Raw genomic sequence first — 72,089 nt, 5'->3', positions numbered from 1 at the left:
GGTCTGTAAATGTAAACCTACAAAAGCATTCCTGGGAAAACAGGCAAGCACCAACTCTCCAAAAAAATCTATTTTGCATGATTTTAACAATGATGCTGAACTGACCCTGGAGAAAAAGGCAATAGTGTATCACACTTTCTTAGATTTATGAAATTTTGAGCCTTTTCAACCAATTTGGGTGGATAAAATGCTATTCCTGGAAATTTCCACTGGACAATACAACCACCACTAATACTAGATATAATGAACCCACAAGGGTAATATGTTTACAACTCCCATGTTTTACTGAGCAAGCCAAATAGCATAAACCCTTCTGTACATATAGAAGATGGTCTGACATCTAACAGGTCTGAGCTTAATTCCTGATCTTTCACATATTAGCTCTGGGAATTGAGACGGGCTATGGAGCCTCACAGGCTCTGCACCTAATCTGTAATATTGGAATAATAATAGCACCCACCTCACAGAGTTATTGTGATGTCAGCATTTTGCAATGCAAAAAAAGGATTTCAGCATTTTGCAATGCAAAAAACAAGTACATCTTTAGTTTGCTTTTTAAAATTATTTATTACACAATGCTCATTAGAAACAAAATTGAAAATATACATAATTTAAAAGAACAAAAGTGATCAGTGACGAGTAACATATATTATTTTCTTTTAGAGACTGTTTTATGTCAATTAGCAGAATGTCTTCAAGGTCCACCATGCATTTGTCATATTTTCTTCCCTTTGTAAGGTTGAACAATACTGAAACGGGGAATTTAGACTGGAAACAGGCGGTGTTCCTCTGGGCAGGATGGTCCCTGGCTCTTGTCTGGTGGAGTCAAAAAATGAAACCATGGATGAAAGATGGTATAGTAAAAAGTGGAAATTTATTTACAAACAAGCGCAGACTCCCATGTGGGGAGTGGAAAAGAGTCCCACTGAGTCCTTTTTTCCATGCTGCAGTTTTCCATGCCTTGATAACCCCTCTGATTGGTCACTATTCCCCTTTGATTTGGTCACTATAGCAACTCCTGAGCTCAAGCCTCAGGTAAGTGAGGTTCCCTCCTTCTCCCTTACTGTTCTCCTATTCTCTCTGGACTTTTCTTCCTCCCTCTTCGAATGGGGGGCTTCCTTCCCTTCTTTCTGTAACTGTGTACCTTTTGCCGCTCCCAGCTCCCTTGTCTTATGGAAACGTACCCTTTGCAGCTCTGCAGCCCTGTGCTTTTCCCATGGACCCCTTAAGTCCTAAAATTTCCTAAACCTGCCTATTTCACCCCTAAAAATTCCTTTCAATATTCCATGTATGTATATACCACATTTTGTTTATCTATGCATCCATCAGTGAACACTTGGGCTTCCACCTTTTGGCTATTGTGAATAATGCTGCTATGAACATAGTTATAGTACATTATTTCAATTCTATGGAATACATGCCCAGAAGTGGAATTGCTGGATCAGGTGGTAATTCTATTTTTAATTTTTTCAGGAACTACAATACTGTTTTCCAAAGTAGATGCACCATTGTACATTTATACTAACAGTCTACAAGGAGTCCAACACTTATTCTCTATGTTTTTATAACAGTCATTGTAATGGGTGCAAAGTTTATTTGTCAATATTTTTAACTTAAGCTTGGTTATTAGAAAAGATGTTAATTTTTGCTTTCATCTCTGGGAAGGACAATTGTCATTAACAAAATAATAACTTAGTAGATTGTTTAAAAAATGAAGTTTCTAACTGCTTTCTTTAAGAGATAGAAATGGAACCCTAGCTGTTTTGGCTCAGTGGATAGAGCGTTGACCTGCAGACTGAAAGGTTCCGGGTTTGATTCTGGTCAAGGGTACATGCCCAGGTTGTAGGTTTGATCCCCAGTTGGGGACATGCAGGAGGCAGTGGATCAATTATTTTCTCTCATCATTGATGCTTCTATCTCTCTCTCTCTCCCTCTCCCTTCCTCTCTGAAATCAATAAAAATAGATTTTAAAAATATATATATAAGTAGATTTCCATTTTTCTACAAATATGTTATGGGAAGCTTTCTAATACTTTATACTGCCTATTAAAATGCTACATTTGATTTAGAACACTAACTTTCTCCATAGACAAAAAGAAATCTGTTCATGACAAAGTATTACAAATGTGACATATGTCAACTCACCACTGCTTCTACATTGATCTGGTGTCCCCTGTATTGAGTCTGCCAAAAACATACCAAATATTTCTGTTGGCCATTAAGAGCATTAAAATTAAGGTTTAAATATTTCAAGCCTTTTAAGAAAAAAAATATTCATAAGTTTTATGTACAGGAAATAAATTTTTCTTGTCATATATCTTTTAGTTTTATTCACTTCCAAACAGAGGCCAATAGAATATAAGCAAAATAAGTAAGTGATAAGCAGAAAATAAACCAATCTACACTAATAAAAGGGAAAGATGCAAACTGACTGTACCTTTGCGATGCCCACCAGCCAATCAAGAATGAATATGCAAATTAACCTAACAAATATGGCGGCTTAATTTGCATACACAGGTGCTGAGTGGCTAGGGGCGGGGTGGGACGTGGTTCTGGGGCCTCTGGGCAGTGTGGGAAGGCGAAAAGGTGGCTCCAGGCTGGAATGAAGGCAGAAAGGCGGCTCTGGCCAGAGCGAAGGCAGTGCTGGAAACCAGGGGAAGGAAGGCCTATTCTTGCAGGAATCTTCATGCACTGGGCTTCTAGTAGCTTAATAAAATCTAATATTTTTATTCTGACTGTGATTGTACAACAACACATAAGCACAGTTATCTTCCAATTGTTTAAATAGCTCTTTCTTGCACTGGCTGGTGTGGCCCGATTGGTTGGGCATCATCTGGTATTCCAGGGGATTGCTGATTCAATTCCTGGTGGGGCAAATACCCGGGCTATGGGCTCAGTCCCAGTGTGGGGCCTATAGGAGGCAGCCGATCAATGTTTCACTCTCACACGATGATGTTTCTCTCTCCACCCCTCTCCCTTTCCCTTCTTCTCTCTCTAAAAATCAATAAAATTATTTTTAAAAAATCTCTTTTCAGGGCTCCTCATAACAATCATATACATTAGTTGCAGGTATTGACTGCATGCTATTGAAGAAAGGAATAAAGAGATCTGATTTTTCTACCTAGTATACATATCATTTAAAATTATTTAAATTCTTAGGCAGGGTTAATGGGGCGTGACAATATTAGATTGTCAAACACACAAAATCCCTCCTTTCAGTGGTTGTGAACCATTTCAACAGATATCTGTAACTTCTGACAGCAGATTGCAAAGGGAAAGAATAAAAATCAAATGGGAAGTTTTAAACAGAAATATGATCAATGGACACATAGGTAAAGTGAAAGTATCAGATACTCCAATTGCTGAGCACAGCTAAGAAAATTGCTAAAGGTCTTGACTTTCGTTTCTTACCTATAATCGATATTTGGCTTGATTTACCTGATTTACTAGTCTTTGATTCTAGCTCTCAAATCAGGATAAAACAAAATATTTCTGTGTGTTTTTTTTTCTGCAATGGGACCAACATATGTGGAGCATGTGGGATTTGTGAATAATGTGCTTTGCTGGGCCAACAGCCTCAGTGCCAGCTTAATTGTTCCAAGTAATGGTTTGTTCCTTAATAAAGATTCCACAATGCAATTGCTGTAGAAAAAATAATGATTACTTTAGGACAGATGGCAAAGTAGCAAGATGGGGAACTCGTCCATATAATTCTTACTCTCAATTCTGAGTTCGATGAAGGATAAGGGTCTGACTGAATACTCCAGGAGGGGTATTTATACAGCTCTGAATCACCTACTGATTGCTCAGCTCTTCATTCTCTTTTCCTTAAATAATGCAATCTTTGCCTATGGGGCTGGAAAAGTGAATGACTGTGCTAATCCTTTAATTAAATACTTCGTCTAATGCCAAAGCGTTTTTGTGTTTTTGCCTCTGCATGTGCGTATGTATATGTGCTCTAAAGTTTGAAATGCAGAGAGGGAAAAATAAAACTAAATGTCCAGATAAATAGATTTTAAAAAATTAAAATACGAATGACTCAACCATCTGGATCTTTTAGATTAAACATGACTAGCTGTGGCCTCCACATTTGATTCTGTAGCTATAAATCTATGTTCAAACATTATGTATACATCTACTTCAGCAACATTAAACATATGGACACATAATCTTACATAATTTAATAAACAAAACCTTTGGTATATTGCATTAATAAAGCTAAATTTAATTGATCTATTATTCTTAAACCAATCATCTGCCTTTTGATTCAATCTTCTGTAATAAAATTTATAACACTATTAGTGGCCCTGGTCAATATGGCTCAATCCCATACACAGAGAGATCACCAGTTTGATTCCTGGTCAGGGCACAAGCCTGGGTTGCTGGCTCAATCCCTGATCTGAGTGGGAAGCAACCAATCGATGTGTCCCTCTCATATCGATGTTTTTGTCTTTCCCTCTCCCTTTTGCTCTCTCTCTAAAAATCAATGGGAAAATATCCTTGGGTGAGAATTAACAACAACAAAAAATGATATTCTGACTTGATTGCCTTAACAAGCATTTCAAATCATTCTGACATAGGAGTTTTGTGGACTGTAGTTTTCATAATACTGGCCTTGGTCTCAATTCTTCAGCATGTGTAAATCTTGGATCTGTGGTGGACTTTTATCAAACTCTCTAATCTGTTACTCACCCTGCTTTCCTTCCAACCAACTTCCTAATGACAGGAAGCGCTGAACGTAACCAGTGCTGAGGCTGGTTTTATAACTTTTGCATTTCTTCATACTTTTCTCCCTGCTTTAACTGCCCATTTACCACCTTCTCTATATTTAGGTCCAATTTTCAAGGCTGTTCACAGATGTCACCTCTTCTTTAAAACTTCAGGTCACCACCCTCTCTGGGTATACTTATTCTCACCACATAGAAGAGACAGCAAAGAAACAACATGCAGACTGCCTCTCTCCATCCTATATCTATGGCTATCATCACCAATTGATCATGTCTCTGATCCAGTTTCAAACCTTTCCAAGTTATTCTCCAGAAGCTACCACCAACCTATAAGATTTGGCAGGTGACATTATTTTGGGTGAAGTGAAGTTCTTTGGGTGCCGTGGGGAAAATAATTTCCTGAAGCCTGGACAGGTGGATGGGGTTTTGTGGAAAACTTTATTGATGGTGTAAAATTAAGGGCATTTCCCTCCAAGGTCTCATCTCTGTCCATCGTGCCATGGAAGAAGTCAAATCTTGTATTCAACACAGTTAGAATTAAGGCCACTGCAGAAGGAATTACTGCTCCATATTAAAGTTCAGTCCAGTCCAGCATCTGGATAGCTTAGTTTGTGTTCCCAGCTACAGTCCATTGTGGGTTTGCACTGTCATGGGCCAAGTGACCGCTTCAGGCCATGTGGCTATGGAGAGAGGACATGTGGACGCATGGGCAAGTGCAAGAGCAAACAAGAGCATAAGAGAGAGGGAACTCTTTGTTTGGGGACTTTTAACCTTTCAAGACTCTGCGTGCTTGCAGTGGCTTCACCCTCCTAGCCAACCCATTGCTCCTCAGGCTGGACTTACAGGTGATCACCTTCCCTATGTCATCCCAATTTCACTGCATATGACTCCCCACTTGTTCCATCCCCTCCCCCAGGGATTTGCAGGGAATGGGCTGGTGGTTTCCTTGAGAGTATGAAACTGTAGCTTGCTGGTGAAGATGCCCAGATGACTCTACTTATAATGTCTGGCCTTCCCTTTGCTCTTTTCCTATTATTAATATTAGTAATTAGCTTATAACAATAACAAAATAAAGCCTGTTGGCCATTTCAGATGTTTGTAACATTGTAATTATTATTATTGCTATAGTATTTTATGACATCTCTTTATTTATATATGTCTCCTCTTAGAGAGAAACCAGGGATCATGCTTTATTCAGCATCAGCTCCTGCCCTAGTTCCTGGCACAAAGTAAATCCACAATAAAAGTTTGATCAATAAATTCATAACTGAATGATACTACTTTCTCAAGCAAGATAGTAGATATTTTATGTGTTCAGCTAAAAAAAGCTTCTGCTCTTTTATTTTTTACACTGTAGCTTTACTCAATACATATCTTCATAATCATTCAATTGAGGGTAAAAGCTAAATGTAATTTAGTCTGTCTGAGAAATATTTTCATTGTATAATTTGTATGTCATGAAGATCTCTAAACCAAGCCATGTAACCATGAAGCTTTTGTTCTGCTTTGTGTAAAGAATAATTCAGCAGGAGTTATCAGCGGTGAAAATGTAAGGCTAAAGTCTCCTCTGTCTTAATTCCTACTTATCTTGGGCAAACACCATTTTATCATCATCACAGCAATAGCATTTACTGAATATCTGCTAAGCCTCTGACTTTAATATATAAGGGTTTCACTCTACTGACCTGCCCTTAAAGAGCTTTAATAAAATGTAGTCTTCTTAATGGGATGACATAAGATTGCATTGGAACAGAACTGGCATAATAAGAAAGAAGGAACCAAAAGGAACAAATGTTCAGAGCAAAGCAGATATGATTAATAAATATCTTCAAACTAGAAGCAATTAAAATGTCCAAAGACCTTGTTATGAACAAGGATTGTATCATTTATAACGTTACTGTGAGTTTATATATCAAGCACTTCTAAAAAGCTCAAAATGAAATCGATTTCCTACAGAATTTAGTTTTATAAGTTGACTCTCCAAATAAGCAATTCATGTGGGTGAGAAAAAATATATAACCAGTAGGCCTAATTATTCAGGCTTTTGAAGCTCTTTAAAGTATGCCTAGGCAAATGCTTGGTAAAACAATTAGTTGGCAATACACATGTGGGATATTAGCTGGTTTATACATTTATTAGTTTCTAAATAACAAAACAGGAGTTTTTCCTAAAACATCAGACGATTCATTATTTTTTTAAAAAGACCTTTTGATGGCTGTTTTTGATTGTCAGCCCTAATTGTCCTCAAAAAAAATCACTCTTTTTTTCTAACATTGTTCTACACTCATTTTATTGGTTTAATAAATGCTCTGAGCTGAACATTCATGTTTAGACCTCATTTTCTAATGAGAAATGCTACAGTGAGAGATTGGCCTAGCTCAAAATGTTCTTAATTTAAAATAATTATTTCAGAGTTATAATTGCCAAGAATGATTATGTGGGTTCCTCAGAGAGGAAGCAAGCATGCCTCAGGAATAAGATTGAATGGTTCAAGAAAATGCCAGATGAAGTAAAGTACAAGTTTATTCATTGTAACATGGGTTGTAATAGCAAATTGTTGGATTAGTTGACAAATTATGATATATCCATATAAAAGAAGACTAGATAGCCATAAACCAAAGAGTTTTTCTAAGCTGAAATTGAAAATTAGTAACTTAAAAATAAAGCATTGGGAAAAATATCCACTGTGAAGGAGCATGCATTGTGTGATAGTTTGTGTTTTAAAAAGAGATTTTATATGCATATATGTATACACATATGTATACACACTTTCTTTTAGAAAAATTATAAGCATAAATAAGAATCTGCTAACATTGAATGCTAATGTTTAGAGTTTAAACCATGTGATTATAAAACTTTTTTTTAAAAAAAATAAGCAATACAGTTTCAAAACACAAGTTAAATTATAAGTAAAAGGATTTGGACACCAGTCTTCACCCGGCTTTGAAGCTTGGCGCCACTACGTGTAGGTTGTGCAAATCTGAGTAATTTCACTTACTTTTGTGGATCAGAATCTTCATCCACAAAATGGGGTTAAAATAATGCCCACTCCCCATCCTTTGGGAAAGATTAAATGAGGTAGTACATGGAAAACATTTTCTGACACACAGTACCAGTCAGTAAATGATGTTATCATCATTATTATTAAGCTATAACACCTCATTGGACTCAATTTGTCTGGGTTAAATAAACATTTCCATCTCAAAAGTGATCCAGAGTTTGATTGGGGAATTTAAAGAATTTTCCATTTCCCACCAGCCAAGAATTACAAGAAAAATAGAAAATAAAGAAATAAATACTTGTGTTAAAGTTCACAGTCTATTTATTTTAAAGAATTTTATTGTGGTTTCTCAGTTATATACTACCTGAAATGGGATTTCTCACTCTATGAATTTTCAATCTTGAAGTCTTTGAATGATCTCTCACTTGCTAAATGTAATTACTATTACAATCTCCATTTTCTTTCTGTCCAACCTCTATCACTTCAAATTTTCATTCTCATTCTCTGTTAATCCTTACTTGAGGATATTTTTCCCAGTGATTTTTTTTTTTTGAGAGTGTAGAAGGGAGGGGGGAGGAGATAAAGAGAAAGAGAGAGAGAGAGAGAGAGAGAGAGAGAGAGAGAGAGAGAGAGACATAAATGTGAGAGAAAGACATTCATTAGTTGCCTCTTGCACACACCCAACCCAGGTCAGAATTGGGCCTGCAACCTATGTGCATGCCCTTGACTGGGAATTGAACCCAGACCCTTAGATCTGTGGGCTAACATTCTAACCACGGAGTCAAACCATCCAGGTCCTCTTTCTCTGAATCTCAGCAAGTTACCATATTTAAACAAATCAGAAGTGAAGATATTTGATGCTCTAGATTTTCAAGCTCTCTAACCATCAAGTTTCCTACATTAGAGTTCTGTACTTCGATAATATTTTTTTGAGGATCAAATTAGGCTTCCAGTATCAAAAAGCCTGGCTTACATTGCATGTTCCTTTCCTTCCCATGAACTATTCTAATTTTACTGAATCTGTAATTAGTTCTTTTTTTGTTTTTACATTTGTCTTCGTTGCTAGTTCTTTATCATTCTTTACATGCCATCCTTTCTACAAACTCTAGCCAAATTCAGACTTTCCTGAGATTAACTCCCAGCCAGTCTATTCCAATAATAAACAAATGAAGAGAGCAGACCAACCAGGAGTTAACTTCATGACATCATTGATTATAGTTGTGCATTCATTTTCTCCATAGTACAATCAACATTTCTTGAAGATACAATCATTGTCTTATCAATTTGTTTTCTTCGGGGCCGAGCATTTTACCTCTCAGATGATGGGCATTCAGAAAAGGTCTGTTGATTGCTCATTGTATGCAGGTGAATCTGCAAACCGACATTTTTATGAGAATTAGATTCTCTTCAAAATATACATGATACTATTTGATTAAAAAAAGCATGTCTGGCCTGAACAAAGGGTATTTTCCCTTAATTTGTGATTTACATAAAAATTTCATTCAGGAATAATCATTGAACACTTTATAAAAATATTTTTATTGAATAGAATCTAATTACACGATGTGAGGTCTGTCTTAGACAAAAGTGGAAGAACAGTAACTTTGTTTCAGTTATTCTTGCTGCACAACAAACTGCCCAAGTTAATTCAGATATTCAGATATTCCAAGAAGCAGATACCAAGATGGGGTGAGATATGTAAGATGTTTCTTGGGAGAAACGTCTATGAGGTTAAACAGAAAGGAAGCCACGGAGAGGGAAGAAACGAGAGTTGGGTAAAAGAAATTTCAGATTTTGCTAAGTTCTGAGAATGTTTCTTCCAGGCCAAGAAGGAATCCTCAAGTTCAAAATTAAAACATCCCCGTTCCTCACAGGAATGGGTCTGGACTTGTGTCCCTGGCAAACTTACTCATCAGCTGAGAGCAGCTGGAGGAAACTGTGGCTTCAGCACTGACCGAGATAGATGGAGAAGGAAAACAGCTGAGGCTCTGGTAATATGCTTCCCACAAGGTTCTTTATGGGCTAGGCCAGGAACAGGCATAGCTTCACCTCAGCTGCAAACCAAGACAGGTCTCAAAGCCCAACCCCACTTCAAGGAAGGGTAGTTGGCCGCCATACATGGTTGGAGAAAAAATACAAAATCTGTGGCCATCTTTAACCCACTACTCTTTTCCCAGGGGCTGACGACTGTCATTTAAACTTGTTGGCTTCCCAGGTTGACTGTTGTCTCACTGATTTTCTTACTCCCATTTTAGAGCTCCCACACCTAGTGCCTCCTCCATTACGTAGGTCTGATTTCTTTGATAATTCCTTATTACACAGCTCATCGAGGTTCTGCATTCCTGATTAATCTCTGACAGATACATTCAGATAACTTTCCTATAAAACTTTGAAAATTATTTTTCAAATCTGATGTGCAATACTTAGAACAGTATGGGGAAAAGTTTCAGATCATTATCAGTGATTTCATTTCTATTGCATTAAAATTTCTAGGACCAATTATTTTTAGGGAAAAGTAAATACTACCAAAACAAGGCATATAGTAAAAAATACTTATTGCCTACATTTCTGTAGAAATCTATGCAGTATACTGTGGAGAGAACCATAAAATCATTTGACTAACTTTGAAGACTTTTAGGTACAAAATATAGAATCTGAGTGGCTTAATACACAAAGTTTTGTTTTTGCTCTCCCTATATGTCCACCTTAAGTTACTTGAGAGATTTGAGAGATTTGCTCTGGGCCCAGGCCCATCGAGCTTCCTAAATCTTGTACTTGTGCTATCTGTCATATACAGAATTCTAGTGTTAAGAGACAGTTGGGAAGTTGAGGGTCTACTGTTTTGTGCTTTTTTTTTTTTTTTCCAGAGGTAACGCATGTCATTTATTCCCCAGCCCATTAGCCATCACTGGTTACACAGCTCTACCTAATTGCAATGAGGCTGGGAAATGTGAGGGAAAAGATGGAATGTTTCATGAGGACCATTCACTTTGCTACCAAGAAGGAACAAACATTAAATTCTGGAAGACACTTTAAAAAAAACATTAAAGCAATTGCCACAAATAAAGAATAAAGTAAATTTTGGGAAAATTCAGATGAAAGGAGTAATACAAATTGGTTTATCAGTTATGGTTAGAAGCCTTCTTTAAAAATAAGAAGTACTGAGGCCAGTTGCCAAGGATATGTAGAGCCTGGATGGGTGGAAATTGATAGTTCAGACTTCCAGGTAAAAGAAGAAAGTTAAAGATTGATGATTAAGTGCTGACAATTGTGTTGTAAATTAAGTGCCCACAGGGAAAGACTACTCTGATGCAGGCAAAACAAATAAACAAACAAAACAACAACAAAATACCCGGTAGTGTGGCTCAGTGATTAAGTATGGACCTAAGGACCAGGAGGTCACAGTTCAATTCTGGTCAGGGCACCTGCCTGGGTTGCAGGCTCAATCCCCAGTGTGGGGCATGCAGGAGGCAGCTGATCAATAATTCTCTCTCATCATTGATTATTCTATCTCCCCCTCTCTCCCCCTTCTTCTCTGAACTCAATAAAATATATTTTTTAAAAAAGAAAGAAAAATGAAATGTCCTTACAATTAATTTTCTAGTAAAGATTAAGATGGAATTGATGAGAAGAGCATCAAAAATATATATTAGGAAGTTGCCTCTGCAGGTTTAACTTTCCCTGTGAATTTTAGAGTGTGCGTACTTTCCAAAATTATTTTAAAAAGAGTTTAGTCTAGCAGCCATGTGAAGAGTAGATTAGGAAAGAGGGCTGAAGTCATAGGTGTTGATATGTCCTTATTGGATTTTAAAATTTCATATCTGGTACAAAACAGCTTGATTCTTCTTGAAACAAACGGTGAAGTTGTCCATTGGATGTACTGTATAGTCTGTGCTCCTGGGCAAATACTTCATTGAACAGTGAAGCCATGTTGATGTGGGTGGTCTCAGTTCTCAGTTCCAGTGTGGGGCGTGCAGGAGGCAGCTGATCAATGATTCTGTCTCATCATTGATGATTCTATTTCCCTCTCCCTCATCCTTCCTCTATAACCAGTGGAGTTATATTGATGCAGGTAATTTCAAATCTCAGAAGGAAAGCTTGTAAAGAGAAATATGAGATTTAGCTGTGAATGAACTACAGAAGTTTTGAGGAAGGAATCTAAATTGGCTCCCAAACTGAGAAACCCTGGGATTTGGGAGACAAGAACATGCCTGATTGTAAGGATCTGTGATCTCTATTGCTGATATAAGCAACCTGGGGAATGAAATGGCATGATGGGTATAGAGTATGAAACTGAAAATTTAGTATTCAGTGTCAAGTAATTAACAGTTTACAACCCATGAATTATTAAATGTAGGAGGAAAATATAAAAGTGGAAATAGTGTAAGAGTAGAGAAAGTTAGAAAGTTAGCTCAGGGGATGATAGGTGCTAATCACCAATAAAGAAACACAAAGTAATGCCAGAAAGAGAAAGAAGATAAGGAGGAAATTACTATTAAGGATGCTATGCATGATAGGTAGATTTAAAGTAAAAAATTAAAGAGTTCGATGTGTGGCTGTAATCTAGAAAATAGTTTTATTTCATAAATGACAGAACAGAAATCAAGAAGTTTGTGACGTAGGTAACATCTTACAACTAGTTTCCGACAGAGCTATCAGATTTAAAACAGGTTTTACTAATTCTTGGTTGGCCTCTAATATGCAGACTGGCCATTGGCCTTTCATGCAAATGAGCTATCAACATGCATAAGCATTTAGAAGAGGATGACAGCTTTGCCCCAGAGGAAAGTAACCCAAGACTATCAGCCTAATACTTGCAATGAAGGTAGGACTAAATATATCTGATAGTGAATCCATGAAGAGTGGAATTGCTGAGGAGAGGCAACAGATAAAGACTATTTGCATGGGTTAGAGACGTTGGGGCAGTAAGTAAGAGACATTTCTTTTTAAGACATCTGAGCTGAATTGAAGCTTAAGCTTTTTTTAAAAAAAATTACAGTTTGTACATCATATTTTTAGAATTTTGCCGTTTTATTTCTTCCAGTTTTTCTTGCAGCATAGCCTGCCACAAAATTCAAGTTTAAAAAGGTCAAACCTATTAAAAAACAAAAGTGCTGGAGATATTTCCCTGTTCTTTCTTTAAACATTCTACTTTAATTTTGGTGATTAACAGGAAACCAGCTTCAGCTCTAACTGCCCAGTTGTAGTCAAAGACAACTCTCCTGTAACTGAGGCTAGCTGGCTGTCAGAACTCCTCTGTTAGGTCATGTCCTTACTCGTATGGGGAACTTCAGAGCTGATTTAAACAATAATACCCAGTCTACCAGTGTGAGGCTTCTAGCTTTGCTGTGAGTAGGGCAAGTAGGAGGTAGTCCTTAAACAGTACCTCTGTTAGTGTTAGAAGTTTCTTTGACGTCCTGTGCTTGATTCTTATTGTTAACTAGAGGCCCGGTGCACAAAAATTTGTGCACTCCGGGGGGGGGGGGGTCCCTCAGCCCGGCCTGTGCCCTCTCGCAGTCTGGGACCCCTCAGGAGATATTGACCTGCTGGCTTAGGCCTGCTCCCAGGTGGCAGAGGGCAGGCCCAATCCCTAGGTGCAGCCCCTGGTCAGGCTCAGAGCAGGGCTGATTGGGGAGTTGGGGAACTGCCCCCTGTCATGCACAGAGCAGGGTGGATTGGGAGGTTGTGATGCCACCCTCAGTCATGCTCAGGGTAGGGCCGATTGGGAGGTTGGGGCACCGTCCCCTGTCACACTCAAGGCAGGGTCGATGGGGAGGTTGCGGCACCATCCCCTGTCACGCACAGAGCAGGGCCAATCAGGAGGGTTGGGGCTCTGTACCCTGTCACGCACAGAGCAGGGCCCATCAGGGGGTTGGGGCGCCGCCACTCTCACACTCATGGCAGGGCCGATGGGGAGGTTATGGCTCTACCCCGTCACACACAGAGCAGGGCCCGTGGGGGTGGGGGGGTGGGGTTGGGGCGCCGCACCCTGTCACACACAGAGCTGCAGGGCAATCAGGGGGTTGGGGAGCTCCCCCTTATCAGGCACAGAGCAGGGCTGATCAGGGGGTTGGGGCGCCTTCCCCTGTCAGGAACAGAGCAGGGTGGATAGGGAGGTTGTGGCCCTGCCCCCTGTCACACACAGAACTGCAGGGCGATTAGGGGGTTTGGGAGCTGCCCCCTGTCACGCTGATCCCAGTGCCGGGAGGCCTCTCGGCTGCGTTGATCCCGGTGCTGGGAGGCGTATTACCCTTTTACTATATAAGGTAGAGGCCTGGTGCACAGGTGGGTGCCGGCTTGTTTGCCCTGAAGGGTGTCCTGGATCAGGGTGGGGGTCCCCACTGGGGTGCCTGGCCAGTCTGGGTGAGGGGCTGAGGGCTGTTTTCAGGCTGGGGGTGACTGAAGCTCCCAACCACTCCTTTTTTTCTTTTTTTTTTTTTTTTAATTCTGGGCCAGCTTTAGCTTTGAGGCTTGGCTCCAGCTCTTAGACCTCCGCTGCTGAAAGTAGGTTTCTGGCCTTTGCTTACAATGTTTCGATCCTGCTGGCTGAAGCCCGGCGGACTAAAGCAGGTTTCTGGGGTTTTGTTTAGCTTCTATATTTGTTACGTAGTTGCTTAGAGTTGTAGCTCAGAGGCCTGCAGCGGCAGGCGGGGAACGTTGGATTCCTCCGTCACTGAAGCAAGCAAGCCTCATGTTAGTTTCAAGCTTCCTGGCTGCCGGCCACCATTGTGGCTGGCAGTTAATTTGCATATTGCCCTGATTAGCCAATGGGAAGGGTAGCGGTCGTATGCCAAGTACCATGTTTCTCTTTTATTAGATAGGATTAGAAAGGCTTACCTTCTCTTGCACTAAAATCCATTTTGCTAGCAGGTGGGTATGCACCCAACAGGTAAGTATACTAGTAACAACAGGTAGGTATACTAACAAGTAAGTATACACCTGACAAGTTCGCAGTTCTCTCTGAGTAAGACATAGCTCAGGTTCTCTAACATAAAAATCCAGGCCCTCTATTTACTAGCTTCTGTCCTTAAATAAACTTTTTAGGCTTCACTTTGTTCAGTCTTAAAGTTGAGCTAATAATATAAGTTGTCATGCAATGTTATGTTGAACATTATATGTGATAATACTTAATATACTGTCTTTGATTATTAAGTAACTTGATCAAAGCTTCAAAGCTAATAAATGGTAGAGTTTGGACTTAAACTCAGTTCTATATCTTTCATCCACAGTAAACATAATGGCACATCCATAAGTATTTATCATTACTATTATTATTGTGTTCAGGGAAATCTGCTCGTTCCTGTGGGAGTACAAAAGTTATTATACCCTTTTACTCTGTTCTCTGCTGCCTTAGAGTAATATGGTTAAAGAAAGAGGACATTCATAAGTGACAAATACTATTCAGTAGCCAACAGTATGTGCCAACTGAGCGGTAAGCATTAGGTCTGGGTAAGACATGTGAAGGGATCAAGCAAAAAGCAACAAACAAAACACCTACAATAACAACAAAAACCCCTTATAGACACAGACAATAGTATGGTGATTACCAGAGAGAAATGAGGGGAGGGGGTGGAGGGCAGGGGAAGATAGAAGAGGGTAAAGGGGAGATAGTTGGTGATGGAAGGAGACTTCTTTGGATGGTGAACACACAGTACAATATGAGGATGATATATTGATGTATTATAGAATTGTACACTTGAAACCTATATCATTTTATTAACCAATGTCACCCCAACAAATTCAATAAAAATTTTTAAAAATTGTATTGAAAGAGAGATTCCTTAAGGTTGATGTATACAGGCAAACTTCATCAAGAGACCTGAGTTAGACTGTAAGGGATAGTCAGTGTGGATAAGAATAATGGAAAAGGAAGAGTATTCCAGACAGGAATTAAATGAACAGACATAGAAGCTATATGGATGGGGGATAATCAGATTTGTAAAGTAATAATAAGAAATACATTGGGGGAGAGAAGCAGTGATGAATAGTAGAGTACCTTGAATGCCTAGCAAGAGGTTGCACTTTTTGTGGACAATGGTAAATTGATAAAAGGACTTAGGACCTTTGTTTAGATAGTTTGTCTTCTGTTCAAATTTGCTTTAAAAAAATGCTATCTGAAATTATGCCATGTTTGCAAGGTACATTGCCCCAAATCTTATCAATCAGTTGAGAATCTCAATTTTTCTCTGTTTAGTAGAATCTATCACTTCATCTTTTTTACAATGAAAGCAGAGATCAAAATGCATATTTGAAGCTCTTTAAAATGTTAAAATAAATAACAAAACATATGAACAAAAAGATTTCTTTTTTAAATATATTTTATTGATTTTTTACAGAGAGGAAGGGAGAGAGATAGATAGAAACATCGATGAGAGAGAAAAATCAATCAGCTGCCTCCTGCACACCTCCTACTGGGCATGTGCTTGCAACCAAGGTTCATGCCCTTGACCAGAATCGAACCTGGAACCTTTCAGTCCACAGTCCAACGCTCTATCCACTGAGCCAAACTGGTTACGGCAACAAAAAGATTTCTGACAGAAAAATTTTCAATAGAAAAACAAAACCTTATTTATAGAATAATTAGAAAATTGTCATATCTAGTGTTATTTTTAATATTATTATGAAGATAAGGCTACATCAAATCTAAAGCCTAGAAATAAGATGCTGTCTTACTGATGCTGATTTGACATTCTATAGACTATGGGAAGGAGTATGGGCTGTGTTTTTCCTCTCTTAGTTTTCTGTAAAGTCTGCCTTTGTTAACATGGTAAGTGTTTCAGGAAGCCTATCATATGTATTCACTTGATCATACGAAATCAAATACTAGTTCTAAACCCACACACTCACACCATGTGTACCGTATTCTATCATTCTTGTCTAGTGTTCTCAATTTTAACAATTAAGATAACCATCTAGGATTTTTTAAATGTCTGGTACATCTTTATAGAAACATAACCCAGCTCAGTAGTTTATGCTTGCCCACACTTCTATTTGTAAATTTGTATTTTTAGAGGGTTATCAGTTATGTACAAATAATGTTATAGCTTAGAACTTGGTGTAAGGTGGTGGTGGTCACACATCCTTTTGTTTCTCTTTAAAACAAGCTATTTTAACTACTTAGTTTTAGAAAAGCTGAGTTAAAATGAGATTGTCAATTTTATACCCGCTCTCTCACAGCTATAAAAATGGCTCCATTAAGTGAGTAAAACTGTTCCAGGTCATTACACTCGTATGTGGTGGGAAATATATTAGCAGCATAACAAGAATTTGACATTTTAAACCTAGTTAAATTCTGAAAAGTAATAGGTTGGTGACTGACTACCAAATATACATATATCAGGGAGAGTTTAAACAAAGGTTACTTCTTTTGAGATTTAGAGAATATGTTTTTGCAAATCTCAGACTCAGATCCTTTTTCAAAATTCACCATAGTTATCCATGCTTGGATACACCTTTTAATTGTTTCACTCTCAGATATAGAGAAAACTTTTTTATTAAAGGAGAAAAGACAGTATTTAGAAATACTATGACAAAAGTAACTTGTCAATCAATGGCAGATATGTGGTCATTTTAATTTTATTAATAAGAAATTTTACTTATATTTTATAAAGCTTAGTAGCTTTTAAATCACTTTGTAAGAAGATTATGTAACTTTACACTCACAGTGATAAGGAAAGGAGGAGAAATGTTAGCTCAATTTTAGAGCAAGTAAAAATAAAAAGCTTAGCAATATGTACACTCTTTGGTTTATTCTCACCTCTCCAGGTAGTCTTTATTGTGAAACCAGGGTGCATTTTCTGCAACATATATTCATTGTTTAATCTGGCCTCAATAATTAGTTCTATCTGTTGCACCCAGAGTCCCCAAATTCATTGGATAATGAGGTTGTGATCTAGCTTCTCTGAATAACTGTGATACTTTCATCTTGAAGCCTGAAGTGGGAGCCACTCTGACTCTTTAGTCAGTTTCCTCTGTTCTCTATTTTGTTTAAGCTTGCTTTCTGGATATATACCTAACTTCAAATACCTTTCATGATTTCCCTTTCTTATCACATTTCTGCCAGTTCTAAATTACATGATAGTGCTGTGAACACAGAAACATCCGTCATTTTGAGGATGTGGGTCTTGTTTGTGTGTGGTTAGTAATCCTGCCGCAGTGGTTGTTATAGTAACCAGTTCTCTTCAGCAGAGGAAGGAGTATGGGCATTTGACAATGCTTAAGATTCAAAAGAAGAAGAAAAATTTCCTAGATTTCATATTTCACTAGGAGATGATTCCAGGGCAACTATTATCTGTTAAAGTCTGTGTTTTTAAGAAAGGGATAAAATAGATGCAGATGCTACCCACCAGTTCCCTTGAATTCTTCACTCCACTGGGCACTTTAATTTGTTTATACAGTTATTCATCTAATGCATATCCAGATATGTCAGACAAAAGTGTCTGAGTTACCCAGAAAAATGAGCAAATTACATAAGCTATAAAGTCAGCTTTGTATGATAAAGCCACTCACAGCAGGCAATTTGCAAAGAATAACTAGATTCTCAGCAAGCAGGTACCTCTTTGGCTTCTTTTATTTAGCTTCTTTGTTTTATTTATCCTTTATTGCAAAAGTGCCATCTGTGGGGTTGAAACAGATACTTCTTTATTATCTTTCCATTTTCAATTGTTTCCCAGAACTAGTGCTATTAATAGATCATTTTTTGTGCAATTTCGGGAATGTCAATATCCATACTCATGTCCTGCTAAAATCAATGCCCACAGAAATATATGGAATTAAAAATACTTACATTTTATCATAGGGTATCAGAGTTACTTTTATTCACTTAATATACTACATAATTCTTTCCATGTTAATACATGAAAGTATATCTTATTTAAGCAAAAGAGTACATACTCTGTTTTGCCATAATTTATGTAAAGAGTGCCAGCTAAGTACTGTCCAACATACTCCTGGATTGAGCAGTGTTGTAGTGAGGGCTCTCATCCACAGAGCAAGTACTAATGGAAGAGGAATTGCTGCATTATGGATAGGAACACCTGATGTTTTATAAACATGGCTAAACTGTCACCCAAATGAATGTTACAACTTATAATTCTATGAATGACATATAAACATGAGAATTTCTTTACATGTTCTTCAATGATAAATACAATTTTTCTTTCAAAAACATGTTGCCAGTCTGATAGGCAAAAAAATGAAATTACATGGATGTCTTTATTTAGGGGGGAAATTGGGGCATTAAGACTTCTTAATAATTATAAGAATGTATGATAACCCTTGAACAAGTTTATCACATATTTCTTATTTTACTATTTTATTATATTAAATTCATTGTTTATATGTTTAATCCATATATCAATATATAATGCAAGCATATTCATTGTTTATATATTTAATTCATAGGTAAATTAATTAGTATCCTATAATATATTAATTTGTTTTATACAATTCCATAAACATATGGAGTCAGGATTTCACCCCCAATCTGTCACTTTTCTTACGCTTTTTAAACAGTATCCTTCACTGCACAAATGATTTACATTTTCATGCTGTCAAATCTATCTGGTCTTTACTTGGTAACTTCTCTGTTTTCATATGATTTACCCCCAGTATTTTATACTTTATACTAGTACTTTACATCGTTAATGCGACTTGAGTAAATTTTCATGTTTAGTATTACATATGCATATAAAGGAAGGGAAAAACAAAGGAGTAAAAAACAGTTATAGAAAAATACCAGAAAAAAAAAAAAACAGATTTCTATCAATGGATAAGCAAAAGGGTATCACTGTACAGTGGAATACTATGCAGCAATATGATGTGATACATGTAGTAAAAAGAAATTAAATCCTGATATATTCAAGAACATAGGTAAATTTTAGAACTATTATGCTAACTGAACGAAAATGTATATAATCTAGTCACATGAAATTCTTCACTCTGCAAAACTAATTTATGATGTTAGAAATCAGATTGGTGGCCGCTTCTGTTGCGAGGGCTGTAAGGTTGACTGAAAAATGGACATTAGGGCATGTGAAAACTCTCCGGGGTGATGGAAATCTTTTATATTTTGATCTGAACATGTCACTGTATGTAAATGACTCAATTGAATGCATATTCTTTTCATCAAAAGGCACTGTCAATAAAGGAAATGAACATGCACATCAGGAGAGAAATTATTTTCATTAACATATATGTCACAAGTAACTATTATTCAAAATATATAATGAACTCATTCAAATGAACTTTTAAAATAAAGACAAATGAATTAAAAATGAGCAAAAGATTTGAATGGATAGTTACAAAAGAAGATATATGAATGACCAATTATAACAAGAAAAATTCCGCCATTTTATTAGTGGTCATTACACACTCACTAGAATAGCTAAATCTAAAAATACTGAAAACATCAACATTTATTGAACATATGGTACAATTGAACTCTTTACATTTTTATCGTATTAAAAAATAGTACAGCTACTTTGAAAAACTCTTTGGTACTTTCTAATAAAGTTAAACATGCATCTATCTTATATCTAGCAACTCTACCTTGGTATTTAGCTAAGAGAGATGAAAATCTATTCCCACAAAGAGACTTGAACAAAGCTAATGATAGTGGCTTTATTCATAATGATCCCAAATTCAGAGTAGCCCATATGTCCATCAACAGGGGAATGTAAAAACTAAATATTTTATAGTTCTATAATAAAATACTAATCAGCAGTAAAAAAGAATTCACAACTGCAACAGAAAATCAACATGGATAAACCTCAAAAGTATAATGTTGCCCTGAATAAAAGGCCACCACAAAAAAGACCTTATTGCATAATTCTATTTATAGAAGATAAAGGACAAGCAAATAGAAGTCAGAGCAGTGATTGCCTATGAGTGGTAGTGTTTTAAAGGGGAGTGAAGAAACTTGTGGGGTGATGGAAATGTTTTGTATCACAATGAGTTGGTAGTTATGAGTGATTCCATCAATCAAATGTCATTGAAATGCTTACTCAAAATTAGTGCTCTTCACTCTATGTGAAACTTACCTCTATCAAAAATACATGTAAAATTTATTGCTATTTTACTCACTATGTTACTTAATATATTGGACAAAATTTATTGCTGAAAAGTAAGTGCTTTACCAAGCTTATAAAATATTATCATAACCAATTGTTTGTGCAGCATATTAAGGGAAAGATGAGAGATGAGCAGGACTGATTCTTCTGTGACTATTAAAAAGTACTGAAGTGAAAAATCTGAAGCTTGAAATAGAAAACAAACAAATATAATCCATGTTCTCATGGAAACAAATCCTGGAGCCATTGTGTTCTCCCACAAACTGTCACAGGGTGGATCGGGGTTCTAGAATAATATTAGTGGCAGTCAGTGGTCCTACCCTTGCTCAGTTAGAAATACCCTTCTGTAGTCAACCATTCTCTCCCTTTCATCTGTGTCTGAATGCAATGTATTCTTTCGATGTCAGTGTAGTTTAGAGTTTTTGAGTCCATTTCTTAACACTGATAAGTCTACCCATTAACATCAGTCTCATTTGCTATGGATTTGGGGTTTTATAGGGGATTGAGAGGAGCAAGGTCTTGGGAATTAATAAGCATGGGTTCTGATTTTAGCTAAACCAGCTGCTAACTCTGGGATCTTAGGTAAATGAATTAGTATCCTAGAGCTATAAGCCCTGTTGATTTGCTGTGCAATTATATACTATATATGAAAATTTCCCTGCTTATTTCAGTAGAGCAAGGAAAAACACACATGGAGTAGGTTTTTCTTTGGCCAGCATTCTCTTAGGAAATATTATTGTCTTCATATTGTAGCCTTGATTTTAATATTCTTAAGTATTCAGATACATGTGTGCATAGTGAATACCTATGTATATACACCTACATATTCTTTCAACATATCTTCCCTCTTTCTAAACACACACACACACACACACACACACACACACACGTACATACACTTACATTGTCTATTCAACTTACATATTAAAACAATTTATCTGAAAATTCATGAATTTAGAATACAGTACATCATACACAAGTACTCATGTGTTTTAGAAACTATTACTAAATAAAGCATAGACTAGAATCAAAAAAGCTATTTCTAAGTAAGATTTTGTTTTAACAGAAGACCTTAATGAAATTGACCACCAATAGCTTGCATCGCAGGTTCTATTTGTGCCTGTAGCAGCTTTAGAAGTACTAGTGGTAAGATATTCAAAGATCAGTTTAATGCTTATTATTGGACACACATTTACTCATGGTTTTCTTCAATAAAACTAAAAGTTAGTTCTAGGAACAGGAACAATAAAATGACAAACTGTTGGTAAATCTGATCAATAAAAGATGTATTAGTTTGCTCAGGCTGCTACAGGGTGACAAGGACTGGGGGTCCATCAATAACAACCCAATCCTACAGTTGTTCTTATAACACTGCCACACCAGCATGGCACACCTTTCCTATTATATATAGTAGGCATATATGCCTACTATATATATGCCTTTAAAATAGACTCTAACATATAAATGCTCAATAGCTCTCTAGGAGTACTGCATAAATAAATGTGCCAAATATTTATCTGAGTTTAATCTCACACTCACTCTGCCATGTATTATGGGCTGGAAACTTAAAATTATATTTCTTAAACTCTTTTTTCAGTGGTTTGCTGATTAGGTTCTGCCAAATTGCAGTATAGTACTGGTCTATAATTGAATATCTATAATAATAAAAGCATAATATACTAATTAGCCTGAACAGCCGAATGACCTTCCAGACGTCCTTCTGGACAATCTTCCAGATGACCTTCTGGATGAAGCTGGGGCTGTGAGGGCTGAAGTAAGCCGCCATGACTGCAAAGACCGAGGCAAGCCTCCACGGTTGCGAGGGCCGAGCCCCTTGCACAAATTTCGTGCATTGGGCCTCTAGTAGAAATATAAGAAAGAAAAGCCATATTATTTCTGCTCTGTCTTCTGCAGAAGAGGCTACTGTAGGTGTCTGTTGGCTCTAGCAGTACTGGGGGAAGGCAAGCAGCTTCATCTAAGAGAGGACTTCAGACTCATGCAAGATCAGAATGTGGCTTCTGCACTGTCCACTTGTCTAATTTGGTGGCGTTTCCACAACACTTTTCTGGCATAGCAATGGCCTTAGAGATAAGATAGGCTTTTGGTAACATGACTTTCTCACTCCCTAACACTTCATAGTGCTTCTAACACATCTGTAACCACTTCTGCTAATAACTACTCCCTGTTTGAAATGCCTAGACTAGTTTCTGATTTTTTTAGCCTAGACAGATACAATATGAGATAAGGAGAATTTTGAAAACTAAAGAGCATTATAGAAGATAGATATTAAAAAAAATGAAGAAACTATGAATAATGGTGTTGTAGTTAGAGCTTGGTCATATAAGTGCTAAATGAATGCTACCAGCTATTATTATTTACTAGAGGCCCAGTGCACAAATTCATGCACCAATGGGCTCCCTTGGCCTGGCCTGCAGGATCAGGCTGAAAACGGCTCTTCGTCATCTCCAGAGGGGTCCTGGATTGCGAGAGGGTGCAGGCCAGGCCAAGGGACCCCACTGGTGCACGATCAGATCCAGGGAGAGACGCAGGAGGTTGGCCAGCTGGAGAGGGCCCAGAAGGGCTCCAGGGCATGTCCAGCCCATCTCGCTCAGTCCCAATCGGCTGGAACCCAGCAGCAAGCTAACCTACCAGTCAGAGTGTCTGCCCCCTGGTGGTCAGTGCATGTCATAGTGAATGGTTGAGCAGCCTTAGCATATCATTAGCATATTATGCTTTGATTGGTTGAACAGCCAACCAGTTGACCAGACACTTAGCATATTAGGCTTTTATTATATAGGATTCTCATTATTTGATGGACAATAGTAAGATAGAATTACTCTCAGCCAGTATTAACTACAGGGGTTTGTTGGTTTTAAGAATAATAATTGGAATGTCTTCCTGCAGAGGGGCACTTCTGTTTATTTCATTATCTAAAGGACTAGTCGCCCGGTGCATGAAATTCGTGCATGGGGGGAGTGTCCCTCAGCCCGGCCTGCACCCCTTCCAATCTGGGACATCCCTCTCTCAATCCGGGACTGCTGGCTCCTAACTGCTCATCTGCCTGCCTGCCTGATCACCCCTAATCACTCCCCTGCTGGCCTCATGGCCCCCAACTGTCCTCCCCACCTGGCCTGATGGCCCCAACTGCCCTCCCTGGCCAGTCTCCTGGAAGGTCTCCCAGTCTAATTAGCATATTACCCTTTTATTAGTATAGATTGGTTTAAGACATCTCTGGTAATCTACCACATTCTTCTTGTCTATGGGTGTAGGCTGTATTAGGAAACTAGGTTTGTCTTTGGCATGTAAATTTCTTGCAAATTAATTCTTTAAAGACATCATCCTAAAATTAGCTCTTCAAAGGAAAATGTTCTTGGAAACCTATTTACTAAAAATACATTACTCAAGATAAATATCTCAGTGATAGTATTTTGTAACTGACATCAATTTGTATCAAAATATACATCATGCAAAACTTCAGACATCACCTTACTAATTCCAGTTTTAACTTCTCCCCAAATTAATTTTTCCCAGCTTTGTCTTTATCATTTGAAGATTACACCAGAAGCCAAAAAGATGCCATGGTTACTGAAGGAGGTTGAGAGTGTGAAGTGGGAAAGCTTTTTGAACAAGAGGTTAAATAGAATTAGAACATGGAGTTTTAGGTGAAGTGGATCCATAAAGGTGATGAAATTCATAGGTTTTTTTGCAAGTGGAATACTTATTTATTTGAAATTACATATTATTTTTCTAAAATATGTGCTCCATATATACAAGACTTTCAGATCCACAGTGTTTGTAAGTTAAGTACATAAATATAATACCATACACATTTTTTAAAGAACCATACACTTCAACCTAAAGTGTTAGAAATTTCCTACAGAGCAAATAATTCCTGGCAAGTAAAATAATGTTATATGAGCTATTTTAAAAATGGTTGGATGTATCACAAAGCTCTTTAAGAAACATATACTTTAAACCCTAACCTTATATATATAAAGAAAGTGCATGATGTTCCTCTAAATAGAATGTCTAATACAGAAAATAGAAACAAGTTAATTTTAGTTCTTAAAATGTCATATAACAAGTCTGCTGGAAATTTTTGTACAGTTTGGTGATGAGAGCTTGGCACAAGAATTGGGAATTTATATTCTAAACATACCTTGCAGTGCTTCATATGGACCAGACCAATTATGGTTACTCCCTGTGTTTATTCAGGCCATGAGGAAGGGGGGGGGGGGGGGGGGATCAGCCTTCTACATTCTGTATGCAAATTTGAAACATAAAACACTTTCATTAGTGTTTTATATCTCAGATTTTAAAGTGATAAAAATACATGCCAGTAACACTATACAATAAAATTCTCAAGATCTTTTATATATATAAAAGCCTAATATGCAAAGAGTCCCCTCAGGAGTTCGACTGACCAGGAATTCAATTGCTTGCTATGATGTGCGCTGACCACCAGGGGGTGGTGTGGAATGAAGGAAGGTCCCAGCTGGCAGCTGGCAGCCAGCAGCTGCTAGGAACCCATGCACAAATTTTGTGCACTGAGCCTCTAATTGAAATATAAAACATGTAACTATACATCCCTCAAACAGCTCCAAATTGGGGATACTACCATAAACCATTCAGAGTTATTCTGAATTACATGAGGCACAGGTAGTAAAAAAGTATGTGCTAATAGTTTACCTTTACTCTAGTCATGAGCAAATAAAATCTCAGAACTCTTTCTTTCATTTCTGGCTTGAAATGTCTCTGCCCTTGTTCAAAAGCAGAAACAGCCTCTGGAAAGTGAACTCCTTCTCAGTGGGAGAAAGGCCTCTCCGTTGGCTTTCCAGCCATTGATAAAACCTAAACAGACACAGAACTGTAGCCAGAACAATTCTGGCAAGATAATGTTTAGCTTTCTTGCCTCTGAAGGTTAAACATATAAAGGGGAATAAAGATACTGAATGATCATATATAGCACATGTGTAGAGCAAGAACAATGTAAAAATTATTTCTAATCATAAAGACTTAAAATATACATTCTAAATCCTCTACCATATTTAATAGATAATTTTGTTTGTTTGCTTTTTAATCAGTAGGAGACTTTTTATAGAGTGCCTTTAGCGGGAATACCTATGGAAAGTAAGGAAAGGGAGCAAGATTGAGCAGAGGAAGATGCAATCTTTATAAAAAATAATTTAAACGTTTGTGGGTTTTTTTTTTTTCAATTAGAAGGAGATAGAGTCTTAAAGAAAGTATGAACTGACTTTACTGGGGGTCTCAAGATGGGATAAAGCTTCAGAGCTGTCTCAAGTAGAGTCAAGAGGACCAGGCCTTTACCTCATGTCCACTAGTCACTGTTTAGATCTTCCTTCAGAAGGAAGATTGGCCTGAGTGAGGCAGGTTTCATTAGCTAAGGCAAGCCCCAAAGGGGAGCGATAGGTGAAGGATGTCTGCTGGCAGCATTCCCAGCAGCTGGGGTAATAAGAATTTTAATCCTGAAGGGGATCGAGGTGATACAACCAGGAACAGCCTATACAAACCATGGAAGAATTAGCCAATATTATATATTGGATGGATCTTATTTCCTATGATTAGAGCACTAATGATGGAGATAGACTGTTATTAGTGAAAATAACTATGGTGAAAACTGAGAAGTCCTGAGTACTCACAAACCAGCCAGAAGGCTTGTTTTGCATAGGTGTGTAACATATACACACACAAAAAGAGGATATCTTTACCTCACATTAATGCACCATTTATAAGTAATCATCCATAACATAATAAAGTAGTACATAAAAATCAAGGACTCCACTAAAAAAAAAACTCATCAGAGAAATAAAAATTAAAATATTGTTGAATATTATTCCATAATCACATAGTTATAGTAGAAAAACAAGGACCTAGATTTTTAGAGAGAATGTGAAGAAATAGAAACATTAAATTTGTGATATTAATGCAATAATAAAATTACTTGTAAAGATTTTGAATTGGTATTAAAGACTTGATTCATTATTTAATAGAATTTTGGCAAGAAAATTTTATCAATGATTCTGTGTATTGCATATTGCCTCATATTAGAAAGTATATGATGTTGGGTGGGACCACTATTAGTAGTGTTAGTTCCTTTGTTCACTTTGCTGTAATAGTAACAGCCAGATATTTTCTTTGGAAAGGCTTTGCATTTAGAAAATGATCTATAGCATAATATCGTGTAAATATGGTTTCACCTTATGGTTTTATCACCTATTAATGATACTTGTGTGAATCAGTTATTTCATTGCTTTTGCAAAATTGTGATTTTTCTAATTTTGTCATTTTTTATTTATTTATTACCTGGCATTTTTACTAATGATCATCCAATAGGGTGAACACCTTATAAAAATGCAGAGATGCTTGGCCGGTGTGGCTCAGCGGTTGAGTGTCGATCTATGAACCAGGAGGTCATGGTTTGATTCCCGGTCAGGGTACATGCCCAGGTTTTGGGCTGGATCCCCATTGGGGGTCATGCAGGAGGCAACTGATCAATGATTCTTTCTTATCATTGATGTTTCTGTCTCTCTCTCCCTCTCCCTTCCTCTCTGTAATCAATGAAAATATATGAAGCTAAAAACACACACACACACAAACACACACACAAAAAAAAACCAGAGTAAATGGTTGTTTTTATCTTCAATGTTCTATTTTAGAGTAAGGAGCTCCTATGTAATAGTCAACTTTATTAGTGATATATGAGTTTTATCCTTTTTTAAAAATTTGTTACAGGCCCTGGCTGGTGTGGCTCAGTTGGCTGGAGTGGCCTTTCATACAGCAAAACTTTAGGGTTTGATCCTGGGTCGGTGTACATGTCAGAGGCAGCCAATGAATATTTCTGTCTCACTTGGATGCTTATCTCTCTCTCTCTCTCTCTCTCTCTCTCTCTCTCTCTCTCTCTCTCTCTCTCAAAAAAAGAGAGAGAGAGAGAGAGAGAGAGAAAGAAAGAAAGAAAGAAAGAAAGAAAGAAAGAAAGAAAGAAAGAAAAAAAAAAGAAAGAAAGGAGAGATTTATGTATTCAGTGTGTAACCATCAATTGCAGACATTTTTTATTCCATTGTCTATATTGTACCAAATTTGGTCCATGATAACTCCTTCAAACTGGCTTCAGGGCCCATTGGATCCAGCACCAATAGTACTTTTCCTTGCTTTCTTACATAAGAAGCTGTCCTACAATTAACCTGTATTTTTCCTGCCTCAAATTTGGAATAGCAATTTCTCCACAAAGTTCTGATTTTTTTATTTAGTTGAGAATATTTTTTGAAACCAAGATTTAGGGACTACGGGTACCATCGAACTAATTGCTATTGAGGTGACATTATTTCTCCTAACTTTGAGTGAACAGAGCTAGCACATTTTTAAAAATAGACATCATCTATAATAATAAAAGCATAATATGCTAATTAGACCAGACATCCTTCTGGACGACCTTCTGGACCAAGCCAGGGATGTGAAGGAAGCCTGGTCCCAGGTGCCAGAGGGAAGCCGGTGCTGGCAGCTAGGGGAAGGAAGGCCTACTCTTGCACAAATTTTGTGCATCGGGCCTCTAATGTATTTATGTTGGTAGTTTTTACTTTGTTGTATTTACTAATTGTATCTCTTTTCTCTTGCATTGAGAGTATTAGTTCCTAATATTGTTGAAATATTAACATGATTACTTATTTGCTTTATCTTATAGTATGTTTAGAATGGTGTTATAATTACAATGATAATAATACTATTATTATTATACCTATTGTGTTATATTTAAGATTTCTTTGCTGGTTTTTCTCTTTCCTTAACATATATACCTCCAATAATATACAGAGAAAAGTGTTTTAAAGTCTCTTGATATAATATTATCCTCTCTTTGGTTAATATTACCAAATTAATAAATAGCTAGAATTATATCTATTAATTTTGTTTTAGTATTTGATTTTTATATGCTTTATAAATTTAAATAGATAAAACATATATGTACATTAAAGAAACATAAAATCTTTTATTCAAATAAGTCTCTTTTCTATTCTTATCTCTACCACAATTTTCCTGCTGCCTTCTTTAGTTATCTATTATAGCTTCTGGTGTATATTCTCAGTGTTTCTTTATGCAAAAATAAGCAAATATTTATGTCTTTTTTACTCAATTTATATAATTTCTTCTTTCTTATAGAAAATGCAACTATTATATAAAAGTTTAGTTTCTTGCCTTTTTAACTTAAAGTATACTTTAGGGATTACTTTCTGTAAGTGTAGAAATACTCTTGTATTTTTTAGTTGCATATTATTCCATTGTGTATGTGATAAATAGTTGTTTTCAAATAGTACCATATTGATAGACATTTAATTCAATATTTTTTTACTAAAACAAATAATGCTATAATAAATGATCATATGCAGCCATTGTTTTATGCTTATGTATAAAGTCATAAGTGAAAATTCATCTATAATTTCTTAATCTTAACATTTAAATTATATAAAATAATGTGATTTGTGAATACACTGATGAAAACTGTGTGGGCAGACAACACTTGAGAAGTTTTATGGTTTATAGAAAAGGTGAGAGAAGGATATAATTACTTCTTAAAAAATATACTAGTAAATATCTTTTAAAAGAGTATCTTTATATGATATGAAAATGTACTACATGTCCCAAGTGTTTAACTTACATATTAAAAACCTTATGTCTTATATACCAAATGTGTTTTGCTAATCAACTAGTTGTTAGATTTTAATGCAGTAAAATTATGACTCTATTAAGAGATTTCATAGAAGTTTTCCATTTGTGCTGGGGTCCAACCCCAGCAGGTCCAGGGGTCCCCAAAGGTGTGGACGGAGTCAGCGAAGAAGGAATGACACGGAGACAGCGTTCAGTTGATCAGTAGCCTAGCCAGGATCTCTAGACAAGTTCTGATCAGGATCTCCAGCCAGGTTCTGTGTCCATGTTCTCTTGCTAGGTTCTCCAGGTTCTCCAGCCAGGTTCTGTAGCCATGTTCCCTCACTAGGTTCTCCAGCCAGGTTCTGTGTCCATGTTCTCTTGCTAGGTTCTCCAGGTTCTCCAGCCAGGTTCTGTAGCCATGTTCCCTCGCTAGGTTCTCCAGCCAGGTTCTGTCCAGGTTCTCCAGCCAGGTTCTGTCCAGGTTCTCCAGCCAGGTTCAGTCACCAGGTTCTAGCCAGGTTCTCTTGCCAATTTCTGTAGTCAGGTTCAGTCCAGGATCTTTTGCCATGTTCTCTCCAGCGAAGTTCTTCTGTCTCTAGGTTCTGTGTAGGTTCTGTCTTCTTGGTTCTGTCTTCTAAGTTCTGTGACTTGCTGTCTTGTTACATCTGTATTTATACCAGTTGATTCCAATCCTATCAATCTCTATTACAAAGGTTAGGACATTTCTTATCTCCATTCCAGGGAGTAAAGATTATGTAGCTTAAGCATGATTGTTCATAGTTAAAGTGATTAATTACCCGCCTGGCACTTAGTTGAGGGGTTTTATTCCCTCCCTAACTTCAGGGGAAAATCCCTACCTGGGGAAACAACCTTTCTCAGAGAGGAGACCTTGGTTAAAACACATAGTGCCAAGAAGGTGAGCAAACATATTAAGAACAGTATGCCATATATGCCAGGTCCTTTGAAACAGCAAGGATGGACCGGCTCCCGGCACATTTGCATTGGTCAAATAAAGTAGAATATAAAAATAAACTTCTCTATATTTGAACAACAACAAAAAAATGTAGAATATAGACTATAGTTCATTGATAGTGTCTAATAAAATTTTTTTATGCATGGTGGTTATTTTAGGACCTTCTTTTAATAAGCATTTCCAGGACCAAGATTAGATTCTATTGATTCTCCTCTAATTTCCTTTTTCAAGCAAATGTATAGTTTGAGTTAATTATTTCTGATACCTTGGAAAGCAAAGATAAATAAATTCATTCATTATTGCTATTATTTTTATTGCACTAACACTGAGTAGGAAAATTTATGTCTATGATTCTGACTTTTTATTTTAATCATTACCTTCAAAATGCTTTTCACAGTTTAACCTGTCTTTCCACCCCACCCTCTAAAGGTGGTTTTCCTGCTTTATCTGCTCATTCTATTTACCTGTTAACAGCTGATGTCCTGTTGTTATCTTCTGGGGACTAACTGGCTTCCTTAAAATATAAGCAATAGTCTTGAAAAAATTCTATAAATGTAGCATAGATTAGTCAAAATGAGAAAAAGAAAATTAGCCTTACCCTGTTAAATATTAGCATCTGAGAAAATTGCTTAATAACTCTACATCAAAATTTTAATTTACATAATCAAAATATGGCAGAATTTCATGTACTACTCATTTACATTTTTCTCTCTGAAGCACCTTATGGGAATTAAACAAAATTGATATGATTATACTGTACCTTATTTGCAGTCAAATTTTAAAAAAACGAAAAATATTTTTTCAATTTTTTGAAATTAAGGCTTTAAAAAAAATCACAGTTTATTTTACCAGTTAATGAAGCATAAAGACCCAGGTATAATGGTATATTTTCTAACACTTCCTTTTTAATATTATAAAATTTTGTATGCAGGTTATTTCTATAGTGAATTTACTTTACTTAATCCACACTTTTCTTGTATTTGAAAATGGATTAATATTCAGAAATAGTTACAATTTGCCATGCTAGAAATAATTTTTTTAAAAAAAATCATAGTTTAACCAGTGTGCTTCAGTGGATTGAGCATCATCCCATGTACCAAGAGGTCACCAGTTTGATTCTTGATCAGGCACATGCCTGGATTGTGGGCTTTATCCCCAGTGAGGGCATGCAGGAGGCAGCTGATCAATGTTTCTCTCTCATTGACGTTTCTATCTCTCTTTCCCTCTCCTTTCCCCTCTCTCTAAAATCTATAAAACATATTTTTTAAAAAGTCATAAATTTTTGATAATCAATCCTATATAATAAAAGCCTAATATGCTAAGTGTTCAACCTTTGTTCAACCATACAACCAGTCTCTATCATGCGCACTGACAACCAGGGGGCAGATGCTCCAACCAGTAGATTAGCTTGCTGCTGGGGTCCTGCTGATTGGGACTGGGTGATATGAGCCGGATATGCCCTGCAGCCCTCCTGTGGTTCCTCCCTGGCCCTGATCATTCACCAGTGGGGTCTCTCGGCCTGGCCTGTGCTCTCACAAGGCTGGACCCCTCAGGGGATGTCGGAGAGCCAGTTTTGGCCCAATCCCCACAAGCCAGGCCAAAGGACTCCACCGTTGCATGAATCTGTGCACCAGGCCTCTAGTTTTATATAAATCATATCAACTTATAAAGTTAAAAAAAAAACATTTGTAATTTGAATCTCTTTTAATTTTCCCTTTATTTGCAATTTGTTTCAAATATTCATCTTTCAATTCATATAATACAGTAATCCATATAAGGTTTGAACACATAAACCAAATTGTGAGTTCATGAACTTTTCACCCTTTTTCACAGCATAAAAGTCATCAGAGTTTTTCTCACAAAGAAGAAAATGTGATTGGAAGATAAATTACCATTTAAGTTCACACTTAAAAACCTTGGTCTATAAGGAAGGCATAAGCAAGTTAATATTTTAGGATAAAAAAATATGGAAAGGTCTGGAATATATATGCATATTTAAATATATACTAGAGATCTGGTGCATGGGATTTGTGCACTGGTGGGGGGTGTGGCCTGTGGGGATTGGCCCGCTGTGGAAGCACCACTCATCCCAGTCAGCCGAGTGGCGCTCCCACTGTGGGAGCGCACTGACCATCTGGGGAAGCTCCTGCATTGAGCGTCTGCCCCCTGGTGGTCAGTGTGTGTCATAGCGACTGGTCGACCAGTCATTCTGGTCATTCTGCTGTTCAGTCGCTGGGCTTTTATTATATAGGATAACCTACATATTGTGTAATATTATGGCATATAACATAATATGTCAATATTACATGTTAATAATTTGATATTCCACAATTTCATAATAGAGTGGAAAGAGCTAAGACATGGAAGCCAGAAAAACCCTGGTGCAAATTATGCCATATTCTTTACTTGGGCACGATTTTTAACTTTTCTCAATTTCACTTTTGTTTAATATAAAATAGAGAAGAAAGATACACAGAGTTATTTAGGATGGTCTGAGATAATATATGCAAATAAAATTACCTGACATCTCTGTGTCAGGAGAACAATATGTACTTTACTTGTACCAACTCTCCAAAAGGCAGATTGTATGATGGAAAAAATGACTGAAGTGTTGTGAGAGGAAACACATGGCCCAGTCACACAGCTGTGTAACTAAGCATCCAAACCCAAGGTAGCTTGAGTTTCCATGTACTTCCCTCTAACATGCATCAGCTCCCGCAGAGCTAGGTATACAGTGGGTGCTCAAGAAATGCTGGGCACCTTCCTCACTCTTTCCTGACTTTAAATATCCTGCAGAATTGAATTCATTTGGACATCGGCAAGACATGTTTATGTTTGCTATGGAATTGAGACACAGTGAGTAATGTGAAACTTCATCACTTTCAATGTTAAAAATAGAAACACAATTGTGGAAAACAGACAATTTAGGGGGAAATTTTGCTCTCACCTATATGCTTTACGATACAACTGGGGCTAATGTTTATTGGGCAATAAAGTTCTCTGCCCAGTGTTATTACCCTTGGTGAAGTCTGTGATCATTTTCTGTCTGTAGTTTGTTATTTGGGTTGAATTTACTGCTAAGAAAAAGACATATTGTCAAACCAGGGACGTAAGTCCTCTATTGGTCTTGGTAATATGCACTCTCTAGGATCCCTGCTTAACTTCATCAGTCACCAGCAGAAGTATATTTCATCACAGAGGCAATTTAAACTCCCCAACTAGTTAACTTTCCTGAGAAACCATGCCCTCGGTGGTTAATTTTGAAGACTTGTATTTTTTGCTCATCCTTCACTTACTCTTCTCCTTTCAATCTTTCATCTCTCTCAGTGAGCAAGGGGAAGGGGTCAAGAGCACAGAAACATTTGTGCCCCCCTCCCATCAGTGCTCTGTTTGGAATGGGGACATACACCAGGGAGAAAACGCATGGAAGTTACTAATAAGGATATTGCTTCCTACATTTCTGTAGTGCTTTGCAATATAAATTAACCCTTCCACGTGTCCTTTCAGGTTCCTAACTACATTGTAAGCTAGAAAGGCCAGTATTATTATCCAAATTCACAGAGCGAGAAATGTGGGAGGGAGCTATTTGTAAAAATATCCAGCTGGTAATTAACTATCAATACCCAAACCTGAGTCCTAGAATTTCTAGCCCATTGCTTTGGTCAGCACAGTACAACAGAGAGAAATTACTTTTGTTTTGTGTCACCTGTTGTTTTAGTTGCCATAAATAATGTTTGAATAACTAATTTGTTAAAGAAAATTATTTCCTGGCCATTTCCTATAAAAGATAACCATGATATAATATTTTTGTGTCTTTTTATGTAATGTTTTGTTGTTGTTGTTGTTGTCAATCCTCATCTAAGGATATTTTTCAGTTGATTTTTAGAGAGAGTGGAAAAGAGGGGGAAAGACAGAGAAACACTGATGCGAGAAAGACACGCCTATTGCTTGCCTCCCACATGCTCCCTGACCAGGGCTGGGGAGGCTAGGGTTTCATGTAAGGTTTTTTAAAGCAAAATAAAAGCACATGGTACTATGTAAATAACTGTCTACCATCCCACTCCTGGGCTGAGCAAAAATCTCCATAAAAAGAAACTTATCACAGTAATTCCATTGACTCTGGAAGCTGATGCAAATATTTTGAGCTTGGCATAAAATGAATGTGAACAGAACAATTAAAAATGGTTTGGAGACTTCTGGTTTCAGTTCTAACATGTAATGAGGTTAGAAGCCAGCACTTCCTGTGTTACAAGAAAAAGCTGAATAAATTGAAAATCAGTAACTTTTTGTGGGCCCATCAGGGAACTGGTTGCAGGGAAAAGTGCCACCCTGAACTCAGGAGAGACGGGTGAACCCATAGCGTTGCAACTGCTCACTGCTCACCTGAAGCAGTAATCTCTGGAGCCAGCATCACCTGTGTCTTTTATTTTCTGTCTTCTGATGTTTTGACATCTGGGGTCTTGCTACTCTGGAGGGACTGCCCCTCCCAAGGTTAGGCAATCCCAAGGGATAGTAAGCAACTTGCCAGCAACTGTGATTTTCAAATGCAAACCAACCAAATGCAGAGCCCACACCCCAGTCACCTCCTTGTTTATGTTCTTATATCTATTAAGAAAATTAAGTGAAAATTAGTAATTTTAAAAAAAAGAAAGAAAGAAAGCAATAGGTTCAGATTGTTTCACTGGTGAATTCTACCAATATATTTAAGGAATAAATGATACCAATTTTCTAACATCTGTTCTAGAAAATGGAAGTAGAGGGAACATATTCTAACTCATTTCATGAGGCCAGTATTGCCTTAATACCAAAACCAGATAAGTATATTACTGGAGAAGAAAACTACAGATCAATAATCTCATGAACATAGACGCAAAACCCTTCAAAACCCCTGAATTTCAAGCATAAACAATACAATTTCTAATCTCTTCTATTCACAGTGCCTCTTTTGACAATTTTCAACTCTCTTGAATATCCAAACCCTCGATTATGTAAAATAATTCAAAGTTCCTTAAATCACTTGCATAATCAAGATTAAATGATGAATGATTAGTCATTGTTATAATGAAGTGGAAGGATGTAAGTAAATATTTATAAATGATAGTCAGGATGTGATCACTCTGATGAAATTCTTTTTTCCACAAAAGGTGATGAAATAATCAAACCAATGTTGACAACTTCTTTTGGATATAACACAATTAAAAATAAATAGGAAACTGTCAAGATTGTAATTTATTCACTTCATGAGCTTAAATTGTTGCCCGTATAAACAAATTGTTTCCATATAAAAACCTTTATTTTGAGGTGATTTACAGTTTTTTTAAAAAACCTTTCATCTGTTTGATGTTACTGAATCCTCATAAAAATCCCTTAAAGTACATTAAGTAATCTTTATTCTAAAGGTGAGGAATTTAACTAAAGACAGAACGGGGAGCTTATAGATCTACAGCACAGAAGAATAAAGTATAAACTTGGGAACTGGACAATCTGGGTTCAAATCCTTTTCTACTTCTCTTTTATTGTGTGACTTTGGGCAAGTTACTGAAACTCTCTGTGCCTTACTAACCTTATCTATAAAATGAAGTCTTGGGGTGCTGCTGGAATATGAACTTCGAGGCCCCCAAGAGAGGATGGTGTATTGCAGAAAGCTTTATTTCTGTGGAATTGCCCCCTGAGTTGCCACGGTCCCATGTCCCTCAGTCGCACCATGGAATAAGAGTAGCTGTGGTTTCTTTGGAGCTAGGATGAAAGCTATGGGCAAGTTCCCCCTCCATGTGGGGGCACAGATCCAGTCCATCATCAGGCTAACTTAGTGTTCCCCGCTGCAGTCCATCAGTCCACTGTGTGTGGGGTCTGAGGGCTGCATTGGGTTTGAGGGAACATGGGCGGGAGCAAAGGAACAAGAGAGCCCCAGAAGCCAAGAGAGCCAAGAGCAACAGAAGAGTGAGCTCCTTTGTCTATGTCAGGGGTGGGGAAGATATGGACTGTGACCCATATAAGGCAGGGAAATCAAATCATTTGCTTTGGCTCTGCCAAGGAATTAGGAGTGAGTTAATTAAATGTTTGACCTAATATAGCAAGCTAATTTTTTTTTCAAGTTAATTTTTAAATTGATAATTTTGTATGGCTTGGGAATCCTATATAATAAAGAGGTAATATGCAAAATGATTGTCACACCCTCACACAAGATGGCCGCCCCCATGTGGACACAGATGGCCACCACAAGATGGCCAGCAGGGGAGGGCAGTTGTGGGTGACCAGGCCGGCAGGGAAGGGCAATTGGGGGCAACCAGGCCGGCAGGGGAGGGCAGTTGGGAAGGAACCAGGCCGGCAGGGGAGGGCAGTTGGGAAGGAACCAGGCCTGTAAGGGAGGGCAGTTAGGGGTGATCAGGCTGGCAGGGGAGTAGTTAGGGGGTGATTAGGCTGGCAGGCAGAAGTGGTTAGGGGAAATCAGGCAGGCAGGCAGGTGAGTGGTTGGGAGCCAGAAGTCCCAAATTGTGAGAGGGATGTCCAAGGGGTCCCAGATGGGAGAAGGTGCAGGCCAGGCTGAGGGACAGCCCCCTCCAATGTATGAATTTCATACACTGGGCCTCTAGTGATGTTATAAATATCCAAATGGCCTTGTTAGAATAAAGGTTTCCTACCCCTGGTCTAAGGAAGTATGTATTTCCAAATGTTCGACTGACAATCAAGTACCTTCCCTATGTCACTCAGACTCATTGTAAATATACCCACCTTCCCCTTTGTCCAGTCCCTCCCCCAGTGATCTGCAGGGAATGGCCAGTGATTCCATGGGGAGTATGAAATTGCAGCTTACTGGTGAAGCTGCCCAGATGGCCATGCTTATAATGCCTGGCCTTCCTTTGCTCCTTTCTTATTATTAATAACTATCTAGTTACATTGGTATCAGCTAGGCAGAGCCATACAACTACTTATGTCCAATGGATTGTGACTGACCTATGAACAAAATTCATTTTTTCTTTCCCTGACATTGTCATAAATGTGACACAAGTTCAAATCAAATTAAATTCCTAAAGAGTTCCCTGGATGTGAAACAGAATTTGAGTCAAGGCAGAAAAAATTTGGTGCTGTGTTAAGTCACTGAGACTTTGGAGTTATTAGTGCACAGTCTACCCTATTCTCAACAATATAGAAAAATAATTCATAACCAGAGTTTATAATGAACTGCTTTACAACTCAATAGGAAAACTATAAATGACCCAATAGAAAATAGGCAAAAGACATGAACAGATAGCAAAGAAGGTGAAATTGAAGAAACTGAATATGAAATAAACATAGAAGATCCTCGACCATACTGTTAAGTGGAAAAATGAAAAATAAAACCATAATGACATAATTTCATATCATATTGACAAATTTTTATTTTATTTATTTATCCTTACCCGATGATATGTTTCATTGATTTGAGACAGAGAGGAAGAGAGAGAGATTAGAGAAACATTGATGGTAGAGAGACAGCAATCGGTTGCCTCCCGTTATGTATTCCAACCAGAAACCCAACTCTCAACTAAGGTATGTGCCCTGAGCGGAAATCGAACCTGCAACCCTTCGGTGTACAGGACCATGCTCCAACCAACTCAGCCACCCTGGCCAAGGCCATATGGGCAAAACTTTAAATGTCTGACAATGTCAATTGTTGGCTAGAAAGTGGAGAACAGGAACTCATATATGGCTGGGGGGTGTGGATTGAAACAACCACTTTAGCCAGCAATCTTGCAGTATTTGTAAAGTTAAAAGTGAAACAGGAATAATTTTTAGGGGTGAAAAAGACAGGTATAGGAAATTTTAGAAATTAAGGGGACCATGGAAGAAGCACAGGGTTGCAGAGCAGCAGAAGGTATATTTCCATAGAATTGGGGAGCTGAAAAGCTGCAGCAAGTACATTTCCATAGAATGAGGGAGCTGCAAAATAGCAAAAGGTCTATATTAACAAAATAAAAGGAAGGAGGGGAGGAAAACCTCACAGGCCCCATGTGAGGTTGGACCTTTGAGCTCAAAAGTTACCATAGTAACTAATCCAAGGCAGTAGTGACCAATCAGAGGGAAGGAATATCAAGGCACAAAGGTCTATAGCCTTTATAAACCATAGGGAAAAGGAAGTCAGTGGGACCATTTCCCCCCTCCGGACATGGGAGTCCATTCTGTGGGACTCTTTCCCCCTCCCCACGTGGGAGTCCATTCTGTGGGACTCTTTCCCCCTCCCCACGTGGGAGTCCATTCTGTGGTACTCTTTCCCCCCCTTCCCACGTGGGAGTCCATTCTGTGGGACTCTTTCCCCCCTGCCCACACGGGAGTCCATTCTGTGGGACCTTTTCCCCCATCCACACGTGAGAATCTGTACTTGTTCTTCAATAAATCTCCACCTTTGCTATACCACCTTCTGTCCATGAATTCATTCTTTGACTCCAGTGGACAAAGAATCTGGGAACCATCCTGCCCAGGGGAACACAGTATGTTCCAGTTCAAAAATTCCGTATCGAAAGTGCTCATAATTTTAACTTATGTTCAAATACTGTGTGTGACATATCTATAAGTCCTTCCTGACTCTCAAATAGTCTGAGGCAAATCTCTTATATTTGTGATAAATTCCATAAAATTTATTATAGTTATAGCAGACATTGGTTACCTCCGGCTTCCCAGAATTCAAACACTTTCCCTCTTTGGGGAAATACAAGAAGTTAACCAGAGAAGGTTTTGTTATTTGCAAACAACAGCCTTGCTTTCTCACTAACTTACCCGAGGCTTGGACAATTATTTTCTCATACCTTGTGCTCAACATCTAGAAAAATATCTAGCTCTTTGTAAGCACTCAAACATGACTTTAATTTAGCACCACGCTATAACCAACCGAGCTAACCAGCCAGTGGTGTAAACATGACTTTAATTTAAAATTATTGAGTAGTGCTTGGGTACAAATTAAATTGTTTGCAAGATGGTTCATTAAGATATTACTGTACTTGTAAGATTAGAAGCTTAATAAATATCATTCTAATAGTCTGTATGGTAAGTATTCTTTAGTAAGGAAGTTGTTCAAAGATACATTTATTGAATGTGAATATTTGGACTATTTTATATAACTTGCTATTGCTTTACAATTTATACATTATTTTCAAAGTACTATTTTTATCTACTGGGAAAAATTATTTGAAGAACTTGAAGTAAATCTTAGGGTGTTTTAATTCAGATGTGATAAAAATCCACTTAATTTTGAAATGAAACTAGAAAAAATGCAGAATTCATATATAGCATATGTAAAATGCTTTTCCATTTAAAAAAACATACATGGCCCTTTTCCTTTCCCAAGATGCCTGTGTTCAAATGTCCATGAAACTGCTGAACACGGTAGACCTGATAACTTCCTGAATTGGAAATCACATTGCTTTTGCAAAGCTGGGAAGACTCGGCTTTATTTTTCTCTTGTATTTTTGTAGTAACTATCCCATGGCATATTCAGAGAGATCAATAAAGCTTCACCTTTGTTTCACATAGCTCAGTAGGCAGGATGGTGATGAAAAGTTCATCTGGATTTATTATTACTTGCATGTGCTCCTAAAGGTACACCACAACTGATCAAAATGACTTGCCTTTAAATTATGTTGGGGGCAAAATGCTGGCATGGGCAATAATGAATTACCATCTTGCCTCTATCTCTTTTCTTGGAGTTTGTCCCTTTGAGCAACCCGGCAATAGCTGTTGGCTATGCAATTAGGCAAGTCTTTCTGCTTTCCTTTCAATCTTTTTCTCCTTGTTAAGCTAGTAGGAAAATGTTAAGCCCTTAGGCATCTGCATCTATTAATAGGAAGAGAAGATTAACTGTCACTGTTACATAGATTCTTGATTAGTAGACTGCTGGCAGAGTTCTTCTTTATTTTTCTCCTTTTCAGTAACAAGAAAGCCATGGGCATCGTTATGACATCAGAAAGTGCCTCTGCAGGGCCTCTCTTCTGGTCTCTGATGGGAGATTGTTGGTGTCCATCTTGAATTGCCCATCCACAGGATTAGGAAAATAGAAACAATTCTACTTAGTCCAAGTGTCACGCTACAGATAAAGAAGCAGAGGCCACGGAACCTGTCAGAGGGCAGGCGGTAATTAATGACAAAGTATGTAGCTTTTGTGCTACTTCTAACCCATCACACTGAAATTGTTACATCACCTATTATTTTGGGACTAGCATTGACATTTTGTAGAAGTCAAATATTTAGAAAATCATTCTTTTGGGAAAATAGGGAAATTTATGAACAGAGTTATTGGGAAAAGGTTAGTTGTAAAGGCTGTGTTTGCCTGCCGAAAGACTTTTTACTTCATTCAAAATGCTGTTTTCAAACCATCTGAGGGTTATCAATTCATTTGTTTGTGTTGTTGTATTTTTTATAAAAGATATTTTTAAAACAAAATTTAAAAAGCTACAAATTAGAAATATGGAGAGGTATGTGTCCCATGATAAAGTGATTCTTCAAGTGCAGTGCCTGGACCAGCAGCATCAGAGTCACTTGAGAAATTGTTAGAAACATGCCAGACCTACTAAATCAGAAATTCGTGGAAAGCAGACATCTGTTTTGACAAGCATTTCAGATGATTTTGAAACAGTGTACGGATAACATCTGTATTCCATCTTGCCCAAAAGAACTCCACCTTAGAGGCCTATGACTCCTTGCTTTCAGTAAAATTCCTTAGTTAAAATCAACCTAACCACATCTTTAAGGAATATATGACGATAACATCTTTCTTAACATCATGTTCTGCAAAATAGTTTTGTCAATTAAATGATAAGAATGTTTGCACAGCATTATTTTACATCCCTTTGGGTGGTTCACTGATCATGGAAACCATCTTGTGATGATTTTGGGACCAATTACAGTCATATAACAATCATGTGACAACGGACCTCAACCTCATTTTTAAGCCCCACACTTACTCCAAGGCCCCTACAGAAGCCTGGATCCACAAGAACCCCTCCGGTAGCTCCATTTATCTTTTCTGGTTGACTCCCTTGTGCAAAAGATCTTTTTAATAAACTCCATTTGCTTAATCTTGTATTGAGTTTAATGCTTAGTTCTATGACATTGAGACTCAAGAACCTGGCATTCTAAATTCTGTAACATTCTGACACACGCTGAAGTTAGAAAACCATTGGCAAAGTCCTTAATAATAGTGTCTCTGAAGTCAGTCACTGGGATTAAATCCCAGCCTATCACTGAGGGGTGTGACCTTAGGTGAGTTACTTCGTTCTTCAGTTTCTTCTTGTGTAAAATGAAGAAGGCTACACTAATGCTACTTATTTCATAGTGTTATGAATATTTAATGAGTTTATATTTGTAAAGCACTTAGAATAGTGCCTGGCCTATTATAAGCATTATGTGCATTACATACTCTTACTATTAACATATTATCACACTGAAATGTGTTTAACTTATTGGAATTTAGCTTCAAGAATGGCCTTGAAGAATAAGACTATTAGAAATAATTAATAAAAAGTAATAAAAGTTCCTATGGAGAAAACAAGTCTGAGTTGAAGGCCTACTGAGGTACCTGATAACCATGACTGCTTATGGACCTAGTGGGTTTCTACATACGTAAAGAGATATTTGCCACAAAAAAATCAATAGAGAACAAGCTGCCATGATTCACATTTCATTGTGAGATTTCTAAGAAAATGCAGACCATCTATGGATAACATCTATGTTTTTCCTACAACAACAAAATTTCAATTGCTTTCACGGTTTTTTGAAAGAACAGTGTTTCCCCTGTTCCTGGCCTACTGTCATTTCATAGAAATCTGTAAAGGAATCTGTAAAAGAAAATATTGTGAAATCCTTTGACTAAGAAACAAAGGATGGGAGCCTTTCATCTTTTACTATTTCCTCCTCTTTGACCAGTGCTTCTCAAACTTCAATGTGCATACAAATTACCTGGGCCCTTGTTCAAATGTAGATTTTGATTCACTAGGTCTCCAGTAGGGTTTGAGATTCTGCATTTCTAACAAGTTTCCAAGAGATGCCAGGTGGCCTCCACCCTCCATGTAAGCAAATACTTCTATCACATCTTTTATTAACAAATTCTGTTGAGTCTTCCTTCATGTTGTCTTGGAAATCACTTATTCTGTAGCCTTCCGAATTCAGGCCCCTAGTCTCACAGCCATGCTTTTGACTTTTAGTCTTTCTCACTTCAATTCATATGTCTTACCGCTGCCCAAACCATCTTTTCTAATCAGTGTTTTGGTCACATTCTCCCTGTGATAAAAAAAAAAAAAAAAAAAAACTTTCAGTAGATCCCCTGCCTAAGCTTCATTTACTGGGTATCAGCGGTTCTCAACCTGTGGGTCATGAACAATGAAAATACATCCTGCCTATCAGATATTTACATTACGATTCATAACAGTAACAAAATTACAGTTATGAAGTAGCAACGAAAATAATTTTATGGTTGGGGGTCAGCACAACATGAGGAACTGTATTAAAGGGTCGCGGCATTAGGAAGGTTGAGAACCACTGAATATGATAGGGGCTCTGTTATATCCTAGGGTTAACAATATGGAAAAACAAAACAAAAACCAAACATAGGCTCTATCCTTGAAAAGTTCAAACATCACTAAAAAATTGAAAACAATGAAAGAGGGCAATGGTATAGATACATACATGAATTGTTATAAAAACATCAGGAAGGGGATTAAGAATTATTTGTAGAGACGACACATTAGATGAGCTTTAAGGGATTAATGAATAGACTTGAAAATAAGGCCAGGGGAAAAGGATAGGGAAGGCATGGAACAAAAATGGTCAGAACAAGGGGGAAAGGCAGGGGTGGGCTACTAACTGTTTAACAATAGGCTCTGGGAAAAGATGTGCATACTTTGCTCTTTTACAAGGGCCAGCTGCAGCACATCACTTAACAGGGATATGCAGCAATGTGGAAAGGTGAACAGGCAAGTATTAGCTTGGTGTAACCAGAACATGGAGTACATATTTGGTTGCTGCTATTCGAGATTTTCCATAATTGAGCCTGACTTTAGATCTACCAAGCTACAGAGCCTTGGGTGAGTCACAAAACCAACGTCCTTAGGTCTCAGTTTACTCTGGGAGAAATCAAGGTGTTGAATCAGCCAACTCTAAGGAGCACTACATCTGAATTCTCACAGGTGTCATTGAATTTTAGCTATTATTTACTATAATTCCATATCCTAGTGGTTAGCTTTTCTTGACCTCCTCCCAAAAAGACTTGTGATTTTTCCTTCCCCATAGTCATTTTATAAAATTAGAGATATCAGATTCCTAATCAAGCTTACTGTACACAATATATAGGCAAAGTTATTATTTACCTTTGCATTCATAAGAGCAACAACTGCTACCAAAGCTGGAACTGTGGTCTTTTGGCTGGCTCAGTTGTATTCAAGACACAGAGACAGTTGGGTCAGTAAGTGTGACATAGTTAGACACCTTTGGGGCCAGACAGATGTTGTCCCACCACTTTGAGGTATGATATATGGAAAAGTTATTTATAGTTCTGTACCTCCTATTCCTCTCTGGAAAAGTAGAGATGATAATTGGACCTGACTTCTTGGAGTGTCTGAGAAGTTTAAGTTAAATATAATAAGATTAAAATCCAGTGTAAGTGGCAGTAATGTATTGGGTTCTCAGTAAATATTAGTGTAATGGTTAATTTTATGTACCAACTTAGCTGGGCCACGAGGAGCCCAGATATTTGGTTAAACTTTATTCTGGGTATATCTGCCACTGTGTTTCTGAATGAGGTTAACATTTGAATCAAAGGAGCAGATTGTTCTTCCCAGTGTGGGTAGGCCTCATCCAGTCCCTTGGAGGCCCAAATAAAGCGAAAGATTGAGTAAGGCAGAATTTGCTCTTTGCAGCAACATCCATTTTCTCCTGCCCTCAGAATTGGACTCTGACCATGACTTACATCATTGGTTCTCCTGCTTCTCAACTGTTAGACTTGGTGGGAAATACACCATCAGTTCTCCTGGGTATCCAACTTCCCAATTGCAGGTCTTGGGATTTCTCATCCTCCATAATCATGTGGGTCAATTCTTTATAATACACACACACACACCACCACCACCACCACCACCACCACCACCACCACCACACACATCCTTTTGGTTTTGTCTCTCTGGAGAATCTTGACTAATACAATTAGTAATTATTATGATCAGAACTCAAGAAGACGTTTGTTGTTATGATTAAGGCTTCTCATTTTCCCTGCTCTTTTATGCCAGGTTAGCCCCACATTCAGGATAGATTACTCTAGAGTTTTAAGGATTTAAGATTTATTATTTTAGATCATAACTAGTCTTTAGAATTCTTTGGTGTTCATGCTGATTTTTCAAATCACATTTCTGCTGTACTAAGAAGGACTTTGAGGGTAAGAGATGAACAAGATGGTTTTTTCTGAATCTCCTGAAAATTATATGAAGTCTGATATAAACATCACTGGACTGAGAGAGAATTTATGTGTGCAGAATCATCTTCCTTTTACTCAAGCTTCCCATATTTGAAGATACTTATCTCAGATTACATATTAAAGTCTGAACAGAAGATGACTCCTGATAATGACTTGAGCATCCCTTCTCTTCTACTGAGAACAACATTGTTCCTCTGAAAAAAATACTTCTCATGTTCTTCAAGATTCAGTTTTAAACCAACTTCTTTATAAAGTTTTCTCTATTTATACCGAGTTTTGAAATGATCTCTGGGGTTTTGAATTCCCAAAGGATTTCATGGCTAGACATAAAGTGGGGATTTATCATATGCTATTTTTTCTATTTGTAATATAAAGTTTTTAGTGCCTAAAAGGCAAGACGCTCTCTGGTATTTCTATAAACATGCAAATGACTCCACTGTTAGTCATCTCAGTATTTTTCATAAGCAGCTGGTGAAGATGGCAGCTATTAGATTCAGTATTGGGATAATGTCCTGCCTTTGGGAACCATATCCAAATGGAAGATCCATATTTATTTTTAATTCTTACCTTAGGATATGTTTAGAAAGATGAAGAGAGAGAGAGAGAGAGAGAGAGAGAGAGAGAGAGAGAGAGAGAGAGAGAGAAAGAGAGAGAGAGAGAGAGAGGAGAGAGAGAGAGAGAGAGAGAGAGAGAGAGAGAGAGAGAGAGAGAGAGACATTGATGTGAGAGAGAAACATTGATCAGCTGCCTTCCACGTGTATCCCAACCAGGGACTGAACCTGCAACTTAGGAATGTGTCCTGACCAGAAATCAAAGATGCAATCTTTTCATTGTTGTTGTTATATAGGACAACGCTGCAACCAGCCCAGCCATCCAGCCAGGACAGGAAGATCCCTTTTTGGAAGGACAATCAACATGTTGAAGAATTCACTCTGGCTCAGTTGGTTGAGTGCCCTCCTATGAACCAAAAGGTTGTGGGTTCAATTCCAGACCAGAAAAAAATGCCCAAGTTTTGGGTTTGGGTGCGTATGGGAGGCAACTCATTGATATTTCTCTCTCTTTCCCTCTCCCTTTCTCTCTAAAATAAATTAAAATATATGTATATATATTTTTAAAAAACGATGTTGGCAGATCCAGAAATGTGTATATTTGATCTGGAGAAAAGACAGATGATTTGATAACTGTTTTAAAATATTGAATAACCCTCCTGAAAGGCTGGGATTGGATTATTATTTGTGACAGAATATTCTGCACTGTATTAGTATAAGTACTTCCACTTCAGGCTAAGCCTGAAGGCATTATGGCACTTTGGTTACATGGGCCAGTTGGGAAAGAGGAGGAAGCCAAGGGTACTTGGGAATCAAATCTACAGGACCTGACTCGCTGTATAGCCATGCCAAGGGTAAGTAATCCACACTCCACTTGTCCAAATCAAAAGTCTAATAAATAAAGGTTGGCTCAGAAACAAGGCAGAACTGAATCTGGCACTTAGCCTCAGTGCCAGTTGCTGACAAGGGCTAAGGACGGCAAGGCATAATATGGAAGCAAGTGACAGAAGTATTTCATTTCAATAATTTTGAAAATGTGCTTTTTGTTATTAAAGCAAGCTCTTTCGTTTTGAGGGAAGAATAGGAATTATATAATTCACAGATTATCTTCTAAAAGAAGACATGTTTTCAATAGGAAACAAGTACTAACAGGGTTTTCTAACTTGTTCAGTCCTCTCTACCCAATGACAAACCAGAAAACACAGCATCATGATGATAAAGAAAAACTCTGAGTGTGGAGTAAAGTTTATATACAATTTAATAGCAAGCTAAGGCATCATCTGCAGCAGACATGTACACACAAAGTTGTTTGGAAAAGGTTGAGATTGATATCTGATACCTTTGATATCTTTTCTAAAAATGAACTCTAATTTGAGAATAGTTTTAGATTTACAAAAAAAGTTACAATAACAATGCAGGGTTTGCATATATCTACACTAATTTTCCTTTTATTAATATCTTATCTTAGCATATACACTTGGTATAATGAAGAAACAATGTTGACACATATTATTAACTAAAGTCAATACTTTATTCAGGTTTTCTTAGTTTTTACCTAATTTTTTTTTCAGTTCTAAGATATCTTCCATGATATTACATCATATATAGGTATCATGTCTCCTTAGGCTCCTTTAAGCTGTGAGAATTTCCCAGACTTTCTGTGTTTTGTTTTGTTTTTTAAATCCTCACTCAAGGACATGTTTATTGATTTGAGAGAGAGAAAGAGAGAGAGAAGGAGAAACATTGATGTGAGAGAGAAACACTAATTGGTTTCCTCCCATGGCACCCCAACCAGAAATCAAACCTGCAACCTGGGCAGGTGCCCTGACTAAAAATTGAACCTGAGATCCTTAGGTGCACAGTATGATGCTTTGACCACTGAGAAACACGGGCCAGGGCTGCTGAGAGTTTTCAATTATAAATGCATGTTGAATTTTGTCCAGTTTTTTTCTCAGTTGATATGATCATATGATTTTCCTCCTTACCCTGTTGGTGTAATGAATTACAGTGGCTGAATGATTTTCAAATGCTAAACCAGTCTTGCATACTCTGTTGACAATATATACGTATATAGTCTAAACTTCTCATGAAAGTCTTTTCAACTTTCCATTAAATAAAATATCTGTACAGATAGTTCCTTGAACTACAAAAAAATTAGGGGATGCCAAACTGGTTTGGCTCAGTGAATAGAGCATCGGCCTGCGGATTGAAAGGTCCCAGGTTCGATTCCAGTCAAGGGCATGTACCTGGGTTGTAGGCACATCCCCAGTAGGGGTGTGCAGGAGGCAGCTGGCCGTTGTTTCTCTCTCATCAATGTTTCGAACTCTCTATCCTTCTCCCTTTCTCTCTGTAAAAAATCAATAAAATATATTTTTTTTAAAAATTAGGGGAAGTGCACTTTTCATGTGTCACAACTAGGTAATGGGGAGAAATGACTTTAGACATAATCTGAATATAAATGTTCCTAAGACCATACATGAAACTGACTTTCAAACTGAGATGCATATTACACTTTTTATTCAGATATTCCAGATTGAGCATGTGCTCTATACCATATACTATATATTTCTCTTTTTTAAAATGTATTTTTAAATTACAGTGGTTGTATAATATATTAGTTTCAGGCATACAGCATAGGGATTCACGCACTGGTGGGGGGCATGGCTTGCGGGGATTGGCCCACTGTGGGAGCACTGCTCATCCAGGTCAGCTGAGCGGCGCTCCCATTGTGGGAGTGCACTGACCACCAGGAGGCAGCTCTTTCGTTGAGTGTCTGCCCCCTGGTGGTCAATGTGCATCATAGCAACCAGTAGACCAGTGGTTCTGCTGTTCAGTCACTGGGCTTTTATTATATAGGATAGCTCTATAATAGATCTTGATATTCAGTGAAGAGTAAGAATTTTTTCTTTAGATATTGTTTTCCTTTGCCTTTTACATTCACATATATTTATGCTTATTAGCTTGTCAATTTTCACACACACATACACACACACACACACACACACACACACACCTATCTACTGGGATTTTTCTTTTGTTTGCAAAACACCTATATATTAGTTTGACAAAAATGTAATACCTTTTTATTTTTATCTTCAATAACTGCTAGAATTTAGAAAGTGCATTTAAATTGTCTACATAACTACATCTAATTTTTAAAATTTTCTGCTAAAGTGTATGCCCAATTTATTCTAGGACATTAAGTATAAGTAACCCTGGTTACACACGCACTTACTGATTCAAGGTTAACTTGAAAGAGTTCTTGCGGGAATCAATTTGCTTGCATTGCCATCTTTTCTATTCACTCATTTGCTGAGGTCAACATTCTCCCTTGGATCTTGGTTTTCTAACTTTATCCTTTTCATTTATATTTACTTCTAGCTTTTTCACTGTGTTCTCCTGATGAATATAAAGAAAACTAAAGACTCTCAGCATAGTTGCAAAACAAAAAAGCCTGGAAAGCCTGATTAGTAAAGAGCTGGTGCAGACATATTTTTAAGGATGTCAGTGCAGAACCCTTGCAGCTTCACTACCTGAACTAAGTATGGCTAGAGATGCCAGGCACTTAAAGACATATTTCTAATGACCTATCTTTTGTATTGAGTGAAGTTCATTAGGAACAGAGATTGTGTGCATTTTTCTAAGTGAGTGATATTAGGCAAAACCTTCATGGGAGTGAGGGGAATTAGATAAGACAGGGGAAGTCGCAATACAAGTCACCACTGTCAGATGAAGTCTAGTCCTCACCTATTTATTTCTAGGGAAACTCGGGAGCTTTTACCGCGATGCAGAGTCTATCCCAATTTTAGGCAAGGGAGCTAGACTTTTATAACCACCACCAGCCTGTTATTGAGTATACGCCTGGCTTTGTAATCCAAAGAGAAGTAGTTCTGATCACCCAAAGGCAAGACTCTGAAGAAGTTACAGGTGTGAGATGTGAGCAACAGTTGTGGCTGTTGAGGGACAGGCACACTGAACAAGTACAAAAGATTCCAATGTATGTGGCTAGGAGCCATCGTTGTACTCACTTGAGCACTCTCTTATACCTGATCCAATGGTTATAACAAATACCTCTCTCATTATTAATCATGATTTCTTATAATATTCTTTTATTGTATTAGAATGTTTTATAATGTGAAGGTATACATAATTTTAGAAGGATGTTATTTGGCTTCTTATATGGGCTTAAAAATTATGTCTGGGGATCAGAAATTCTTAAAGAAAATGTATTGAAATTATAATGGGAATTAAAGGGATACTAATGGAACTAAGAAACTACAAAAAATGCTGGCTAGCTGTTTGCCAAAACTATTTTCCTGTTGTTTCTGTTATTCTTACACTACTTCCCAGGGTACTTCTATTGGAAGGGTTATATGACTGAGTTATGGGCAAGAAAATGTGTTTGGAAGTGATGTATGTGACGAAAACTGGCCTCTAAAAACCACTCATTTGATCCTTTAGGATTTCTTTCTTTCTTTGTGCACTGGTTGGATGTCAGTGCCCAAGGTGACCTTGGGGGACATGGATTCAAGATGGCAGAACCTTAGTCAATATGACGTTCTGAATCATTAAATAGGGCATTTTCCTTCTTGCAGTGAAGGATTTCTAAAGATCTAAATTGTGGAGATTTGAAAATTTTTGCTTTGCAAAGTAATAATTAGCTTTATTTCTCTTGCAAATGAACTATCTTGGAGGAATCTGTACATGATTTCCAGAAACCTAGAAAAACAATCTGACACCAGTTTGCATGTCTCTTTATAGCATCATTATTTGAGAGTGCACAAAAAACAAGTTTACCTCTAATAATTTTTATTCCAGTGATGATGGGGGTCACAGTGTACTTCTGTAAATTTCATAAAAATCAAGGTCATAAAAATTTCCTGAATGATTAAGTTAAACTGAAAAATCATAGATTGTTCAAATTGTATCTGTTTTCTTAAGTAAAATAACACCCTTTCCAATCAGATATAGAGACATTGCTCAGGTATTCTTTCATAGGTGAATATAAGATTTGATATGGTTTATATACTAATCTGAAAATTTGATCCTGAGTAACTGATAATGTGGGTTTAGAGAAGTAAGTCCAGAAGGAGCTATGAATATTTAAAGGTAAAGAAAAAAACGTACACATATTTATCCCATAGTATTTGCCAAGGTTTAGATTAGGTACTTTATGTACAATATTGTGCTGAATCTATAACAGCCTGTGAAGGAGACATTGTTTTTTCTACTGTACAACAGATGGTGTCTAGGGTCGCCAGTGAGAGAAATGCAGAGCTAAGAATTGCGAAGGGCTCTTTTCCTAAGGAGCAAGATGATGCCTGCCTTCTCACTTAGTGTCTCCCAAGAACCATACTTGGTGCCTTCTCGCTGGGACAAAGCACTGGGATGTAAAGGGGCCACATGCTAACCTGATTAGCTCAGGGAAGGCCTGCATGGCAGCCATGCAAACTCAGAGGCCTACAGTAACCACAAAGGATGGTTTGAAATTAAAACTTTTTAAACTAAAAAGCGGTTTATGGTGGGTAGTCATGTCCTAGGCCGGTATCTTCCCTGATACTTTACCTTAACGGAGCCTGTCCATTGTCTTTTTGCATAGACAATAACATTTTCATTGGAATGTCAAAGTAATTTTCTTTTTCTGGACCCCTCAAAGCATAAATCACAAATCCCTTCATTGCTAATTGTTAACTGTTAACTATCAGAGCAGAAATCACAAATCCCTTCATTGTTAATTGTTGACTGTTAACTATCCTGCACCCACCTATGTAAAAGAAGTGCGCGTCTATCATTCTACTTTTTATCCAGCCTAGAGGTTTCCCCACTTTGCTTTCTCCCACCTCCCTAATCTATCACCAATGGATTTCATGTAACCCACTTACACCTCCCCTTTTGATTGTAATGTATAAAACAAGGTGCAAAACTGCCACTCTCTGGAGCATTATATCAATCCATTGAGATTCTGCTTGGCATTTGTTGACAGTTTGGCTCAAATAAACTCACAAAAATTCTTCACAGGTTTGAATGTTTCTTACGGTAACAGCACACATCTCTTCGAGCAATCCTGGGCCCTCATCCCTGACCTTTACTTCCCCTGTCAACATTATTAGGGGCAAATAGTTATGAGAATGCTGAACTCGATTAAGGCCTGCTTGTTTCTTTGTGGAGCTATTAATCACCTGAGGAAAAAAAATATGTTTTTCCTCTCCTAAAAACTTTTCTCCCCACCCTTGGTTGCTTATAGAAACATAGGCATGGTTTGGGGGCAGCAATGGGATTTGCAGAATTCAAGAGGCAAGGTTTAATATTGATTATCATCTGTGTTAGAGAGAGCTAAAAACTTTCTCTTATGCTATTTATTTTTACCATTTCTTATCTTAGCTCTTCACAATCCCAAAACAAATAAAATACCTAATAAGTAGTGACTGCGTTCTATGTAGAAAGGAAAGCTATCAGCAGAAAAGTGGGTTGATATTTCTGCAGAGTCTACTTTCTGGATGATGACTGCATTCAAAGAGATGGGAGAAGAGAAAATGACACTTCAGTTTATGCATGGGTTAAATCCAGTGTTTTTAATTAAGAAAAACTGTCTAAAGAGCAGAACAGAAAACTTTTGTTTTGGTGGTATGAAAACTATTGATGAGGGTAGAAAATCGTCTGCGTATGCCCTATAAATTATTTTTTCTGCACTGCATATCTATATATAGTACAGCTGTCAGAGTAGGTACAGGTTTTCAAGCAAATAAGCACAAGCAGTGTACTCTCTCATGTTCTGTCTCGCTATTTGTTTCTCTCTCAAGGGCAGGGTTATAACTTGCACTCCGACTTGCATCCTGCCTTTTCATAACTACCTGTGGTATTTATAGCAAAATTGGTCTTGGTCTATTTGAAAGTGCATTTCCATTTCTTCAGAAGATTGTCTTCTTCAATCTCACATCCACTTGCAGAGATTATAAATTAAACCCCAGAAGATTAAAAAAAGTTATGTAGTTATTAACAAAAGGCACAGTACCAGAATATATCAAAGTAGAAATGTTTTACCAGGACATCCTATATAATAAAAAGCATAGTATGCAAATTGTACCCTCACCTGGAATTCTTCCAGGAGTTCAACCAGGGGGCAGGGCTGACCCAGGGAAGGGAGGGAGGTCCTGGCAGGCAGCCTGCAGCTGGAAGCTGGCACCTGCTAGGGACCCTACCACTGCATGAATTTCGCACACTGGGGCTCTGGTAGTATATATAATCAAGTAAATCTTGCGAAGCTAAAAGCATAACAGAAATCTATGTTTATTTCATTATGTAGATGTTGTAAGAGAGAAAAAATAATTTCCCTTCTGCCCTTCTAAATTGTTCTGACTGGTCTAATAATCAAATTGACACAAGACAGATTAACTGGAGACTATCAGGGAGAAATAACCAAATTTATTACATATGCATATACAGGGTCTCCCTAAAAATATGGGATCCTAGGATAAATCTGGCAGGTGAAGCTTATATACCATCTTGAGCTTAAGAAAAAGAGGGGTAGTCGTTTGGCCTTCAAAGGAAAGGTAGGAAATTCAGAGGTGAATGAGGAGGAGCAAACAAATTTTTGCTGGGCCACCCCAAAACAATGGGACATTGGGCATGTAACAAACTGACTTTACTGAGTTCCACCCTGTCCGCCAGTTAGTTCATATTATGATGCTAAGGTGATATCTCCCTTCTTTTAAGCAGGGTTTTCTATATAAATTCCTTTAGGCAAGTAAGAGGATGGTAAAAACCTTTTTTTTAAAAAAAGTCTTTTGTTTGGTAAAATAACCAACTTAAAGTAATCAATATCCCAATCAAGGCATCTTTAGGGCAGCAAACTGCTCCCTTTCAGTGTCAATATGGCACTTGTTAGTATGTATGAGATGGTGATTTGGGATCTTTTCCGAAGAAGGAAATGATCATTATCCATAGATGTCTCTGCTGTTTCCCTCTTGACTGGCAATCTGATATTTAACTAAGCTTGCTTACACTGAAATGAATTTCAATTGCACAATTTCCTTTGTGAGATTGATCAGATTGCAATTTTAAAATTCAGTGGGCTGTGGTACATCAGATATTACCATACAAAGGAGGAGACTGATTTCTTAACCCATTGTCATTTAGGAAAGAGGAGAAAAAGTAAAAAAGAAACCTTGGTCTTAACAAACTGCACACATGAATATTTGGTGCAGAAATAACAGCAGCAGCCACTAGAAAACTGAAACCATGATTTATGAAAGTATATAGGGATCTAGCTGAACAAATTATTAGGCTTTGTTAGATAATTCCTAGAGAATGCTATAAAGTAAAATAATATTGTTTATATGGCAGAAAGCTGAAGAGTTTGGTATTTCCTCAGTATTCACTTATATACGCATCCATTTTTCCCCCTCTATTTATGTATTAATAAACATATATTAAGTACCAATTACTAGTACTAGAAATAAAAGTTAAAAGCAGATTACTGGCAAAAAATTGCATCAGGTTGCTAGCAGCTAGACTGGTAAAAATCATATAATAATCAGATAACAGAAGATAACTTTTTAAATTTTCCAACTGTCTATAAATTCCTTTTCATCAAATATGTTTGTAGATACAATCATTGATATTAATATAGATAGAGATATAACAGAACTTGGTTAGTTTTGTTAATGGAGGGGAGAGGTCCTTGTCTCCCCCATTTGCTAGTGAAGGTGGAATTCTTGTGATATCCCAAGAACAATCATTTTCTGAGACTCACACGGGAGAATAAGATATAGTAGGAAGCTTTATTTCCATAGAATTATACACCTGGGTTTCCAAAGTCCCATTTCTCTTAGCCTAGTCATAGAAGTATACCTAGGGCTTCAGTAGAGCTAAAATCAGAGCCAGTATCCAGAGTTTCCTCTCCATGTTGGAGCTAAGTCCAGTCCAGCATCAGGCTAGTTTCTCTTGTATTGCCCCCTACAGTCCGTTAGTCCATTGTATGTGGGCTACACATGGCCGTGGGCTATAAGAGAGTCAAGAATTACAAGAGTCATGAGCCAAGAATGCCAAGAGAGAGAGAACTCCTTTGTTTAGGAAATTATGTATTCCCAAATTTTTGTGGGCTTTCAGTGGCCCCACCCATTCTGGCCAATGATCTTTGTTCCCGGGTGTGACTGATTGGCAAGTACCTTCTCTATGCCACCACAACTTCACTGAACATGTGTCTATATTCTCTTTGTTGGATCCTTTCCCTCAGTGTTTTTCAGAAAATAGACCTGTGGTTCCCTGGGAAGTACAAAGTTGCAGCTTCCTGGTGAAGTTGCTCAAACAACCTGGCTATAATGTCTGGCTTCCCCCTTTGCTTCTTTTCTATTATCAATTACCAGCTAATTATGATGGTATCAGTTTCACCAAGTTTTAAAATTTTACATTTCACTTAGAAAGAAACTGCTTCTAATCTATGCTCAGAACACTCTTAGCACCATTTACAGGCTCTCATAGCGTGGATTGAAATGTGCTAAGTAATAAAATACATTGCATTTCTTTTTCTTTCCCTGATGTCATGGACATCCTTAAGACTCTGAAACTGAACGGTGCTATTTTCAGAAGACCATATATGTGTGCCTATTCAAAATCTTTTATTTTACCTTTACCATAATAATATTTTACAGCGTTTTGATATTTTTAAAGTTTGTATTTTTCTACTTTATATCTTCGGAAAGTCCTGTCAGGTTTCCCCAGTATAATCAACTCACTCCACATTCAGATGAGCACATAGAGATCCTTGCTGCCCAAATTCTATTTGTCTACCAAACATAAATGAGTAGCTCTTATTAAGGGCTTCACTGCTACCTCACTTGTTAATATGAATCATTTAGAAAAGGAGCAACTCTGTTTCCCAAAATGGTTTTATTGATAACTCTAAGAAAATTAGAAAGTGTTAGCTAATATGACTTTGGGAGTAAGGGATCTTTATAATTATATGTATTTATCTTTATTTTCTAAGCCATTAATCTATGTCAAATGATTACTTGATATTTAATTTTAGCTTCAATAAAAAAACTTCAGTAGTTATTTTCATCAACAGTTCATTTATTCTTTCCAATACATTCTGGTTAGAAATAAAATAATTTTAATCAAATTCCATCTTCACATTATTTTTCAGATTTAATGAACAAAAGTTTGACAACTCCATCTCTTTCCTTTAATTTTCTTTTTCTTCTTTATCTACCTCAGGAACATTAGAACTCTCTTTAGTTTCTTTTTAAGTTTACAGGTGTTAAAAGACAAATGAAGACATTTTAAAAATGTTAAGTTTATTTGAGCAAAAGTTGATTCAAGTTCTAGAAGTAGTCAGAAGTGCTCTGCTGACAGGAGCTGGGGGAGACTTTTATAGAGAAAAGGTAGAAGTACCCAAGGAAATTATTTGATTGGCTATAGCTTAAGTATTTGTATTACTTGGCAAAGCCTAGTGAACTGTTTGTGATTAGTTGTCCTTAAGTTTTAAATTTTTTAATTTGAGCATTTATAAGCTCAAGCTTGGGCTGCTTATATAAGACACCAAAGCATTGGAGCCACTTTGTAATAGCGTCCTTTCTTAATTTCACACGGGTAATTTATTTCCCTATCTTTTCCAATTGAGTTATGATAGTCAGATATCATTGATGGGGCAACCAATTCATTTTTCATGTGGACATTTTAACAACTCCATCTTTACCCAGAAGTGTTTGTATTCTTGTGTCCCTAACCAACTATGATGTCAAAATGAACATTTACAACAACCGAATGATTCTTAAAAGATAAATTAACAAATTACTTGATTTCGGTGGCCATTACATTGAATATTTAATCTTCAGCATCTCACTTTTGTCCCCTTGAATTTATATTTTGCCCAGGTCTTGGCACTGGAACTTCAAGCAGTCTCTTTACTGCTGCCCCAAGACATAGCTTTACATTGTGCTGACATTTGAATGACCTAAAATAATGGCTGTCCTCCTCTTATGAAGAAAAAAAAAATCAGCTTTTAAGTGCTTAGATACACCTGGCATTGAACAAAACATAGTAATGATAGCTTTAACTATTCAAATAATTCAGCTACCCAATTATGTTCTTATGCCATCTAAATTAATATGTTTAAAAAAAGAGAAGTATAGAAGTTTTGAGTCTATTTGTATCAAAAAAATGTTCTTATTTTAATATTTTTTGATCTTTGCTTTTGGTATGAGTCCATTATATTTTTCAGTAAAATCTAGGATCTGTCTTAATGAGCCACATGAAATGGTTATAAGAATTAGAGGGCTCAGAGAACCAAACCTTTGACTCTCCACTTGCATAACTCCTGTCAGAAATTCTTCCTTCCGGTAAAAATATAATTTAAAAAGCTGATTACTACTAAAATCAGGTTTATCTGGGAACTTATTAGATGAAATATATTTGTAAAACAATTAAAACACTAAACATATTTAAAAAACAGTAGTTTAGAAAATCAGTAAAGCCAATTATAAAATATCAACTTTAATTTTAAGAATAAAGGATTATCATTCAATGTTAAATGTGGTTCCCAATCTCCATGAAAGCACTGAAAAGCTTTTAATAAAACATTTTTGTTTTTATATTTTTGTTCTACTTATATTATTTCCAAGTTAAAAGCTTAAAGAAAGTCTTTTAAGACAAAGCATACATATAATTTTTCTTAAAGATAATTATTGCAGGTAAGAAATGAAAAAATGGTAGTTTTTGGAAAATTTTGATAGTTTTTTCCTGAGAAAGCTTTAATATGATGCAAATATTAAACTTTATTGTGTTGAAACTGTAAGGCAAAAATCTATACAACATATTTCTCTTTATTTCTCAGCTGCCCTAAGTTAGTATTTTTTCTAATAAGGGAGGTTTTGGGAAAGGCCAGTGCAAATAATTTCTGTGTCCTAGTCTTCCCTGCACTTGCACCAGAATGCTAATGTTTATTTCTTCCAACCATTTTCTCAAAACCTTTCTGAGGATATCACTCATCCTTTACTCATTCAACAAATATGTATGGATCTCTAATTATGTTCTATATTTTGGGTTAGGGATACAGGGGGAAAAGAAAGACAAAGTTCATCTTACCCTCAAGGAATTTACATTCTTGTCAGGGTGACACAGAGCAATCATAAGAATATTAAAATTTGAATAATTTAGACAGTAAAAAAATTCTAGGTGCTATATGAGACATGAGTGAAAAAAATGAGCCAGTCATGCAGTTTTCTGGTAGAAGAAGATTCCAGACAAAGGAAACTACAAGAAGTAAATCTGTGAGGCTGGCATGAGCTGGAGGAGGGACTGAGAAAGGCTAGATTTTGAAGCCTGATGAATGAAGAGTGAGGGACAGGACAGAGGTAGGCAACCATAGCCAGATTGAAAGGGATCATATAGATCATGGAAGGAAGGAGTTTTGTTTTCTATAATAATATTATGTTAGAATTTTTATTATAGAAAAGATAAAATCTGGCGTGTTCTTTGAAAAGGTCACAAATAAAGAATGGGCTCTAATCAAACTATACAAAGAGTGACAGACTCCTACAGGTGAACCTGTCCTTGCACTGCTTATATTTAAAAGACAATGTGCAGCGGCAGCATGATTATTTGTAGAATCTTTCATATGAGAGTAAGAGAAATGTTTGCAAATTTGTTCCTTATACCTACACATCAGTCAGGTATCCTTTCACTTCTCTCTGGCCTTTCAGGCTTGAACAGGGAGGAGCTCCCACTCAATGAGAGAGACCAGTCGGTCCATGTCTCTAGTAAACACCAATCCCATCCAACAAGGAAGGAATCTGAAGGCATATAATTCATAACCTCCGAGAGCTCACCATCACATTCATAACCAAAACTATTGCAGGAGACACTCTAAAAAGAGCTACACTATAATGTAAACACATTGCAACAAGGACAGAAAGAGAAAATTTTCTGCCTTGGGGAAATTAGGGGATATTTCACATAAGATGTGGTATTTGCACAGGCCTAAAGATGACTTAAAGAGATTGTAGACAGAGAAAAGTATCTCTAAATTACAAGAAGAAGCACAATGAAGTAATGTATATATGTGAACGTATCTGATTTAAAAACTTAAAAGCATGTGACTTTATCAGAGAAAGTGAATATTTTACTGTTATTGGCAATGGTAGGAAATTAAATTGAAAAGCTTGATATTTGAAACTATGGTGAGGAGTTTGAGCATTAATTTTTAGGGCCTTAATGGAGAGTTACTGAATAATTTTTGACTTTACCAAATTTGTGTTTTAAAAATCTAAAGCTAACAAAGAGTGTAGAGATTAGCAGTAAAAAGACCCAGTGTAAGTCTTTAAAATAATATAGGTCAGAAATATTAAGGACCTGGACTATGGGAGTGGGAATAGACATAGGGAATAGGAATATCTTCAATAATCATGTTGATATAGAAATGGCAGGGTAATGATCGGCTTGGGTTTATCTGTGAAGAGAAGGGAAACTAAGGAGGTTTGTAAAGCTTCAGGTTTAGACTATTTGCTGGATGAGAAGGCTGGTGATCAAGTAACCTAGTACCTGACCCACCCAGTAGAGGCCTTGTTGAAAATAGTCACTGAGTAGATGGAACTTCCTCCAGATCCCCCTATTATCATCCTGACTTTCACTCTTTTTTTTCTCCCACAGTGTGTTTCATTTGCATAATAAGTGTAAACTCTTTTCCAACAAGGTGCAATAAATACGCTTTGTGTTTTGAGTTGGAAATATGTCTCCTTCCTTTTAGTTTTGTCAGTGTTTTAATGTTTGTTTTCCTTATGTAGATGAATTCATTTTGATTGAGCCATTGCTCCTAACAAGCAATAGATTTACATATTGCTTTAGGTCTTGCTTCATAAAGTAAACATTTTTTAGTTACTATTGATTCATATCTCCTCATAAATTTAGTTATATTTCATCTACCTCAATTACTACAATCTAAAGAAGATATGGAATTGCAATTTCATATCAGTGATATAAAATGGTTACTATATATAGAGTTAAAATGTGCTCAGCTGCATATAGAAAAATACAACTATTTTTAGAAAATGAGATATTTTTAATCTCATAAATCCCAAAAAAAAGAGCAACTACTAGGCTGATTAATCAAGAGGCTAAGTATTAAGGATACAGTTTCTTTCAATCTTTTTACACTAGCATATTGCCATTTTCATCATACTGAGTTGTGTTTTTAGAGTGGTTGCCCTCATAGTCCGGAGATAATTCTCAGTTCCAGACACCACAGAAAAAATGATATTGTGTCCCTTTACAAGAATTAGGTGATGTCAACTAGACGTCTCTTCATATCTCATTGACCAAAATTGAAATACTTGCTCTGTCTAAGCCAATGAAATATAATGGAAAGAATAATGAGACCACCATGATTATTTTAGACTCATCTTCCTCTGAAACATATGACCATTTAATACTTCAACAAAATCAGAGTTTTGTCTGCAAGGATAGAGGAGCTTGTCTTACAGGTAGGCAACCAACAGTATTCACCACCACAGTATCCCTGAAATGATGTTTCTTCTGGAATATTTTGACACTTGTTAATTACATAGTACTAGAGGCCCAATGCACGAAATTCTTGAAAGGGACTTGGCCCTCGCAGCCCCAGCTTTGTCCAGAAGGACATCCAGAAGGTCGCTTGGCTGTCTGGTCTAATTAGCATATTATGCTTTTATTATTATTACTAGAGGCCCGGTGCACAAAAATTTGTGCACTCAGGGGGAAGGGGGAGTCCCTCAGCCTGGCCTGTGCCCTCTCGCAGTCTGGGACCCCTCCGGAGATAACGACCTGCTGGCTTAGGCCTGCTCCCGGGTGGCAGAGGGCAGGCCTAATCCCTAGGTGCAGCCCCTGGTCATGCACAGAGCAGGGCGGATTGGGAGGTTGCGATGCCACCCTCAGTCACGCTCAGGGTAGGGCCGATTGGGGGTTGGGGCACCACCCCCTGTCACACTCAAGGCAGGGTCGATTGGGAGGTTGTGGCGCCACCCCCTGTCATGCACAGAGCAGGGCCAATCAGAGGGTTGGGGCACTGCCCCCTGTCACTCACAGAGTAGGGCCGATAGGGGAGTTGGGGCACTGTTCCCTGTAACACACAGAGCAGGGCCGATTAGGGGGTTGGGGCACCGCCCTCTATCACCCACAGAGCAGGGCCGATCAGGGGGTTGGGGCGCTGCCACTCTCACACTCAGGGCAGGGCCGATGGGGAGGTTATGGCTCTACCCCGTCACACACAGAGCAGGGCCCGTGGGGTGGGGGGGTTGGGGCGCCACACCCTGTCACACACAGAGCCACAGGGCGATCAGGGGGTTGGGGAGCTCCCCCCTATCAGGCACAGAGCAGGGCTGATCAGGGGGTTGGGGCGCCTTCCCCTGTCAGGAACAGAGCAGGGTGGATAGGGAGGTTGTGGCCCCGCCCCCTGTTGCACACAGAGCCTCAGGGCAATCAGGGGATTTGGGCACTGCCCCCTGTCACGCTGATTCCGGTGCTGGGAGGAATATTACCCTTCTACTATATAGAATAGAGGCCTGGTGCATGGTTGGGGGCTGGCTGGTTTGCCCTGAAGGGTGTTCTGGATCAGGATGGGGGTCCCCACTGGGGTGCCTGGCCAGCCTGGATGAGGGGATGATGGCTGTTTGCAGCTGGTCACACACCCTTCAGGGTGGAGGTCCCCACTGGGGTGCCTGGCCAGTCTGGGTAAAGGTCTGAGGGCTGTTTTCAGGCAGACTGAAGCTCCCAACTGCTCCTTTTTTTCTTTTCTTTTTTTATACTGGGCCAGCTTTAGCTCTGGCTCCAGCTCTGAGGCCTCTGCTGCTGAACGAAGGTATCTGGTTTGTTTCGGTTCTATAATCGAAACTCTGTATCAACTCCTGCTCTGAGATCCTGGCTCACTGAAAGCAGGTTTCTGGGGTTTTGTTTAGCTTCTATATTTGTTACAATGTTTCTTAAACTGCAGGCTCAGAGGCCGGCAATGCAGACGGGGAATGTTGGAGTCCTCCGTCACTGAAGCAAGCAAGCCTCATGTTAGTTTCAAGCTGCCTGGCTACCGGCCGCCATCTTGGCTGGCAGTTAATTTGCATATCGACCTGATTAGCCAATGGGAAGGGTAGCGGTTGTACGCCAATTACCATGTTTCTCTTTTGTTAGATAGTATTGATGCTCTCTGAGTAGATAACCCTCCTTTTTTACCTCCCTGAAACTTAGCCCTCAGTATCTACTGGTCATTCATTTGGAGAAGTTAAAAAGAACCAGATCTCAATGGAACATAGTGTCAGGAATTTGAAATGGATATTATTGAATTTCAATATTGGTCCTTGCTCAACACTTCTTTCAGTGCCGACCATTTCGTTCTTAGAACTTGGTGCATTCATGCTGTTCTGTGACTACTCAGAGACTTTCATTTAAGCATTTGCTCCAATTAGTAGCTTTATTTTTTAAGTTTCTCTCTTTCAAAGTTAACCTGTCTTTTATTTTCTGAACCATTTCTGAATACTCTAAGAAAGTAAATTCTGTGTTCACTGGAAATAAACAAGCAAACAAATAGCATGTCTCAAACAACATAAGTATTTTTTAACAACAGAAGGTATGAAGGTATTAAATAATTTCTATTTTACAGCCTACTTTATATTTGACCATGCTCTGGTTATGTTATATCTCAAAATCAAACTCTGCCTACCTCTTTTTATGTAAGAACCAGGAGAAATAATATGGTTGAGAGGGTGCTGTCATTATGAGGTTCTGCATGGTCTGCTACTAAGAAATTTTGGGGGTGATCTAGGGCAGAGAGTACAGTTTAGGAGCCTAAGAACACAATGAATGATATTTTAGGCACCAGCTAGTTTCAGTTTTCAACAAAAATAAAACTCTGGTAAATCATGGTTGTCAAAAACCTCTGAATTATGGAGTGAGCACCCTCCTTTCATCTCTGAGAAGTCATGATTTAGCTATTTTGCAAACTATTAATGTTTGATGCCCAGCTATATAAGAAAGATATAACTGATTTTTATAATTGCTGAGAAGCTATGATATAGTGGTGCTAGTTAGAAAATGAAAATTATAATGAGTGTGCCAAATGACATTTCTTCATACAAAAAAATGTAGCATTAAAACAATCAGAGATCATTAGATCTGCATATATGTAGAGGCAGGGGGAAATTCTTATGAAATCTCACATTGGTTAATAAATGTAAGTATGGCTTGGCAATTTATATATTTTCTGAAATTCAATAGAATATGGGTCTGCAGTGTTCTGAATATTTTTAACAAGAAGACAACTTTATTTGAAAGGTTTTGATAATAGAAGAGGAGAATTAAACTTTTCACTTTTTAAATCATTTTTTTTCTCTTTTAGTTTTTTTCAGATTTTGAATCTGACTTTCTTCTCTGAATGTCAAAGATAATTTATGTTAACTTGATGGGGTATTGAAAAATAATTTAAATTATTAAAATGTAGCTCCTTCAAGTATAAAGAGTTCATTCGTGCCTTTTTATTCTTCGTTATTTCAGAATGACTTCCTGCCCTCCTCCCCACAGTGAGGCCTTCTTCACTTGTCTGAACACAAGTGACATCTTTTATGTATAAAGACTAAAGTGAAGTACCATGAATCATTTCCTTTTTAATGTCTCCCATTGAGCATTTTCTCTCCCTGTCAAATAGAAACCCACATCATTCTCTTTTAGACTCAAGCCTGATGTATTTTATTTTTGCTTGGAGTATTTTTCTATTTTACTTTGTTTCTGCATTACTTCTTACATCGGGCTTCTTTGCTCCATAATTCAGCACGCCCACATTATTGCTTTGTAACCTGGCCTTGTTGTTCAATGGAATAGGACATTTCAAAGCCCTAAGTGTCTGAACACAAGATGATTTATAGAAAATAGTATAGAAAGTCTAATAAAATATGGTTGTGAATTATAAAGTCTTATACAATGTAATAATGTAGTTGGAGAAATAAACATTAAAATGACCAAAACAAAATAAATCTTTCATTTCTTTGTCAACCATATACATAGTGTAATAAGACAACACTAGCTCTGGAGTCAGAAAAAGCCACTAATAAGCCCTATGATCTTCAGCCACTTTATTAGCTGGACATCTGTTTCCACTTTTCATAAATATATTAAATTTGAGCTAAATGTTACTACCATCCCTTCCAGGTCAAACAATTTCTGATTGTCAACATAATAGATTTCTCCTTTAGGTTATTTTATCATGATCTGTAGGAAATGAAACTTTAATGTTCTTCTTCATGTAAACAATTTCTAAATCACAAATTTGTAATTACTGTTCAGAAGAGTCTTATCATAGTGTACAGATTTTTAGGTAATTTTCTGTAATGAGTCAGAAATTTTCTCAGGAGAGCTTAGGATGGGGGCAGTTACATTTATTTTTAAGAAAATATTGTATACATTGTAAAGAAATTATACCTATTTGAAAGAATATTGTCCTTCTCCCCCACTCCTTTTTTTAGAAGTCTTTAATTCTATAATTGCTATCTCAGTCTTATTATATACAATTTTGCTCCTCATGCAGAAAATGCATTGGGTAACTGTCTATTTGCTACCCAATCTGTATGATAGAATTCAAAGTTGTGAGAGAAACCAATGCTAGCTAATTAAATGAAACTTAATTTATTGAAAGGATTTATATAAAGCTGGGAGACTAGGAAGAATAGACAAACCCAATGACTGTCCTGAAGGGCCAGAAAGCAAAAAAATACAAACTGTTTCAAAGCTGGAACAGCTGAAGTTATAAGAAATGATATAATCCACTACTGCCATGGATCCCACAGGGATAAATCACCTCTAACTATACTCCCACCCTTCCTCAGGTGCTCACGATTCAATGCCCTTGAAGGGAGACTTGACTAGGATTATAACATATGGGGCCCACATGTAGTTTACCAAGAAGAGGGAAGTTGTGACCTCTTGTTTTCTCCCACCAATAAGACCAAAATGGGAAGGAAATCATTCCTCAATAGGAAATTTAGGTGCTATGAGAGGGAAGGCAAGAATCTTTGGCAGCCAGAAGTTGACTGTCCTTTGTACAGAAAACAAACCAATGTACAATATTTAATTTCTCTTAACTTGGTCTTCAAAATTAGTCATTCAGGATAATCACAATAACATCCTATTTTTAGCTCTAGTGTTTTATAGGCACTACTTCAATTTCTATAAATTATACTTATTACTTTCTTACTCAACCCTGAGGATATTCTATAGAAAAAAAGTAGGATATAAGCTATTGAATAAACATTATAATATTAAGAGTTGAGAGATTTTTAATGGTTTTATATAGTGCTGTGAGGTCATTTTAATAGGTAGAAAGGTTTCCCAGTAAGTCTGTAGTTTTTTTCAGATTAAAAAATAGATACAGGCCAAAAGAGCATAACAAGAAAATTACATTTATATGATTGTATTCTTACCTCTTAAAAGCAGTTGCATGTCGAAGTCAACATAGGATAGCTGTTAAGCACATGGACTTTAGACTTGGTTTGAATCATCTTATATCATAGTTAACTATCTGTGTGACCCTGAGCAAGCTTCTTAAGGTGACAATAGTTCATGCATACCTCATAGGGCTGTTATGAGGATTACATGAATTAGTATTTGTAAGCACTATGCAAATGTATATTTAAATAGACTTAAATATCATTCTTCCAAATGTACACTCTCACAAATTCAAATATATATATATATATGTATATATATATATATATATATGTATATATATATATATATATATACATATATATATATATATATATATCAATGGGTATGTATATAAGTAAAAAAAAATGTATTGCTCTATATTTCCATTGTGACTGCTTGGGATATATATATATATATATATATATATATATATATATATATATATTGTAAATAGCATACAACATTTGTTTTTACTCTTTTTTAATTGTATTTATTGGGGTTACATTGGTTATTAAAATGACATACATTTAAGTTATACAATTCTATAATACATCACCTGTATGTTGTTTTATGTGTTCATCACCTCAAATCATGTCTCTTTCCATCACCATTTATTCCTCCTATACCCTCTCCTACCTCCCCCCACCTCCCTTTCCCACTGGTATTGACCATACTGTTGTCTGTCTATGAGAAATCCTACCAGGACCTGTTCATTTTATTTTGCCTTATTCTTTTAAAAAATAAATCCATAATTCATAGCTCTCAGGTGAGAAAATGACCTTGAAATCTTCAAGTAGCACTACTGAATCAATTCCATTCAAGGTTTATAGATGTTAAAACAATCTAATCTAATAAAAGAGAAACATGAAAATTGACTGCACCTCTGCTACACCCCAAGCCACGCCCACCAGCCAATCAGAGTGACTACATGCAAATTAACGCAACCAAGATGGCAGCCAGCAGCCACAGAGCTGGAGCAAGCAGGAGGCTTGGTTGCCCTGGTGATGGAGGAAGCCAAGCTTCCTCCCTGCCCTGACTGGCTGTGTCCTCCGCTCAAGGCAACAAAGTTTCAATTATAGAAGATAAATAAATCCCAGATACCTGCTTCCAGCCAGCCTCCACTGGGAGCAAACAGCCATCAGCCCCTCACACAAGATGGCCACACCCTCATGGGGTGAGGGTCCCTGCTGGGGGCCTTGGCCAGCCTCCAAACAGCCATCAGCTCCTCACCCTAACTGGCCAGGCACCCCAGCAGGACTTCCCACCCTGAAGGGTGTGGCCAGCCTGAAAACGGCCCTCAGCCCCTTACCCAGGCTGGCCAGGCACCCCAGGGGGGACCCCACCCTGAAGGGGCTGTGGCCAACCTGCAAATAGCCATCAGCCCCTCACCTCGGCTGGTCAGGCACTCCAGAGGGGACCTCCACCCTGAAGGGTCTGTGGCCAGCCTGCAAACAGCCATCAGTCCCTACCCAGGCTGGCCAGGCACCCCAGCAGGACCCCCCTCCCTAAAGGGGGTGTGGCCAGCCTGAAAACGGCCCTTAGCCCCTCACTCAGGCTAGCAAGGCACCCCAGTGGGACCCCCACCCTGATCCAGGACACCCTTCAGGGCAAACCAGTCGGCTCCCACCCATGCACCCAGCCTCTATCCTGTATAATAAAAGGGTAATATGCAAATTGACCCTAAAAGCAGAACAACTGGAAATGACTGGTCACTATGACACACACTGACTACCAGAGGGCAGACGCTCAATGCAGGAGCTGCCCCCTGGTGGTCAGTGCACTCCCACAGAGGGAGCTCTGCTCAGCCACAAGCCAGGCTCACAGCTGCCAGTATAGCGGTGGTGGTGGGAACCTTTCCTGCCTCCTCAGCAACACTAAGGATGTCTGAGTGCAGCTTAGGCATGCTCCCCGCTGGCAAGTGGACATCCCCCGAAGGCTCCCAGGATGCCAGAGGGATGTCTGACTGCCAGCTTAGGCCCAATTTCCTGGGGAGCAGGCCTAAGTCAGCAGATGGTCATCCCCGGAGGGGTCCCAGACTGCGGGAGGGCACAGGCCGGGCTGAGGGACTCCCCTGAGTGCCCAAAAATTTGTGCACTGGACCTCTAGTGTCATAATAAAATGATCTCACCCTTTAAGATGGTTGCAAGAAACTAAGACTTCACCAACTTTGTGTTTGTTTCTATTTTGCTTTTCCCCCTTAATTATTTACCAATCTCTATTGCCTAGTCTACCTATAATCATCTTAGTCAGTTTTGGCCACATTTACTCAGAATATCATTAGAAAATGAAGTTGTATAATAAATGGCCATTTTCTTTCATCTGAGCTTTACAAATAACAAGTGACAGATTAGCCATCCATGAATCTAGAATTAAAGGATATGGTTGATTCATAACCATGTTAATTAGACTGGCAGAATTTTCTGGCTAGTCCCCTGAAAAACCAGTCACAAAAATTGCCAAAATCTTCTTTGGTATAAAGGGACACAAGGATAATGTGTTAAAATGAAGTTAAAACTTCTTCTCTAGAAGTAGAGAAGTTTAGTTATTATGTTTCCTAAAATGTGTGCAATAATTTTAAAAATTACTCAACAATTATCACACTGATGTTAACTATTTGAATTCTTATATTTTAAATATGAGAATAAAAGAGAATTAGCTTATTGTATGAGATCTAGGCTTCAGAATTTTAGAGTTTTTGTCTGTTTACAATGAAAAAAAGAAGCATTCATCATACAGAACCCTTATTATTGTGACAATTTTACTTGATGATAAAGAATGAAGGAAAAGTCACTTTCCTCCATCAAGATGGAGTATACTGATGATATAGAGAGAGTCATTGTCAACTTCAGTATTAATATGTTTGATCTCCCTGCTAAAAACAGAGATTTTTCGTTGCCACTTCCAGAGTTTCTGATTCAGTAGATCTTAAAAGCCACCCTTAGGGGATGCTGGATCAGAATCTCAAGGGCCACAATGAAGAACAGTGTCATAGTGTGGAGGGTGCCCATCTCAGACACTTCTTGATTATTTTGAACCCCCTTAGTAATTATAATTGGGTGGGTTACCCATTATCTGAGATGTAACTTTCACTTCAAGCCCCACTCTTGCAAAAATCCATCTTGTTAATAGGGTTTTTACAGTAATAGCAGTAGCATTCTCCTCGGGCAGCTTTGCCCAAACAGTGACAGCAAATACTTTAAGTGATGCTTCTTCTCACTAGCCATGACCTGTGAGACTGCTATTACTGTCAGTGAAAGGAGGGAGGAAATAAAGTGAATCTGAAAGGGAGAAACCCCTTTACCTTTAGGTACCAGAACTTTCTTATGATGAGATAATGTCAGTAGCTGAACTTGTTATCTCAGCATGAATGGCAATGTACTGATTCACTTACATCAGGTGTACAAATTAGAGAAGACCAATAGCTGATACCCTTTTACACTCCAAGCTGTGGAGGAGAGATTCATTGACTCTATTTCTTTTTAAAAATATATTTTTATTGATTTTAGAGAGAAAGGGAGAGGGAGAGAGAGATAGAAACATCGATGATGAGAGAGAATCATTGATCAGCTACTTCCTGAACACTCCCCATTGGGGACCGAGCCCACAACCCAGCATGTGCCCCTGACTGGAATCGAACCTGGGGCCCCTCAGTCCACAGCTGATGCCCTATCCACTGAGCCAAACCAGCCAGGGCATTAACTCTATTTCTTATATGGCTACTCAGCTGAGACCATTTAATAACACTAATGTTGTATGTTTTTAACCTGTGATCCATCTTTTCTTTTTCAATTCTGCCAGCATAGAATCAGACCAGTTACCCTCTACCTCAAGAGCTTCGGCCTTGCTATCGGAGCCATCCACCTACCTAACTCAATCTCTATTTCCAGAGAAGATAGACTTGCACAACTTTATGGATTCATTATGACATGCCCTAAGAGAAAAGCCTCATGTAGAGTCATAGAAACTATTCTTTACAAACTCCTAAGAATGAAATGTCAGACTATAAGCAAAAATAGTTGATGTGATGCAATTAGTGGTCTGTGCTGGAACTGCTGTATAGGTTTTCATACTTTCATGTCACCAGGCATTGAATATGTATTAATAGATCACCTCTCCTTCTTTACATACCATTATCTGTATAGAAAAAAGGTAAAAGTCATGTAAAGTGTCTCAGTAGAAAGAACATTCTAAATTCAGAAGACCTGGATGAATTCTGATTCCTGTCACCAGCAAGTTTACTTCGCCTGGATGAAATGGGATTCTGCCTTATGGGATTATTCTGTGATGTGATACATTGATGAACTTAAAGTGACAAATTGAGTCTCACAGAATCTGGATCCTAGGTGTATAGAGGTGGAAAATGAGCTGCTTTCTGATGCTAATGCAGTTATGTTCTAGGGTCCTGGAGACTGCAAATTATATCAGTATAAAAAGACTTGTGGTGACAAAGACAGAGCAGGGATTTTGATGCCCTGGGGTGAGCATAAATAAGATAAGCGGCTCCATTCTATCTATAGCTACGTGCCCTTGGGTACTTTTTATTTTGTGATTCTTAAAAAATGACATTGGTCCACAAATTATTTTTACTTTAGATTTACTTATACCAGTGATTCTCAAACACTTTTCATCTCATTGCACACATAAATTAATTACTAAAATCCTGTGGCATGCCAAAAAATTATTTTTGGCTAACCTGACAAAAATATAGGTATAATTTTGATTCTTTCACACCATATGGCTATTGTTGTGTTGGCTGTTGTCATTCTTTTTTTAATTTGGTAATCTAAGGCAAAAAAGGTCAGTGTCCCTGACTAAATAGTAAGATATTGCCTGTTTTAAAATTTCTGTGCTACACCAATGTGCCTGCCATGGCACACTGGTTGAAAGTAGCTGATTTATACTTATTTTTTTATCATGAGACTTTCAGTCACACACAACAAAATTAAAAATACTAATGATAATAAAAATAAAGTTAGAAGATTTTAACTGAATAGTTTGGCAATTGGTCAATATAATAAATGAAAATAAATCACATTTTGTTTGTTTCCAAGCTCCTTTAGCCAGTATAATATTGGCAAAATGAGTTAAGACATAATGATATCATTTCTTCAGTTGCAATAAGAAAAAAAAATTATATGGGCCTTCAAAGAAGACATTAAATGTCATAATGGCAATATAATTGATAAATTCATGACAACTAGTATGATTACTTAGTTCTTTAATACTATCTTAAGACCTAAGTAGTCCTAATTCAGGAAAAGTTATCCTTAGAGGTACTAAAAAAAAATATTATCCAGGCATACAGCTTTCTAGTGGTCCAAATAAGAATTGGATCCAAATAATAAAATGCTAATAGAAGTGGAGGAAAGATGCAAATATTTTGTTTAAACAATTTCCATGAACATTGCTTCCATAAGCTGAGATTTAAGAGTGAGTGATTTGATGTGGGTCAGTGACATCGTTGTTCTCAGTGCTGACAGTAAAATCGTTCTTGAGAGATCAGCTGCACATGTGACAGGACTGACATGATATTAGAAAAGTCAAGAAGTACATTCACTGTTTTCATTAAATATCTCTCTACATCTGTCTACATATGTGGTCCCGACTCTCCCAAATTTATGTTTGGTAATTAAAATTGTATAAATTTCTCCTATATGCTCTTCTATCTTTCAACACTATCCGCGATTTTAAAAAAGGTCCTTATTCTCAATTCCAATTCCCTGAACTTCTTTCACTAAACTCTCTCCTCCAACTTTCAGATATTAGTTAGGTTCTACTACATTCTTTAATTCATCGACTGCTTACACCTAATAGCAAACTTACATTTCTCAACTATCTCTATCTTCTTGCCTCTACCTACAAATAATGCAAAATACTTCTCTTCTTTCAGGTCAATTCAGGTCAACCTAGATCAACCTTATGTATCCCTGACCTCCATCTCTCACTAGACAGTGAGTTCTTCTAGGCCAGTTATTGCGTTTTATAACCATTTTGTGTTCTACGGCAGATGTGCAAGTAGCCTGCCTATGCCCTCTGGTCTTACTATTTTAATGCACTAACCTTTACGTCGTTTCGCCTGCATTATCTCTAGTGACAGTGCTGCTTTGCTCACATGCACTTCATTGAGAGATCCTTTCCCCGACCTGAATTCAGCCCTCAACTGATGACTTTGAAAAGCTGTTATATCATACTTTTAACAATAAAGAATTATCCTTTTGTAAAGCTGATATTTAAATAGTCCAGCCTCTCTGTGGAATAGCTATGAGGCATATGCTCTATACTACTTTCCAGGGTTCACCAGCATGATGAAATTCTAGTGAACTACATAGTAACTGGTGTGACAGTGCACCCACCCTTCATTGGTTGCCCTCCCTTCCCTGTCTCACTTCTTCCCTCCCCTACCCAGAAGCTCCCTGAGATCACTTTCCAGAGAACAACTTACAGCCAAATCCTTGTCTCAGAGCTTGCTTTGGGGGAGAAAAAAAAGTCTATTCCCCCAACTCTGAGTCTTCCACATAGTCAGAACTTTATTAGTGTATGTTTAATGAAAAGATAAATGAATTAGTAAGATGAACAAACCAAAAATCTTGCCATGTTACTTGAATTTATATAAGCTTAGCTTGTCTTTCAAGGTTTAAAATGACTCAACCACTATACTTGCCATATTTTTACACTACACGTAATTCAGAATTATGTCTACATTTGGTAAACTTAGATGACCTTTGCTGTAAATTGCTTCACCTTGTCAGTGCATGTTCTTTTACACTGATATTTTTCTAGATTGTAAAAGGTTCCCAGAAGATCAAAGCATGTGCAGTCTACATACTAGACATGGCTCACAATTACCAGAGATTTAAGATAACAGTGTCAGCTCTATCTTCAAAACAGATCACAATGATAATTGTAAGCTTCTCCCGTTGGTGGGAGAAATATATATTTGCTGTGCCTCCCAGATAAAAATAAAACCTAGCCATAGAAGGCACATCTGTGCTAGAGACATGTGTCATTGGAATTCCTTATTATTTGTAAACTATATTGGACCACCAGGCCCTTGAGTTCTTTGCAATCATTGTTTATCTCTCCTAATTGATCAATAATTGTAAAGAAAGGTACCATGCCAACTAAGATTTCAAGATTTTTTTTCCGCTCTGTCCTCCACAGTCCAGCAGAGGGAGCAGTGTGTCACCCAGAAAAGCCTCAGCCACCTACATACCTGAGTATGGAATCTGTGAGGTACACAG

The sequence above is a fragment of the Myotis nattereri genome (genome assembly GCF_964212035.1).
Source record: "Myotis nattereri genome assembly, chromosome: 7".
NCBI classification, from domain to species: Eukaryota; Metazoa; Chordata; class Mammalia; order Chiroptera; family Vespertilionidae; genus Myotis; species Myotis nattereri.
This window is presented reverse-complemented; position numbering follows the sequence as displayed.